General features: G+C 47.7%; 6 protein-coding genes and 1 long non-coding RNA gene across 9 annotated transcripts; 4 read left to right on the plus strand and 3 right to left on the minus strand.

The window, feature by feature from the left end:
- The first annotated feature begins 15,091 nt into the window (after positions 1-15,091).
- Positions 15,092-17,686, plus strand: LOC120702472. The gene is made up of 2 exons (XR_005686415.1): positions 15,092-15,505; positions 17,026-17,686. It is a non-coding gene; the product is annotated as an uncharacterized LOC120702472 (long non-coding RNA).
- Positions 16,333-23,293, minus strand: LOC120702470 (nudix hydrolase 14, chloroplastic-like). The gene is made up of 7 exons (XM_039986283.1): positions 22,962-23,293; positions 22,761-22,866; positions 22,573-22,650; positions 17,686-17,778; positions 17,515-17,607; positions 17,182-17,280; positions 16,333-16,777 (listed from the first exon to the last, which is right to left on the minus strand). Exons 1-7 carry the CDS (start codon positions 23,276-23,278, stop codon positions 16,541-16,543), a joined length of 1,023 nt encoding a protein of 340 aa, XP_039842217.1. The 5' UTR covers positions 23,279-23,293; the 3' UTR covers positions 16,333-16,540.
- A 1,018-nt stretch (positions 23,294-24,311) lies between these two features.
- LOC120702471 lies at positions 24,312-25,762 on the plus strand. The gene is made up of 5 exons (XM_039986286.1): positions 24,312-24,606; positions 24,730-24,794; positions 24,938-25,134; positions 25,227-25,353; positions 25,444-25,762. The coding sequence occupies exons 1-5, from the start codon at positions 24,429-24,431 to the stop codon at positions 25,579-25,581; spliced, it is 705 nt and encodes a 234-aa protein (XP_039842220.1). The 5' UTR covers positions 24,312-24,428; the 3' UTR covers positions 25,582-25,762.
- A 105-nt stretch (positions 25,763-25,867) lies between these two features.
- Positions 25,868-29,563, minus strand: LOC120702469 (cytochrome P450 704C1-like). Of its 2 annotated transcripts, XM_039986281.1 has the most exons (6): positions 29,136-29,563; positions 28,532-28,747; positions 27,993-28,274; positions 27,227-27,565; positions 26,544-26,744; positions 25,868-26,193 (listed from the first exon to the last, which is right to left on the minus strand). In XM_039986281.1, exons 1-6 carry the CDS (start codon positions 29,481-29,483, stop codon positions 26,008-26,010), a joined length of 1,572 nt encoding a protein of 523 aa, XP_039842215.1. In that variant the 5' UTR covers positions 29,484-29,563; the 3' UTR covers positions 25,868-26,007. The 2 variants fall into 2 exon arrangements, with proteins under 2 accessions (XP_039842215.1, XP_039842216.1); XM_039986282.1 differs by lacking the exon at positions 27,993-28,274.
- A 3,273-nt stretch (positions 29,564-32,836) lies between these two features.
- Positions 32,837-38,042, plus strand: LOC120702473 (spastin-like). The gene is made up of 13 exons (XM_039986287.1): positions 32,837-33,288; positions 33,375-33,472; positions 33,832-33,860; positions 34,284-34,524; positions 34,600-34,695; positions 34,782-34,897; positions 34,977-35,057; positions 35,657-35,780; positions 36,416-36,465; positions 37,047-37,137; positions 37,220-37,255; positions 37,336-37,436; positions 37,598-38,042. The coding sequence occupies exons 1-13, from the start codon at positions 32,996-32,998 to the stop codon at positions 37,712-37,714; spliced, it is 1,473 nt and encodes a 490-aa protein (XP_039842221.1). The 5' UTR covers positions 32,837-32,995; the 3' UTR covers positions 37,715-38,042.
- Positions 38,043-49,267: 11,225 nt separating this feature from the next.
- On the plus strand, positions 49,268-56,409 carry LOC120702474 (LRR receptor-like serine/threonine-protein kinase SIK1). The gene is made up of 26 exons (XM_039986288.1): positions 49,268-49,812; positions 50,490-50,561; positions 50,793-50,864; positions 50,964-51,035; positions 51,319-51,390; positions 51,595-51,666; positions 51,747-51,818; positions 51,908-51,979; positions 52,062-52,130; positions 52,300-52,371; positions 52,460-52,531; positions 52,615-52,686; positions 52,771-52,842; positions 52,931-53,002; positions 53,089-53,160; positions 53,281-53,352; positions 53,468-53,539; positions 53,622-53,693; positions 53,771-53,842; positions 53,932-54,003; positions 54,082-54,153; positions 54,240-54,310; positions 54,390-54,521; positions 54,622-54,960; positions 55,060-55,430; positions 55,592-56,409. The coding sequence occupies exons 1-26, from the start codon at positions 49,574-49,576 to the stop codon at positions 55,952-55,954; spliced, it is 2,952 nt and encodes a 983-aa protein (XP_039842222.1). The 5' UTR covers positions 49,268-49,573; the 3' UTR covers positions 55,955-56,409.
- Positions 56,410-58,184: 1,775 nt separating this feature from the next.
- Positions 58,185-64,499, minus strand: LOC120702476. Of its 2 annotated transcripts, none has more exons than XM_039986289.1 (15): positions 64,048-64,499; positions 62,565-62,702; positions 62,262-62,418; positions 61,735-61,843; positions 61,086-61,136; positions 60,660-60,781; positions 60,484-60,559; positions 59,829-59,938; positions 59,466-59,535; positions 59,279-59,344; positions 59,107-59,169; positions 58,952-59,032; positions 58,815-58,858; positions 58,628-58,714; positions 58,185-58,549 (listed from the first exon to the last, which is right to left on the minus strand). In XM_039986289.1, exons 1-13 carry the CDS (start codon positions 64,340-64,342, stop codon positions 58,820-58,822), a joined length of 1,377 nt encoding a protein of 458 aa, XP_039842223.1. In that variant the 5' UTR covers positions 64,343-64,499; the 3' UTR covers positions 58,185-58,549; positions 58,628-58,714; positions 58,815-58,819. The 2 variants fall into 2 exon arrangements, with proteins under 2 accessions (XP_039842223.1, XP_039842224.1); XM_039986290.1 differs by having other exon boundaries at positions 58,815-58,848; positions 64,048-64,483.
- Between the last annotated feature and the right edge of the window lie 3,932 nt (positions 64,500-68,431).

The following is a 68,431-nucleotide window of genomic DNA, read 5'->3' on the forward strand; positions in this document are numbered from 1 at the left end:
ATCGAGGCAGAAGAGCATGCCATTCTCACGAAAGGAAAGCAAGAATAGGGTGAAGAGATTCAGTGAACTGAGGATCCAAATTTCAGTTGAAGGCGCAGCGACCAGCGAGTGTCATGCGCATAACTCAGTCTGTGAGTAATGAATCAACTAGTTGCTTGACTAACTGCAGCATGGACGAAATAGCACAGCCCTGCTAGTCGTACCCACATTTCAATTTGACATTCAGAATGTTTCTTTTTTTCATTTTAATTCTGGTCAGGGATTTTTAATGCAGCCACTTTTAATTCTGTTATCGACAGTTTTGTGGGCCGCAAGTACTACATAAGGAAGAAGCAAGGAGTGGCGGCTGAGAAACAAAGTGGCTAGCGGAAGTCACGGTGCAGCAACAGAAGAATGGGAGAGTTCCTTTGTTTCAGGGATTTGTTTGTTTCCTTAATTCTTGGAGTTGTAATCATCTAGTGCCTCATATAAAAGGCAGCCTAGGGTTCAGTTGGAACCATTGAAGAAATAAAGCTCTCCCTGTTGGGTGGAGCTGATCTTTGACGGTGGCGACCTCGGCCACCGGCGACGGCAGCTCACAACCCCGCTACGTTCCTCGCTCCACTTCCCAGGCTCACCTCTTCCTCCACTCCCCTCTACGTTCCTCTCGTAGAGCACCACGCCACATCAGCCCAGCCTCTCGGTGAAGGTGGCCAACGGCGATCAAGTGACGAGTGCGGGCATCTGCACCAACACGGCTGTGGGCATCGACAAGGAGACGTTCAACATCAACTGCTACGCCTTGCTGCTGGCGGGGTTTGACGTCGTCCTCGGTGTGCAGTGGCTACGCACCTTAGGCCCGATTCTCTGGGACTTCTTGGCGTTCTCCATGGAGTTTTGGCGCGACCACAATAGCGTGAAGTTCACGGGCATCGACAGCGCCGCCAAGCTGTTCAACACGCAGGTCGCCGCCAAGGACCTGATGGTCGCCATCCTCGACACTTACGCGGACCTCTTCGAGGAACCGCGAGGGTTGCCACCGCCACGACGCCACGACCACCGCATCTACCTTCTACCAGGCGCGACTCCAGTGGCGGTGCGACTGAAGCGTCCCCTCATAAGAGAAGATTTAAATGTGCTACAAACATCAGTCCCAGGAGGCTGATGACACATTTATTACATCAGATGGTTCATTACCGTACAACTCTACGCGGTAGTGAGCAGAGGAACGCCACTATCGCGAGGATTACAATCCACACACACGCAACGATATTAAAAACAAAGAGGAAATCATCAGAGTCTGGCGCCATGCAGTATCTTCTGCAAGTAACCCTAATCCACAGGCAAGGCTGGGTGCAGGACGGTACCCCTACTCAACGTCGTCAGGCACAAAGTCTGGATCTTCTTCTGTAAACATAAAGAATGGGGTGAGTACAAACGTACTCAGCAAGTCCAACCACACCCACAGAGGGGTATAAGCAGAATATAATGCACATGATAATTCAAGGATAAGGCTAGGGTTTGATTTGCGGAAAGCAATATTTTATGCAGGGGTTCATTTGAAAGAAAACATTTGTAAAACCAGTTTCCTCATACCGAGTAACACAAAGGGTTGATCCACACGGGATCCATGTTTTTAGACTGCTACCGGACTCCTCATCCGCCGTAGCACACGACACAACTGCCGGACACATTTCCAAAACAACTCACGCCCACCCATCCCATAGTAAACACTAGTTGTGAGACCACACCGTAACTCGCCCAATACCGTGGGCACGGACTATTCGAATAGATTCTTAACTCTGCAGAGGTGTGCAACTTTACCCACAAGTGGGGTACCGCAACTCGATCACTTTAGTGTCGGTGCAGATCCCAACAAAGCCATTACCCACCTTAGCTAAACCTGGCTAGCCATCACGGGATGCACCAAGGAGTCATCGACCGTTCACTTATGTATAATCGGGCATAAGTCACTCGGGGCTTATCCCTTCTCCTTAGTCACCCGTTGCTCTCAGCTCTCCTGATGGCTATCAAATTAACTAGTGGGATTTATGCTAAGCCGTTGCCCATTCAACGGTCGAGTGGTTTGCACGAAAGTGGAGTTAGGTGAGATGTAACACCAACTCGGTCCTTAGGGGTGACCAGATGGATATCTCCCTTCCTTGCCCTGCCACACCGGCACGAGCACACCAAACGGCAATCACATTGAAATGTCATCCATCCCGTCTAAACTCATCTTTCGAAAATACACTTTTATCCCTTCCCCCACACACACCTTTTCTTTATAAAACAAGTTGTATTGTATGTAAGATCCTAAGCGTTCTAACAGCGATTAACGTCCAAACAGAATCAGACATTAATCTAGGTGGTCAAGGAATGATCATAACAAATCAAGGGGTGGCTATCCAACCGTGTTTTCAACAAGCAAAACATATGCAGTTTTGTAAAACAGGTCAATAGGTTGTGTTTATAAAAACTAGGACAAAAGCATGCATCAAAGGATGGGATTGAACTTGCCATCTTCGAAGCCTTCGGGGAGGTCCTGGTCGAAGCACTGTCCTTCGGGCTCGGGGTCGCGGAGCTGGTCCTCGTTCACGGGCTCGCAGTACTGCCCATCAACGGGCTCTCCTTCGTTCACACCGTGGTCTACGACACGTACACACAAACACACAATCAAGAAGGAGAAATGAAAGTTTTATCGTTGAGCTCAAATCGGAAATAGTTAAGATATGGAGTTCGGAGTAATATTTTTGGGCAGTTTCCTAATGGCATGGTCAAAATTCTGTCATGAGAGGCGTGGTAAAGTTTTAGGTCGATCCGAGGTCATTTGGCGCATGAAATGATAGGTTATATAAAGGTTTAGGGGTTAGTTAAGGGGTCAGGGACCTATTTGTAATTATTTGCAGGAAGAAAAGGGCTTGTTTGGAATTTCTAGAAATATTCAAGGTTCACTGGAAATATGCAGGGGTCTCGGTGTAATTATTGTGTATAGTAGGGGGGTCTTTTCTTAAATAGGAAGAACCTAGAGGGTTTTCTTTGGAAAAGGATATAGAGAGAGGGGGAGGGCTCTTAAAGAAATAGGGAGAAGGTCAGGGGGTCAAGGGCAAAATGCCCTTTCTTCTCCCTCCACCCTCAAGTGGAACAGAGGAGGGGCGCGGGGTTGCCGGCGGTACCTGGACCGGCAGCCTCAGGGTGCGACAGCGGCCATGGGGAGGGGGAAGAGGAAGAGGGAGTCGCGGTGGGTCGATTCCCCCACTCAATTTGGGCGGAGGTGTCTTGTGGAGGCGCGGCCATGGTGGCGGCCGGCGGCCGGCTCTGGTGCTCGCGATGGCGGCACTGCGAGGCTCGGCGGCGGCCGGGGTTAGGGGGGAAAGAAAGAGGGAGGCGAGGAGGTCCTACTCCCCTCCTTACCTCGAGCAGAGGTGGGGCGACGAGAGCCGGCGGCGGTGAGCGGAGACGCTTGCGGCGGCGGCGTTGCGGGCTGGGAGAGAGGAGCTGGAGGTGACGGGGATGGCTGTGGGGTGGAGGAGCGGCGCTGGGGGGGTCTTTTATAGGCGCGCTAGGTCGGTGGAGAGGCAGAGTGCGGTGGTGGCCGTGGCGTGGCCGGCCGGCGAGTCTCGCGGGCGGAATTAATGGCGGGTGGCCGCGTTGGGTTGTCGCAGAGCGGCGTGTGGTGGTGAGGGCGTCGAGGCCGCTCACTGTGGCACGTGGAGGGGAAGGCTGGGCGCTGGCCTTGGCGCGAGCGGCTCTGCGGCGGCTCTGCAGCGGCGCTGTGGCTAGGCGACGCGCGGCGCGGCGGGTGCATGTGGAGCATTGCGTGGGCAGGACCGGGGTGGCCGGCGAGCGGCGCGCGTGTGCGTGCGCATCCGCGCGTCTAGGCGGCGAGCGGCGCGGTGGCTCAGCGAGGCGGGGACGGGCGGTGTGCAGCCGAGCGACGTCGCGACACAGCGTGCCGAGCGCCGTGCGTGCGTGTGCGCGTGGCGGCGTCGCGGCTCGGCGAGCGTGCGCGTGTGCCGCGGCGGGCGGTGCGGCTCGGCGCACTGAGCACCGGGTGCGTGCGCGCGCGCGTGCACAGGGAGCGGGCGGTGCAGGGTCGGGGGAGGTGTGCGTGCGAGGGCCGGGCCGGGAGTGGCCGGGGCAACGAGCGGGCGTGGCCGCGAGCGGCGTTCGGGGGCGTGCACGCGGGCGTGCGCGGCCCAGGGTGCACGGTCAGGGAAGGGGGGGCGTGTGCGCGGGTGCCTCGGCGAGCACGTTTGCGTGCACGCGTGCTCGTGCGCGTAGGCAGGCCGGGTGTGGGGCGCGAGCGCAGGGGCAGGCCGGGGGCAAGGCGGTGGCGGGCTGCCGAGCTGGGCGGCGCTCGGGGGGGGGGGAATGCGCGGCAGAGAGCAGGAGGAAATAGAGAGAAGGAAGGGAGGAGGGGAAAAAGAAAAGGAAAAAAAGAAAAAGGGGAGGGAAGGAGAAAAAATGGAAAAGAAAAAGAAAAAGGGAAAAAAAGGAAAGAGAAAAAGGTGGGGGCGAGTGCGCGCCGGCGGCGACTGCGGCCGCGGTAGGCCATGCGCAGTGTCGGTCGCGCGTGCGCGGGCCAGGGGGGAGGTGGGGCACGCGCGGCGCTAGCGGCCAAGCGGCGCCCGGGTGCACGCGGCAGGGAGGGGGGAGAGAGAAAGAGAAAAGAGATTCGCGGCAACGATCGCGACGGGTGGTGGGGAAAAAGGGAGAGAGAGCGGGGTACGGTCGGCGAAAAAGAAAAGATGGAATCGACGAATAAAATCGGGAGTTGGGAATCGGGTGTTCGGGACAGAGAAAAGATTTTCGGGAGTTAGGGTTCAGGTTCAGGTTTTTGAGCTCAACGACGAAAAAGAGTTTTGAAAAATTTTAGCATGTGATTTATTTGGTGAATTTTTCGGGTCGTTACAGCGACCATACCGATACCCGCAGCTGCTCAAGGATGAGATCGAGCGCCAATGTGGCGACATGCTCGCGTGCGGCATCATCAGGGAGAGCACCTCGCCGTTCTCCTCTCCGGTGTTGCTGGTGCGCAAGGCAGACGGGACATGGCGGTTCTGCGTCGACTACCGCGAGCTGAACAAACAGACGGTGCGTGACAAGTTCCCAATTTCTCTGGTGGACGAACTGATCGATGAGTTGAAGGGAGCTCGGTTCTTCACCAAGCTGGATCTTCGCAGCGGCTATCACCAGGTCCTCATGCACCTGGCCGACGTGCACAAAATGGCATTCCGCACGCACCAAGGACTCTTTGAGTTCATGGTGATGCCATTCGGCCTCACCAACGCGCCGTCGACCTTTCAAGCACTGATGAACGAGATCCTCAAGCCATTCATTCGCAAGTTCATTTTCGTTTTCTTTGATGATTTTCTTGTCTTCAGTTCCTCCTGGGCAGATCATCTTCAACATGTCCGCGCCGTGTTCGACGTCCTGCGCGCTAACCATCTGGCGCTCAAGCGTTCCAAGTGCTCCTTCGGGGAGGAGACTGTGGCCTATCTTGGCCATGTGATCGGGGCAGATGCCGTCGCCATGGACAAGAACAAGGTGGCGGCGGTGGAGGCATGGCCGCGCCCGAGCACGGTGAAGGCGCTCCGAGGCTTCCTCGGCCTCACCAGCTATTACAGGAAGTTCGTCAAGGGCTATGGGGCCGTGGCGGCCCCCCTGACGGCCTTGCTCAAGAAGGAGGCATTCTCTTGGACGCCTGAAGCGGAGCAGGCTTTCGGCGCCCTCAAGCAGGCGCTCACGACGGTGCCAGTTCTCCAACTACCCGACTTCACCAAGCGCTTCTACGTCGACTGCGACGCGTCGGGCAGCGGGTTTGGCACAGTACTCCACCAAGGCGATGGTGACGGTGCGGTGGCCTTCTTCAGCCGCGCCATCGCTCCACACCACGCCAAGCTCCCCGCCTATGAACGTGAGCTGATTGGGCTGGTCAAGGCGGTGAAGAACTGGCGCCCATACTTGTGGGGGCGCGCTTTCACGGTTCGCACGGACCATTACAGTCTGAAATTCATCCTGGACCAGCGCCTCACTACGATTCCACAGCACACTTGGGTTACTAAGCTCTTTGGGTATGATTTGACGGTGGAATACAGGTCTGGGAAGCTGAACACGGTGGCCAACGCCTTGTCACGCCGCGACGAGGACACTCCCTCGGCGTGCGCACTCTCGGCGCCATCGTTCGAGCTCTACGACACCCTGCGCGAGGAACTCCGCTCGGACGCTCAGGCTGTGGCGATCCGCGCCAATCTCGCCACGAGTCAGGCGGATGATGGATGGACGAAGGTGGACGGCATGCTCCTGTACAAAGGCCGTGTCTTCATCCCCGACGCGTCCTCCCTGTGGCCGGCTCTGCTAGCCCACACTCATGATGCTGGCCATGAAGGAGCGCAGAAGACGTTGCACCGGTGGCGCGCATCGTTCTTCAACGCACATGCCCTCCGTCGTGTACGTGAGTTCGTGCGCGGATGCACGACATGCCAGCGCAACAAATCGGAACATCTTCATCCAGCAGGCCTTCTTCAACCATTGCCCGTTCCATCAGAGGTGTGGAGTGACATCTCCATGGATTTCATTGAGGCGTTCCCCAAGGTGGGGGGGGCAAATCGGTGGTGCTCACCGTCGTGGATCGTTTCTCCAAGTATGCACACTTCATCCCTCTGGGTCATCCATATTCGGCGGCATCAGTTGCACAGGCGTTCTTCGACGGCATTGTACGTCTACATGGTTTTCCCTGCTCCATCGTCTCTGACCGCGACACTGTCTTCACCAGCGCGTTCTGGCGCGAGCTCTTCTGTCTAGCCGGCGTCAAGTTGAACATGAGCTCGGCGTTCCATCCACAGAGCGATGGTTAGTCAGAGGTGGTGAATCGCATCATCACCATGTACCTGCGCTGCTTGGCGGGCGATCGTCCACGGTCTTGGCTGCAGTGGTTGCCATGTGCAGAATATTGTTACAACACCTCATTCCAGACGGCCATTCGGTGTTCTCCATTTCGAGTGGTCTATGGCCGTGACCCGCCGGCCCTCATCTCCTATCAGCCAGGTGCAGCAAAGGTTGCAGCGGTGGACAAGCAGCTCCTTGAGCGGGATCAGTTCTTGGAGGAGATCAAGGATCGCCTATTGCAAGCTCAGGGAACTATGAAGGCGTTCCAGGATCAACAGCGACGGGAGGTGTCGTTTGAAGTCGGCGACTGGGTGTGGCTGCGCTTACACCAGCGCTCGGCGCTATCAATCAAGCCGGTGTCACCGAACAAGCTGGGACCACGGTTCTTTGGGCCGTTCCAGGTCCGAGAGCGCGTGGGCGAGGTTGCATACAGATTGGAGCTTCCGGCCAAGGCGCACATACATGATGTCTTCCATGTGTCGCTTCTGAAGAAGTTTGAGGGCACTCCTCCAACCTCAGTTGTTCCACTGCCGGATTTGCTGAATGGGTGTGTCATACCATCGCCAAAGAAGGTAATCCGCGCCAGGCTGAATCGCGGCGTTTGGGAATTGCTGGTTCAGTGGGTTGGGCGTGCTCCGTCGGATGCTACTTGGGAAAACTTGTTGGAATTCAAGTCCGCCTATCCTTCAGTGCAGCTCGAGGACGCGCTGTTTGTTGGGGAGGGGGGAAATGTTATCGATAGTTTTGTGGGCCGCAAGTACTACAGAAGGAAGAAGCAAGGAGCGGCGGCTGAGAAACAAAGTGGCTAGCGGAAGTCACGGCGCAGCAACAGAAGAACGGGAGAGTTCCTTAGTTTCAGAGATTTGTTTGTTTCCTTAATTTTTGGAGTTGTAATCATCTAGTGCCTCATATAAAAAGGCAGCCTAGGGTTCAGTTGGAACCATCGAAGAAATAAAGCTCTCCCTGTTGGGTGGAGCTGATCTTCGACGGTGGCGACCTCGGCCACCGGCGACGGCAGCTCACAACCCTGCTACGTTCTTCGCTCCACTTCCCAGGCTCACCTCTTCCTCCACTCCCCTCTGCGTTCCTCTCGTAGAGCACCACGCCACATCAAATTCCCTTTCTAAATGTTTGTCAGTCTTTCGAAATTAGACTTTATTTCAGGGATAATATTTTGTGATAAGCAAAAGGGCATATTATCCATCGCATTTTCAGTAATCGAAAGAAAAAAAGGTTGTGCTGAACTGCTGATCACTGATCATTCGTTCAACAAGAAGAAAGAAGGTCCATACCATTTGGCAGGGTACATCACATATTCAGGCAAGAAACTAAGAAACTACAGTCATCTAAATATGCTTTTCTTAGCACAGCACAATGTGCTGAATCAATAGCAAAGAGCATAAAAGCTTGGCATTAACCAGTCATCTAAATATGCTCTGAAGAAACTTGATGTGCTGACGTGCTCATGACTGTTCTGCACTAACGATTTATACTACCAACTCTGTATCATTTGATATCACTGTTCAAGACTGTAATTGCAGCTCACGACTGTTCTGCACTAATGATTTATACTACCAACTCTGTATCATTTGATATCACTGTGCGATTCAGTCTTGCTGAATCTGTGCGCTGATCCTTTGGAATATAGAACTCAGAAGGTACTAGCATTTGAGAGTCCAGGCAAAGTCCAAAAGTTCAGTTAAATAACAGCGTAGTAGGGACAAACATGAGTGATGAATAATGTGCTTCGCTAGAATGAAAATCGAGCGAGAAGTGCATACAATTTCAGAAAAGACAAGCATGAAGAGTGTAATGAAATTCAGTCAACGGAAGACTAACATTTTCGCCGAATCAGCAGTACAGAAAGTGTGAGGTTGGATGGTATAAGTCATGAGCAGGGTATTCCCTATGCCTTCGTCTTGTTTTTTTTTTCAAAAAAGGGACTATGGTAGGCAAGAATGTCCGGGCATTTCTTCTTTTTTTCTTGAGGAAATGCAGAAGAGAAGAACTCAATCAGGGTACATATATAGATGATCAAATAGTAGATCCATGGACGCATCAGGCTCACGGTTGGGGATGGGGATGCTGCAGCCTGCAGGCCGTCCTCCAGGACAAGAAATTTTAAGAGCAAGCAATCTGTTGCTGACTCGCTGTCCATTGGCAAGTCTACTTTCAGTATCCTACATAATCTTAGCTGATCAGTCGGAAAACAGCAGATAATTTATTTTCAGAAAAGAATTTTTCACTCTTGATATATGAAGATTTTATTGCATCATATACTGTATAAGACGTAAACGTACTGGAATTATGAAATAAACAAGAAGCTTACTAAACTGAAGAGTGGCTAGAAGCCTAAGAATACGTTCTTCTCTGACTTCTGAAGATTTTAGAGCACCAACCGACAATAACGCACAGATACAGAGCATTGAGCCGCACGCAATTGCAATTCTACATTGTTGGGGGCCGATGCATTTCCATTCTTTTGCTCAACGAAGTCGCATCCAATATCTGATGGATTCGCCTTTCGCCATGGACGTAGAAACTTACGGGTTCAGGATGTCCAACCGTCAGAGAAGAATTACATTTCTACCGCCGCAAAAAAGAAGAGAAACTCGCCGGACCATTCGAACGAGCCCAGGAGCATCGAACGATCAGATACTTGCGGTGGCGCGGCAGCGGCGGCGGCGGCGCGGCGAGGCCGGCGAAGCAGCGGCGCGCGGTCGCCATGGCGGAGACGGAGGCGGGCTCGTGTTCTTGCGATGTTCTCACAGAGGGCTTTATCCTCGTTGCTCAATCTCCACCGTGGAATACGAATCGAACGGTTCCTCGGCACCAGGGGTGGACGGTAAATGAAATACCGTCCACCCGGGCGGTAAACCAAATACCGTCCACCCCTGGCCGCTGTCCGCGGCGGCCGAACGCCACCCGCCGGAGAGCTGGTAGTTGGCGGCGCGAAGCTCCGAAGCGCAACGCACCCTGCTTGACGAAGAGAACCCTAGCACGCCGCCTAACCGGCGGCCGGAGACACGGCGCGCCCTTAATGTGTTGCTCCGCCGCACGCTGCGGCGGGGGAATTGAAGCCGCTCTCGGCTGTGCGCCAGGCGCGCCTTCGGCGTCGGCGAGCACGGCGTGTTCTCCGAGTGCATGGTGCGGCGTGTTTCCCGTGGTCAAACGCGTCGTGGAGTCGCGGCGGATGAAACCGAGGTGGTGACGCCGCGGCGACGAGGGGGGGGGGGGGGGGGCAGACGCGCGGTCGGGCACACGCTGGCTGTCTGCCTCTGCCTGTCTGCCGCCGGTGTGGCTTTCCGGGAGTGAGAAGGATGGCTATCAGGTGGGCCATTGCTCGTTGACGGGCGCCTCATCTCGGCGAGGAGCGGAGGTAGGACGCTACGCAGAGCAAGACGATGGCAACGAGTTGGAGCTGAGGTCGATCAGACTTGAGAGCAGGGGAGAAGTGAGCTGACTTCCCTGGCAGCCAGTGCCATCCATTTTCTGTTGGACGATGCCAACGTGCCTGATTGGTTCTTGGTTAGTACAGCAGCATGTACCATGTCCGAAAGTCTGAATGTTTGTTGAGTTTCAGCGGGAAATGCAGGAGACCCGGCTCGACGCAGCCATGGAACAACAGGCAACAAACCGCGCAACAACGACAGTGGCATGGCGAGATGCTCGAACTCGACAGGCGATCGACGAGCCATCCCGCCCTGCTTGGCTCCCCCGGTGCCGGTGGAGACTGGCTGGACGACTGGACACCGACTGTTCTGGTAAAACACCGACAACTGGCACTGGCGCGCTAGGTAGGGAAGCTCACCACAATCCCCCTATGAACTCGATGGCAACCGTCAACTCCACCACCATGCTCGAGGAGAGCATCACCTTCTTCTTTGGCTCATGGATTTGTGTCGCAGATGGACATAGCGGCTTTAGCAGCCACCTTGACAACTCCAGAGAGCCGGAGGCGTCGGCGTCGACTCCGCTATCGATGCCGATAGTCTTGCTAACCATCTTAGTGAGATCCATTTTTCCGATCTAATCGGGGAATAGACGTCGGACCTTGATACTAGCTTGGTTCAAATGTACTAAAATATCATGATGAGTGGACATTGATGACTTTTGGCGATCGAATACCCATCTTTCTGATTTAACTATACTAAGAGGAATGATCGGTCACTTGTATGAAAATTTCCTGGTTGAAGTGTAATGAAGTATAGTGATGAGTGGACACTGATGACGATTGATGATTGAATACCCTTGTTGCTACTTGATGCAAACAATGTTCAATAACATGATTAGCCAAGAAGGAGCATTAGCAGCATATATTATCAGTTGCCTCTAAAATCTCAATTCATATGAATAACGTAATTTTGTTCTAGGTGTAGGCAAAATAGTAGCTCAACACGATTGATTGGGGGCAGAATTGTGACTATACATGTTCTTGTTTAGAAGGAAGCACATGATGTGGGGTTTGAATCCAGACAAAGACCAAAAGATCAGTTAAATATACAGAATAGTTGGCATCATCATGAGTGATTGAGTACATGAATAATGTAGTCCACTATCATGGATACTGGATGACAAGAGCATGCATTTTTTCACTAAATAAAACCAAGAAGAGGGTGGAGAGATTCAGTTGGCCAAGTGCTAAATTTCAGTTGAACAAGCAGTACAGAAAGTATGCTGTAGCTAAGGGCTAAATTTGTGTCGAACAAGCCATACAAAAAGTATGCTAGTATGTCGAGCCATGCAAGATGGAAGTCTCATGCACAGTTTTGCATGATAAAAATGGAGAAGGAATGAGCAATGCTATCTATTGGAACGATCATAAGAAACTGCATGAACAAAAAACACAACTTGCATACTGATTCAATACTCAGTGCACAGACAGACAAACAAATACTCGCAACATAACTGAAAACGGGGAGTGAGTGGTGACCAATGCCATCAACTAGCAAAATGAAGACATCATAGCTATGTTGCTGTGTAGCTCTAGCACATAGTAGCAATGCAAAGCCGTAAGTGGCAGGTATAATTAGACTCTGATTTAGCAGAAAATGTCTTTCCACATGGACAGACTGTACTACATTCTGAAACTGTTGTTTTAGCCGGAAGGATCAGATTTTTCATGGCAGCTGTCATTTTACAACGAAATTATGAGGCAAACAAATAGCTTACTAACATCCTATTCTGAAGAATGGCCAGCAAACATATGCTCTCTCCTCAACAACATACAAACAGAGTCCCAATAGCTCGCCATGCTGGTTTCTCGTGGCTGCCATGGACAGGAACATGTCTGGCACACAGAACGCGTCGCCTTTTTCTGAACTGCTCTCCCCGGCGCCGACGCGGCGGACCTCCCTCCATCCCCACTCAGGCCGCCCTCGGCTCTGATAGTTAGCAAGCTTCCCTGCGCTGTCAAGGTACTCCATTTCCAATCATCCCTAGAAAAGGCAGCAATGTCTAGCAACGATAGTCAAGACAACAACGGTGATCCAGAGATTGGAGGATCTCTGCGTGGATTATTCGTCTTGCGACCAGTGTTGAGATGGAGGAAAAATTTAAGGCGCTTTATGAGCAGTTGCACCTTAACCTCTGTATCCAGGAGCCTCCCGTAGCGGACGCCCTCGATGAGGATGCCCTCCGCGCTCTTGGCCTCTACGAGTTTGTGCATCTCAGCCTAAGCTCCACCAACAACCAATGCAGACCCATGATTGTGGAGTTAATTAATTAGTTTCTTTCTTCCGAATTTGGGTTATTACAGTGTCCGCCACAAGGTGGTTGATGTCAAGAAAAAACTTTAAAGCAGCTCTCAAACTTGCACACACTGTTGCAACCAAAGCCCCCACCTGATATAGCTCCCGATGTTTTAAGCACAACTGCTCATAAGTTTATGGAAAAATGTGTGCTCAATGTTTAATGAGAGCCGACGTTCTAAGATGGTTAATAATGCTTTATCAGACGTACAAAACGACCATACACAGTGGACTTTGCTGAGCTGATATACCAAGTAGCAATAAAGGAGATGCAGACTTTGAGGTCTCAAACAATAAAGATGAATAATCTTGCAAATAATTTGCAGATAATGAAGGAATATACGATGACCAGCAGTCTGAAGAATACGATGAAATCGATGGAGCAACCAAAAAAATACTACTGGTCCTGCAAATGTAGTTCATTCTGGCACAAGTTACTTGAGGTGAAGTTTATAGAGTTTGTTAGAAGTGTAGCGGAGGACTTGGGTATTGATGGTGATAATTGGGACAGACTCAATGAGATGGGCAGAAGTGCAGCGGAAGATTTTCAATCGCCGCAAAATGAGCAACAGTGAGTAATTTTTTTGCCTGAGAAATTTTGTATATTTATATTTTATACTGAGCAATGACATGCTCTGCAAACGTATTGAGTGATAACATGTTCACTCTCAAGAATTATGTAGAGCTGAGTATTGACCTCCCAGAATATCCACCTCTAGAACCAGTGAAATCAGTTAGTGAAGACAGCATGCCCCGCAAAGGGTTGCTGATCTTTGCAACCACCCTGAGCTTTTGCTCAGTGCTTGTTCTGAAACAGTGTCATATTCCTACAAGGAAATAAGAGGTAGACTGCTTTCTGTATGTGACGAAGGAGTACTGCGGCAAGTGGAAAATTCATGCAAGCTTGCATTCATAACTTCTTTGGTGGTAAGGGCCTTTCATGTCTCAACTATTGCATTGGTTTATTTTGTGTTCCAAACGTGCAATTCCAACACCAAATATTAAACAGCCCGAGTAAACTTTCTTTTGAAAAGAAAAATTAAAAAAAAAAGAAGATTCAGCGCAAAATGAGCAGAGCGGTACCAAAGTAGTGCAATATTACTTCTTGCGTAGATGCTCCCACACTACACCAATATAAGACCTCTAGACACTAATATACACGAATATGAGAGAGACCAACTCTTTATTTACCATAACTTAGGACTTTTGCACTCTTTATATGGCTATCCTACCATGATATTATATGACAACCTTACAATCTCCTACTTAAGACTTCTTATACCATGCTATGACAAGAGAGGAGGGAAGCACCCCTATTTATAAGACTCCATGGCTCGTATAGTTTTATCATGTGTCTATCTTCTACACAACTCTTTACAAAATATCTAACTCTAGAATTTTCCTCATGCTTATCTAACCATATTAGCGTACAAATATATAATTTCTAGAGTATTCCATATTTCACCATGAAGCATGGTAACCATGATTCATGCATACTCTGTAATTTTTTAAAATCTTCTCACAATTATTTATTTTTACTTCAATATCATGCATAAATCTATGAGTAATTTTGCATACAAACATGAAATCAAGAAAATTTCATGTACTGAAATACATCTTGGGCTTCATTCCCTCGTTACACCGTTGATAAAATACTAAGTTTTGTAAATGATGAGGCTCAATACTAAAAATAACAAGAAAGAAAGATTAATCATATGGTTTAGCTAGCTAAAACCCCTTAATTTAGCGGCTATAGCGGGATATAGTAGACTATTAGCGGATTTAGCCTTTTAGAACTAAGAGATGGATATTTTAGTTTTCTTTTCTTCCAAAGGCTATAACAAGCTATAGTGATAACTATAGCTATCTATTTAGAACCTTGTTCTGAACCAGCAACACAGGGATTATTGCAGAAGTCATCAAGTCAAACGAACCACCCAACTAATGTCCTCTGCAGTCTTTGACGCTGAACACGTGTTACGTTGTACAGACATGACATTTCCATTTCTCATTCAGACGGGACGCGGCTGGTTGGTTCTTGGTTAGTACAGCAGCATGTACCATATCCGAAAGTCTGAATGGTTGTCGAGGTTCACCGGGAGGCCCGGCTCGACAGCCAAACCGCGCAACAACGACAGTGGCATGGCGAGATGCTCGAACTCGACAGGCGATCGACGAGCCACCCCGCCCGCTTGGCTCCCCTGGTGTAGAGTGGCCGTGGACAGTGGACACCGACGGGACGACCGGCCGCGGGATTATTCGCCGTATCGACGCCGGAGGCCCGATCATGGCCCGGGGAATAGGATAAAGTTGCCGGGCCGGAGGAATCCGGGGGAGGGATATCCATGGTACAAACCCCCGCCCAAAAGCCTCGGCATCGGTCTCTTGGTCTCATCCCGCGGCATATGCCGCCGCCGAGCCCTGATCGAGTGGCCTGCTGCTGCTTCAGTTCGCCGGCGGGCTAGCTATAAGAGGGGCGCAGATGCCGCGAAGACGAAGGCAGGTCAGCGAGCGATCGAGGTCCATGATGGTAAGCATAGAGGTGTGGAAGAAGAAGAGCTACAGTAGATCTGATGAGCTGATGGATTGTGGTCGTGCTAGCAGCTGAAGACAGTAGTAGGCAGCTCTCCTCTGGCAGGTGATGGATCGATCGATCATCGACGGGTGTGTAGTCGATCGAGGACTCGAGGCCGGCCGGTATCCATGCATGATGCAGCTGCATGCTGCATGCATGCACGTGGCCAATGGGTTGCCGTGGTCCTTGATCGACTCACACCGGATCAGGCGTACGTACGTCCTGCCAAAGGAGAGTTGCCCTGCGACTGTCATTAGCTTAGTTAAGACGATCTTGGACCAGTCGTCTCCTCCTCGATTGGGCTTTTTATCAGGTGATGAAGCCTATACAACCCTATTTTTATTAAGCACTTGATCAAATGATTAGCATTTCCCGTCTTTTATGCATACCAGTATGTGTGAGGCTTCATCAATTGATTAATTATTGTCCTATGCACCTATGCTTATTATTAGACGACCTTTATCGATCTCTTTTTTCCATCAAATAATACACAGGAAAGCTATTTTATTTATATTAAGAATAAATAATTTTTGGGGTGAAAAGAGCTCTATGTGTACAGTATCATTGACTTCTTCTCAAGTTAACATTCGGCGTGTGTGCACGGAACTCATCGCCTCGCCTCGTAGCTACCCCGTGCGCGTGTGCTCCTTGGCCCGCCCTCCTTGCTCCAACACAGAGGAGCCGGCTGCCTCTGCCTGCGCGCCTCCACGGGCGAGTCGGCGACTAGGCTCGCTTTCACGTGCTTGGTCTTGGTCTTGGTCGCCCGGCCGCCCGGCATCGATCGCGCACGGGCACGGCCTCGCGACGCGACTGTGCTCCAGTTGCCAGAGCCCCTCCGGCTATCTCGATCGGGTGACGGTGGGGTTGCCCAAGTGACCGCATCAATGCAAGGTGGGCACGCGCGCGCTCCATCGGCACCAGCAGTCCACACGGTGCAAAACAAACCCCAGCGGCCAGCCGCTGCACTTACGCGCAGCGCAGCAGCCATGAGCGCGCCGCTACACACAGGTACTATACGTGCCGGCGTCCGTGCACCTGGCCGCCCTCCGGCGAGATGCTCGGTCGGCTGGGCGCCCAGTTCTGCCATCAGTCACCATGACCGGCCGCCTCACAGGTAGCACCAATGCCCACTCGCAACAATGGGTGCGTGGTCATGTCTCAGGCTCATTATTAATAAAGCGTCAGTGACGCACAAACACACACCTCTATTTCTCACGCAGTTCCAAACAATGTACGCGAATGTGTTTGTTCCCACACGTGCCGTTCCTTTCGTTTCTCAGGCGAGTGCCATCAGATTTTCCTTGCAGCATGCACAAGCACAGCCCACGATGCCCAGCCGCAGGCCTTATTACAGGTTCGCCGACGGCAGCAGGCCGTCGCGCTTGGCCATCTCGTAGAGGGCTACCGCGCAGAGTGCCTTGGCGTCCGCGGTCGACCGCCAGAGCTGGCTGTATGGGACCACGCGCAGCTTGATCAGCTCGCCGTGGTCGCGCAGCCCGGTCTCCTTCCCTTGCAGGGATCTTATGGTCTCCTCATCCACGCGGCCCCTGTAGAGGAACAGGCCGATTTCTTCGTCACAGCCTCCCTGGTAACAGAGGCGTTAGTCGGAGTTGGCAGGGGCATAATGCAATGTTTTGGACAGGGTTCCAAACACCGGCAGGACCCAGGCTCTTCCATACATTCTATCTCACAGCCAGCCCTGCTTTTGATCTGTCTAGAGAAAATGCAATCTTGTACTAGCTACCACTGGTTTAGAAATCTACTTTACATGTATACTGCCAACTCACAAAGTTTTATCAATTAAACTGATCTTGATGCTTGTCATGTGGACAGAAATCTGATTCATGAAGAGAAAAATGGTGACTGACCATGTGCTACCTAATTTGCTAACAGCTAAGTGAGTTACCCCAGTCATGTAGGTAATTCTTTTCTGGAAAAGAAGCGATGTATTAGGTACTAGCGAACAGAGGGGAAATGTAGGCCAGTTACCGGCGATGGTATCATTCGACCTCCGGTAGCAGGGTCCAACAACGCAGTAAGGTCAATCATGTCTTCTATGTTCAACTTTATACCAGTTTCTTCTTCCACCTGCCAGCAGTTAAGGATCATCGCAACAAGAACATTGTATACAGCATTTTTTCGTACTATACAAATTCATGTGATTTTCAACTGCAACAGTAACGTATTATGGGGCTTGTTCAATCTGAACCAGAGCCAGGAAAAACAGGACCAATACAAGGCTGGCTTGTTCAATCTGAACTCAGAACCAGGCAAAAACAGGATGCCTGCTGTATTCAGAAGCCAAGAGCCCAAGATACTAACCTCACGAACTGCGGTGCCAACAAAATCACCTTTTTCATCATCTAGCATCCCAGCTGGAAGCTCCAACAAGAATTTCCCAACAGGAACTCTTACCTGGAATTTTGATATCAGCTATAGGTGAATTTGCTTACTGTATATAAAACCATGTGCTACAAATCATGGTTACCATACCTGCTCGGTAAGAACAGCATACTTTTGGCCGTTACACTCCAAAAGAATCAACACAGCAACAGCGGGCCCTCTTGCAAAGACAATTCCTGGAACCTAAATATACTGTCAAAAAATGATGTGAACCAAACCATTGTCCTGCTAGTGCTAGACAACCCCCCCTCACAAAGATTTTAATAAGCACATCCTGAACAACATACTTCAGACTATCATGGTACATGTAACATTCAGTGCGACAACCAAGACAACAGCAAAGACATAATAAAATACACATGAGTCAGGTATGCTTCAGCCTGTATATTCAGCATAAGCAAAGCCTGACAGAAAATACATATTTGTCTCTGTCGCGGGATTTTTAGGGTACCCACAGCCGGGTGGCGGAATGCACCCGCCTATTCCCTAGTGAGGGAGAACTCGGGGAAGTACTAGGCGGTGAGGCTAATCTAGCACTGAGGCAAGCACGCTAGAACACAAGATCTAGAGTGGTTCGGGCCGCCGGAGCGTAATACCCTACATCCACTGGGAGAAGTGTTGTTCTTGGTTATGTATGTCCCTATCCTCTGCCGGGCCTTGGCCTTTTTCCAGCCTGAGCCCTCTTCTAGCGGGCGCCCCCCCCTTTTATAGATCAAGGGGTGCGGATACATTGGTCGTTGAGGCCCCGACAAGTGGGCCCAACGTGACTGTGTAGCATACTGCGCAGAGTACTTAAATGGCTACAGTAGTTGTGAATCTTTTCTCCGATATGCTTCCATGCCCTGCTAGCGCTCTGACTCAGGGAGATCTTCTCTTGTCCCGTCAGCAAGGTGCCCGTTGGGGAAACGTAGCTTGCGGCGTGGCCTGTTGAGGCTATTACGTAGGCGTCATAATGGGTGAAGCCAAGCCGTCGTGTCCATCTGTCATGGCAGACTGACAGGCGCGGCGTGGGCGGTGCCAGCGGCTCCACTACACGTCTTGGTAATACGCGATCAATAGTGTCCCCTGGTCAAAGACTCGCCTCGGCTTTTGCTATATCAATGCGGACGTCCACCTACCGCAATGAATGCAGTGGTAGGTGAACCTTTAGTATGGAGACCAAGTGGTCTTATATACGTGTTTGTGCCTGCAGACACGTGGCAGCTCCGGACCTCCCCGGGGCGGGGTGTCGATTCCTTCCCTTAGTGAGGGGTCCGGTTACTATACAGGGGGTCCGGGACCCCATGGGGGGTCCGGACCTCCACGGGAGGTCCGGAGCCTCCGGCTGTTCGGGCTGAGCGCCTGCTTCTCCCGAAACACGTGGTGCTCCCAGACCTTTCCCAGCCGGGGGACGGGTCCGGGACCGTTGTTGGGTGAACAGGCTCCGGACCGCAGGGGTCCGGCTGTTTGGACGTAGTCAAGGATAACCACAAGGCTCTTGCCTAGACACAGCAAGAGGGGGTACCCCAGTCCTGGGGCCCACCTTGGGAGAGGTACGAACCCGCGGGTGGGGCCTACTATCGTGATGTGTTTCCACGCAAACTTGATTGCGTCGGTGTGCTCATGCAGAGAGCGAGCGCTCCGGACCCCTGAGGCTGGTACACCGGTTGCCAGGTTCAGGTACTAGAGCGCTCTCCACAGGGCGACGAATGTGTAGGCTTAGGGTGCGGAACCAAGCTAAGCGGCTACACAGACCTCGGTTCGCTCAGGGAGCAAGCGCCACTTCCCGGACCCGGCCTTTGGCGACCGTGGTGAGCGGTCTCCGCCGGAGCGGGCCACCGGAGTGGACTTGATTCGACCGTGGCGAGCGGTCTCCGCCGGAGCGGGCCACCGGAGTGGACTTGAGTCGACCGTGGCGAGCGGTCTCCGCTGGAGCGGGCCACCGGAGTGGACTTGAGTCGACCGTGGCGAGCGGTCTCCGCCGGAGCGGGCCACCGGAGTGGACTTGAGTTCGACCGTGGCGAGCAGCCTCCGCCGGAGCGGGCCACCGGAGTGGACTTGAGTCGACCGTGGCGAGCGGTCTCCGCCGGAGCGGGCCACCGGAGTGGACTTGAGTCGACCGTGGCGAGTGGTCTCCGCCGGAGCGGGCCACCGGAGTGGACTTGTGGCGATCCGATGAAATATGTCACTGGTCCTCATAGTAAGGTGCGAGAAACCAAACCTTATACTAGAAGGGAGCCCGGGCATTCTAAAGACAGCAGTCTCGGATTCTAGAGTACTTGTAACAGAGTAATGAATTACGTAAACTTAGGGTACATTACCAGGCTAAGCTACGCGGAGCTTCTCTACCCCAGGATACGAGTACTACTTCTCCGGAGCAGGTCCTTAGGGGTCCGAACTGCCTTCCAACTAGAAGGGGTGCCCCCACCTGGCCACAAGCCAGCAACTTAACTTGGATTGTTAGCAATAAAAGGAAGATTCTACTTAAGAGGAAAGAATAGTTAAACCAAGGCGAATAAATGTAATCAAGGTGGAGCCTAGATAAAACTGAGAAAGAAAATCCCCTTTATTATTGTGGTTGTCATGGTATACATCAGATGTCGGGATTACGAGGTCGGACCTCTACCGCTCCGGACCGTTTTTTGCCTGTTTGTGTGATAGGGCCAGAGGTCGGGTTTACAAGGTCGGACCTTGACCGCTCTGGACTCACACGTAGGCGCCACGTTATTACAAAGGAGGAATTTTCTTAGTCTTATCTTAGGAGTACCCTTCGGCTGCATCCCATACAGCATGTCCTTCTCTGATCGGAAGTGGTACCGCTACTCCTGGATTCTTCATAGTCGTCGGAGGTGAAGGCGCCCTGGATGTGCCTGAACTGCATCATCTAGCATCACCTCGGGAGCTCGGGGGACCACTCCTTGCCTAAGAGCTGTCATATGCTTAGGTAGCATGAGACAAATTCTTTGGCTTTGAATGGGAGAGGCCCCTTGCTGTCGTCGTCTGCCACCGGGAGCCAGCCCGCCTGCCGCTTGCTGCGGCAGAACCTGGTTTTCCGCCCTGGCGCAGCAGGAGAACGGGTGCTCGTATGGACGAGCACGGAGCGTGGAGAAGGGCGGTCGTTCGCCGGCTTGTCCTTGGTGCTAGCGCCAGAGGCCCCCGCTCCTGGTGGCAGAGTCCTGTCTGCAGCAGCACCAAGCACCCCGGGTGGTGCCGGAGACGACACGGCCAACTTCCTCCGAGATGGCCGTTGGCTCCAGGCTCCATGTTGAGAGAAAGCCTTGAGCCGACGCCATGCCACCGCAGAGGAAGCGTGGCCGTTGCTTGAGAGAAAACCTTGAGTCGATGGAGGGGCGACAGCGCCCAGCGGCGCCTCCGCTGTGCGCCGCCGCGCCGGCTCTGAGGTGTCGCAGTGGCGACACACAGTAGGCGCCGCTGCCGTGCGCCGCCGATCTGTGGGCGTTGCCGCGCCGGCGCCATGGCATGTGGCGTGGGTGTCACCTTGCCTTCCTTCATCTTCTCGTTCGCCGTTGCAGAGGATGAACACAGGCCAGAAGCCTGAAGATCCAGCCAACGCCTGACTTCCCCACGGACTGCGCCAAATGTCGCGGGATTTTTAGGGTACCCACAGCCGGGTGGCGGTACGCACCCGCCTATTCCCTAGTGAGGGAGAACTCGGGGAAGTACTAGGCGGTGAGACTAATCTAGCACTGACGCAAGCACGCTAGAACACAAGATCTAGAGTGGTTCGGGCCGCCGGAGCGTAATACCCTACATCCACTGGGAGAAGTGTTGTTCTTGGTTATGTATGTCCCTATCCTCTGCCGGGCCTTGGCCTTTTTCCAGCCTGAGCCCTCTTCTAGCGGGCGCCCTCCCTTTTATAGATCAAGGGGTGCGGATACATTGGTCGTTGAGGCCCTGACAAGTGGGCCCAACGTGACTGTGTAGCATACTGCGCAGAGTACTTAAATGGCTAGGGTAGTTGTGAATCTTTTCTCCGATATGCTTCCATGCCCTGCTAGCGCTCTGACTCAGGGAGATCTTCTCTTGTCCCGTCAGCAAGGTGCCCGTTGGGGAAACGTAGCTTGCGGCGTGGCCTGTTGAGGCTATTACGTAGGCGTCATAATGGGTGAAGCCGAGCCGTCGTGTGCATCTGTCATGGCAGACTGCAGGCGCGGCGTGGGCGGTGCCAGCGGCTCCACTACACGTCTTGGTAATACGCGATCAATAGTGTCCCCTGGTCAAAGACTCGCCTCGGCTTTTGCTATATCAATGCGGACGTCCACCAACCGCAATGAATGCAGTGGTAGGTGAACCTTTAGAATGGAGACCAAGTGGCCTTATATACGTGTCTGTGCCTGCAGACACGTGGCAGCTCCGGACCTCCCGGGGCGGGGTGTCGATTCCTTCCCTTAGTGAGGGGTCCGGTTACTATACAGGGGGTCCGGAACCCCATGGGGGGTCCGGGACTCCGCGGGGGTCCGGACCTCCACGGGAGGTCCGGAGCCTCCGGCTGTTCGGGCTGAGCGCCTGCTTCTCCCGAAACACGTGGTGCTCCCAGACCTTTCCCAGCCGGGGGACGGGTCTGGGACCGTTGTTGGGTGAACAGGCTCCGGACCGCAGGGGTCCGGCTGTTTGGACGTAGTCAAGGATAACCACAAGGCTCTTGCCTAGACACAGCAAGAGGGGGTACCCCAGTCCTGGGGTACCGACAGTCTCAGTCCTGCCTCATCCAACCCAAGCACCCTATCCACTTATCCAGTACCTTAACAATCGTAAATGAAAATGGAAAATTATCATCACATATGTACTTATAGTTACTAGGAGAAATATCAAGCATTACTATCAAGCAATCTCTGACAAGAAAATTTGGATTGCCTAGACCATTGTTGTTAGTCCCAAGTGACCTCCAATCCAATATACACGACCATGAGGGGTTTCTAAGATCCAAACAAACGCACAACAATATACCACAGTAATAGCAACAATCCAATCGATCACCTTGGTTTTGGTTTCCTCGTCAATGATGTCAGCTTTGAACTTGAGAAAGCCCACACGTTTCCCGAACATGTCAACCCCCTGCAGCTCAAATTCAGATGCCAACGAGTGCAGATTGAGAAATGTCATCCAATCACAGAGCGCAGTCACAAATTTGCTCGGCAGACCGAACCAGCACAAACGCACCGCACCTGAATGAGGATTCTCGTAAGGTTCAATCTCCCGTAGGTGAGGACGCCCTTCTCCGACTGCAGGTTACTCAGCCACTGCTTGAACAGCGCAGAGTCCACCGCGTTCCTGCGCTTTCGAGTCGCAGCCAGCAACACGGGACCAATCAGAGAACTCCCTCGATGTTCACCCAACCAGCGGATAGAATCGGAGAAGGAACTGACCTGAAGTCCGCCTCGGGAAGTCCCGGCGCGCCCACGACGATGACGGGGCCCGCGGCGCCGGGCACCTCGATGGTGGTGCTGGGCGGCGCCGAGGCAGACGAGGCCATGCGCACGCCGCGGCGGCGGGTCGCTGCTCGTGCGACCGGGGAAGGGAGAGGGAGAGGCGGCAGCGGCAGCGGCGCACGGCGGCGGAAGCCAAGCAGAAACCGTGCACGAGAACTCGCCGCTGCCGCCGCCATGGTGTCTAGAAGCTTCGCGCACGTGGAGCCAGCAATAGTCTCCATGGGCTGGAATGATGGGCCTGGGCAGGGGCCCATCGACCCAGTTGAGCACAGCCTTTTTTCATTTTTATATTTAAAAAAACAAAATTACAAAAATATATGTTGAATAGGGAAATTTTAAAAAATGGGTGCATGTCGTCCATGGGCAACAGGGTGCCTGTCGTCCGTCCAGTTGGCGACAGAGTCTAAATGTAAAAAAAATTATATTTAGATTCTGGTGCCAAGAGCACATTAAACAGTAAACTTGTAAAATCGATATAAAATCGTAGAAAAATCAGAAAAATACAAACTTAACTGTTCTGGATTCTATGAAATAAGATCTACAACTTTTGTTACATAAATTTTTACATTTGATCAATGTATCTAAATCAAGAAAAATAGTTCTTGTACCTAGAAAAATCTGAAATAATTCATTTGGTCTAGTTGTGCTTATCTAAAATTTACCAAACTTTTTTTATAGCTCTTAGGAAATAAAATAATAGTATTGTAAAAGTTATGGTTTCTAATACTCAGTATAGCAGCATAGATAAATAACTCATTTAAACTAGATATATTGCAAGATCTAATTTAAAAGCTTATTCTAGAAATGTTTTCTGGGCCTACCAATTTTGTACAAGCCCATGCTCACCAACACTCTGGCCAAAGATGACATGCATCCAAAGGATGGATCTTGAGATTTAAATAAAAGTGTATTAAACTAATATTTAAAATAGAGCAAGATGCATTGATCAAATGAAAAATTTAAGTAACAAAAGTTGTAGATCTTGTTTCATAGAATACAGAACAGTTGAGTTTGTATTTTTCTGATTTTTCTACGATTTTATATCGATTTTATAAATTAACTATTTAATACGCTCTGAACGCCAGGACTTAAATATAATTTTTTTTATATTTAGGTCTTGTCGCCAACTGGATTAGGGAGGCGACAGGCATTCATTTTTGGAAATTTCCTTATTCGGTCTATATTTTTGAAATTTTATTTCTTTTTAAATATAAAAATGAAAAAAGCGCTTGAGCACAAGCATCATGGGCCTAAGGCCCAGGTAGGCTGACCAGCCCATGAGAAAGTTGCAACCCCTTGCAACCGAGCCGCACCACGGCGCAGACGGCGGCGGCAACCGACTAATCACTAATCAGCGGCCGAGCGGGCGGCGGCGGCGGCGGCGGAGGAGGAGGAGTCGAGGAGATGCCGGGGAAGGGGCAGCGTCGGAGGGAGAAGAACTACCGGTCGGCGCACGGCGGGGACTCGCGCCTGCCCCCGCCGCCGAAGCAGCGGGAGCTCGAGGCCATCCCGTCCAAGCTCCGCCGCCTTATCGCCTTCCAGAACAAGCACGGCGACAACGCCAACGCCAACGCGCCCTCAGGTGACTAATCGCCTTTCCTCTCTCAGGCGCTGCAACTAGCACGTAGATAATCTGCCCAGTCTCTCCTGTTCGACTCCATGACCTGATCCTGTGAGCGTGCTGCTGCTGGTGTTTGTTGCTCAGGAGGTGCTCGTGCTCCCGGGAAGCAAGATGATGGGTTAGGGAAGAACAAACCAGCTAAAGACAAGGTAATTTCGGGGTAGAGTAGCTAGATTACGCTTTGCGTTTTTGTCCTCAACTCTGCACTTTACTCTAGTTCACCTGATTCACTGTGTGTTAAAGAGAATGTGATGTGCTATCTTCTTCACATTTTTCTGTGATGTTTATATAGAAAGCTAAGAAGCAGACCCCGGAGGCTCCAGCTGAAAGCAAAGCATCAGAGATTAAAGGCGCTGATGGTTCGGCTGCCGATGAGAACGTGAATGCTGAGGGAAGCAAGGGGAAGAGAAAGCGGGGGAAGGCTGTGGACCTTCGTTTCAAGGAATTGGAGGAGAACGTCTCAATTTCAAAGAAGCAAAAAAGGAAGAAGTAAGTCCTCCAGTAATGCCGTACGCATTAGGTCCACTGCTATCTCATTAGAAGGTGGAAACAATATCAACATGTTGTTCCATGAATTTCAGACATCTGGATGAGAAGAAAAAGAAGCGCAAGGGCAATAAGACGGAAAGTCTTCCAGATTTCCCTGGGCGTGAGAAAGTAAAATTTGGGGAAGTTGTTGAGGCCCCACCGAAGTTGTCATTCCCAAAGGTACCTTCACTTCTCCACATCACTATACGTGAATTCCGTTTGTATGATCTAGTTTCTGGATTACACATCGATGGTATTATACTTTTGTAGGTGAAGAGTGCTTTAGATGCTTCTCGTGAGATGCTAAGGAAAGAGGCGATTGAGAATTACAGAAATATCAAAGGCTGGACATCTAGGCCTGGACTCCAACTCCCAACACTAGCTGAAAATACATTCTTGTCATCATAGATATTTTATCTTTTTATTGTATCGTTAGCAAACTTACTCTGTTTACATCAGAGAAGTTTAGAGTATAGGTTTTGTAATCTGTACTCTCCTGTAAGCGATTCTGAGGCAAACATTTCTGTTTGGGTTCCATGTTTCTGTTTTTGTTTACATTCAAGTTGGGTCATTATTGTGTTCTTGCCAATAGGTATTATGCGATTAAGAAAGTATACTGAATGTCTGATCCATGGTTTTGGTTTTGGAAACATGCTGCCCATGTTTGGTTCTGTTACATTCTTTGACATGGCAATTAGAGTATAATATTATTCAGCATTCCTTTACTCAGCATGAGGTGTTTTTTTTTTCTAACTTGCACAAATTATAGTTGTCAAATAAGTAGTACACTTTTTTTGCAACAGTAACAAGTGATACAATAGTTTGTTTGGCAGTTCAAGTTGAACGTGGGTAGGCATACAAATGGAGGCCTTTATCCATGTGGAGGGTAAACATTGTTTTGTATGTAGCATCCTTGGACTCATCTGCCTGTTTGAACCTGAAGAAGTGTATCAGGGTGGCAGCCATGATCTTCATTTGCCTATATGCAAACTCCTTCCCCAAGCAAATACGGGGCCCCGCCTGATCATCGAAGAAAGACTTGTTAAATTCAAATTGCTGCCTAAAAAACATGACATTGACATCCCCTGGCTGAATGCAAATGTGATTAGGTTTGGTTGTTTAGATAGTTTGAGAGTTGATAGTACCTTCTATCATTGGCCTTACGTATTTATTTGCTACTTTGTTTGGACTGTAATTTTGTTTCTTTGGCGAGAGAGCAGGATTTGAATGCCACTATCTGCTAATATTCTAAACTTTATCTTTTCCTTTCTAATTATTTGCAAGAATCTAGGTACCTAGTATGGGCCGGTAATCTGATTTATGGTTGGATCTAGGTCCTCTCTAAGTATGTGAGAGCCAATTATACTTACATTGAAGGATACAAACTTGTAAGGACTCTCTTGCTGGAAGACTCCATTCACAAGCCATCTTTCAGGCCTGAAATCTTCAGCATCTTCACCCCAGAGGTATGTCATCCTTCCCATTGCATAAGTCATGTAATTCATTCCATCTCCTTTTATCACTCTATAACCATTAGGTAGTACATCATCTTCATCTGCCATCTTACTATCCTGTAAGAATGATGCAGAATAAGTTACCAAGGAAATACCATTTTTTTTTTGGAGCGGAAGGAAATGCCAATCTTGACACAAAATAAGTCTATGCAAATATCAGAATACAATGGTGAGTAGAGCTTTATTAAATTTATTTTCTGCGTAGCAACAAATTGTTATAGTTTACTAATTAATTTTCTTCTTCTGATTATTCTTGCTGAAAATTAATTGCACCATACTTAAAGGAAATTTACAATATATAACCTCTATTTTTATGCACTTGTAATAGGTAGTGCATTTCCACCGCAAAACCATCTATAAGCTCCTAGTTAAGTTCTTATTGCTAACTAAGGATTCACGGGTATTTTAATAACAACCTGCAGGTTATGAATTATGATAGTCATGTGCTGTATGATCCAAATTAGGCTAAATCATGATTGAATTTGTTTACTTGGACCCTAGTCTATACAAGATAAAGCCTAAAGAGAATTTATTTGTACCACTGGAACAGCTGGATACAGCCGTAGTGTCTCGGAGATCGCAGCATGGAGGTAGTGCATTTTGTCAATAGCGCCTTCGTTCAATTTTTCTGTGAAACGCTCTGTGTTGTTATCTTCCTTGTCCCACTCAACTGACTCCTTGATTTCAAGGGCAACTTTATCCTGCACTATAGGATTCTTGCAAAGCATGTAGAAGAACCATGTGAGAGTGTTCGCAGTCGTGTCTTTCCCAGCGATCAGGAAGTTTAGTACTATGTCACGCAGGTAACGATCATTCATTGTCTGAGGGTCCTTGTTGCTCTCTATTATGAATCTTGATAGTATGTCCTCTCTTGCTCTCTGCATGCACCATAAAGGAGAGTGTATAACTAAGAGAAGATTTTGCAGAAGTAAATTTGGTTAAAAATGGATATTGCAGAAGTGAAACTGTGCAATATGTTTAATTTGGCTACTAACAGTGGATTGTAGGATTGTTCAAAAATTGTTGGAGTATATGCTCCACAAGACATAAGAGCTGATAACTTATAAAATCATCCACTGCCCTTTAGATATGATTATTTTTAAATTTAGCTAGATTGCAAATGATGCTTGCAACGTCAACAGATCTAAATCAGTCCATCTCGGGACTGGACACCAGGATCTCTTATTTCAGTGCCAGATGAGTTTTATTCATTAGCTTTATTACTAAAAAAGCGTAAAAGAAACCAAAATACAGTATATACACATTAACAAACTTATATTCAGGGTAGAGTTTTGCAGCCCTTACATTATCTTGTCCATTCATTTGCTTTCTCTTTTGATGGATCAGCTTCATCACGAAGTCATCAATTATCTGAATATTCCTCTTAAGTTTGGCTTCTGATCCGATATTGAAATACCTTTTCAGCTGCCAGAATAGATCAACATATCGGTGATAAACAAGAGAGTTTGCCTCATCAAATGCATTGCTAAACTGAATGCTTGATTCATCTGATCCAGATAGTGTGTTCAGCTCGAAACCGAATCCCACTTTGAAGATAGAATCCATAGTTGCTTTCATCAAAAGGTCCTGAGACAAGGTGTTGCCATCCAATAATTATTCAATATTCATAAGGAGAAGTAGCAGGGTATTCTATGAATATGTATTGGAGCTTAATCTAGTCACTCAAGTTTTTTTCGAAGCATCCATCCTCAAACTGAACAAAATTAATCTTGTGTTAGCTTCACAAGATACCTGCATGTTTACAGTAACGCTAACACCTACTAGTATGGCCTCATATATCACTTAACGACAACATGCACTTTTGTGTCTAGTCATAGAGGTACCTGCATGTTTATAATATTTCCACTAGTTGCTGCAGAGGATATTGTATCTGCCAGCTTAGTAGCATTTGTTCTGAACACAACACTGCTGAATTCGCGGAGCACTTTGGTTGAGAACTCGTGGCTTGCAAGCTTCCTCTGGTGCTTCCAGTTCTCCCCATCTGTTGCGAAAATCCCATCCCCGAACAGATCCTTCATGACGCCATAATTGAAGGCCCCCTGTGTATAAGCATCAAACATGCTAAAAAGTGTGTCCATAGGCTCATTTTGTGATAATCAGCCCTAGTTAACTTAATCCGTTGTTTGCGATGTTAAATACTTTGATGTCGTGACAAAAGTAGAATAGATATTAACTTTAAATTGACTCTAAGCTGTATCATATTTTTTGCTCAGTTTACTGCAAGTCACTAGAGCTTGTTGAATGAAGATAGGGGCTATGAATAGATTGCTTATGATTACAGTAGGCTACTGAATCTGTTACGCCATTTGTTGCAGGATTCAATTAAGCTTCTGACATATAGAATGAGGAAGCTGTGAGGAAGCCGGGGGAGAAACTGAGAAAGGGAGGGGGAAAGTGATCTCGATGGCCATGGAAAAAGAAACCCACCCTGCTGTATTTACTGAAGCTGGTCTTGAGGACATGCTCGACGACGGCCGGGTCGGCGGTGCAGATCTCGCTGTGGCCAGGGTAGACCAGCCTGCTGGTGCGGTGCTCCAGCGCGTACCTGACATGCTCGTCGAACAGCCTGTCGAAGTTGCTGAGCTGCCGGAACACCGTCCCGATGAGCGGCGGCCGGTCCCGGTCTCGCCAGGCGTATTCCCTGAAGCAGAAGGCGGCGAAGGACGCGACGACGCGGAGGATGTAGAGGGCCACCGCCAGCACGGCCGCGGCGAGCACCGAGAGCAAGCACAGGCCCGCTGTTGCCGCGAGGGAGGCGGGCAGCTGGGAAGCCATTGGAGGGAGCTGCCGCTGCTGCTTCCTTCTTGCTCAGACTAAGGTGAACATATATATTCTTCAGACATGAAATTGACCTTTGTTTTTTTTTTTAAAACTAACCGGCCTTTGGTTTGGTCGTTGATGTTGTGCTCTGGAGTCTGGATTGGAACAACGTGACTCCTAAGATACTGTAACAATATAGGATATCAGACAGCGATAGCAAAGGCCAAAGGGAGTGGCAGCTTCACGAGAACGTCAGCACGGACGTCAGACGTGGCAGTTGGGCGTTATCCATCAGTGCTTCTGCGGCGCTGACACGGACAACAGACCAATGGCCGACAGTCCAAGGTTTCGTATCTGTTGATCCAAGTAGATGCCGACGTATAGTACGACCGGAACTTGCATTGAAAATAAGTTGCTTCATTTCACATCGAAAATTTACAACATCAAAAACTCATTGAATGTATCGGTGTCGTCCTCTTTGACATTAGGGCCTGTCGAGCTGGAAAAAACATCGGGGCCTTGGGTGGCTTTCTATCTATCTTTTTTTTTTTTTGAGGGGTTTCTATCTATCTTCTGAAAGATGGCTAATCTTTATATCTTTAAAACCACTAACAGCCCAATAACAGTAGTAGAAGTCCAGTCCATTTGTTTGACTCTACCGCAACACTGCTGATTAGCGCGCAGATCCTTTTTATGCAAACCAGCAAGTTAGGCCTCCTCCAAAGGCCGGGGACATCGCGAGCTAAACTAATTCTTTAATCGATGAATAGTGGTAAATACCTCCCGCTAGCGCTCCAGTTCTCGCTGGGCGATTAAGAAAATGTTTGTCATTCGATAGCTAGTTTGTGATTTGAGGATGCATCGGCCATCTTTTTAATGGTATAATTAGAGTACAACAAATAAGTCTTATTTTAAGACTATGACCCATGCTTGCTTCTTTATTGTCCTTTTACATGTACTCGTCATGAGTTTTCACTAACTATAGCTTGTTTGGCCCTTCATGCTGAACGTGGGTATGCATACAAATGAAGGCCTTTGTCCATGTGGAGGTTAAACATTACTTTGTACATTGGTTCCTTGGATTCATCTTCCAGTTTGAACCTGAAGAAATGTACCCAGAGTAGCAGCCATGATCTTCATCTGCCTGTACGCAAATTCCCTCCCCCAAACAGATCCGGTTGTCCAATGATGCAGCATGATATTTTCCTACTTCAGTTATACTTGTAACTTGTAAGGGTTCTCTTGCTGGAAGATTCCATTCACGAAAACACAAGCCATCTTTCAGGGCTGAATTCTTCAGCGTCTGCTCCCCATGGGTATTATTTCATCCTTCCCATGGCATAAATCATGTAGTTCACCCCATCTCCTTTAATCACTCTACGGTCAAGAAAGAGCAGCCTGCTGGTGCTGTGGGCAAGCGCGTACTTGACGTGCTCATCGAAGAGCCTGTAAAAGTTCTTGAGCATCCATCCTGAACGCTATCCCGACAAGCAGTGGCCGGTCGAGAGCTCTCCGGGCATACTCTCTGATGCAGATGACGGCGAAGGAAGCAACAACACCCAGGATGCAGAGGGTCACCGCCAGCACGGCCATGGCGAGAGCTGAAAGCAAGCACAAGCCAGCAGTTGCCGCGAGCAGTGGCGGAGCTTGACCTTGAATTTTAGATAAATAAGGGGGGCACTCTTTTGCTACAGTAATGAACAGTATTCATTTTACTATTCACGTAGTGGGAATTTTCATTGGCCAGGGGGCCCCTTGGCCCCAATGAAGCTCCGCCACTGGCCGCGAGGAAGGAGAGCTGGGAAGCCATTGGAGCTGCTGCTGCTCACTCAGAGCAAGATGACCGTTTGTTTGGTTCGGCCATTGACCATGGGCGTCAAATTTACAGAACAAACGGCGTGTGATCCGCTTCGCTATTACTCCTAGTCCAGTGTCCATGTTTAACTGATTACCTTATTATATTTGTTGAAAAACGTGTTCGGTCGGGAAAAAATTTTATTACATTTGTGGAGTGTCCTGTGGCCAACGCCAGCGACACAGCGAGCGACAGGGCAGCGTGACCCTTTGAGCCAACAATAATTAAATTGATCAGTTGGGCAGCAAGGGGTGACAGCAAACTTGGCGGGGCCATCGGCAACGACGTGTAGAGTCAGAGGGTGTTTGGTTCATGGGATTTATGCAAAAATTCTTGATATTTTAGTCCCTAAAGAACTAAACAGAAGAGATTTTTGGGGGCTAAAGTGCTAGTTGGAGCTAAAGAATCAAAAGCCCCTTTTAAGGAATTTTTTTGGGGACTTAAAGCCTACGTGAGACCTACTATTCCGCCTCTACCCCGGTCCCCACCTTTTGGATGGATGCAGCTTAAGAGTAATACGATACTTCGTACACTCTAGTTTCACCCACTTTTGTGATAATGGCATGATTGTGGAGCAATCCGAGGTTTTCTTCGTCAACGGTGTGCCCTATAGTTTCACCCACTTTTGCGACCGTATTCTTTTCGGAATTAAGAGTGACTAATAGTCTGACAGCGCTATCCTACCAACATCCGAGGCATGTGAACACTGCACCAGAAATGGCAGTGCTTGGAACTCTGGATTTCATGTGAAGCTCCTCCTGTCCAAGTGGACTTCTGTCCATAGATAGAAGCCTAGTCCTCGCAGTGGAAAAATAAGCCCTGGTCCTGCAATCCTCAAAGTGTTGGTAAACATCATTTCTTTTTTTTTTTTTGCGGGTAAGCATCATTTTCAAGGCACCTATATGGCACGCTTTAATGCAGTTATGACTGCAGACAGTTGTATCCCGCTTTTTAGTGGTTACAAAATATGGGAAAAAGGATTTTATAAAGCAATATAGGGTATTTAATTTATTGGCGAAAGAAAAAAAATACAAGCTATGGTTTCTTCACAAAAGGACCTAACACAAACCCTTCTTGCTCAACTATTGCAGCACCCCACCAGAAAGAACTCGCCATCATATCATCTGAAAATCGTTGAAAAAATCGATTGAAATCTAACAAGAAAATCAGTCATCAAAAATATAATAATAAATGATAAAATTGGCCAAACATTGGCACGGACCAAGCGAGCCCATAATCTAGGTCTGTACAGCCGACGAAAATCTCTGGTACCGACATATCAGCCTGAGCCCGTTTATTTCAGTTTATAGCTGATTTTAAAAGGCTCGATTTTATTCTTCAAAAAAGGCTCGATTTAAAAAAAAATCCAAACAAACAGTACCGATCTAGTAGAAAGCAAACGATTGGCCCATGCATTCCGGTCTAAATTCTCTTTGGCCCAGTAAACGTTAGTGTCGGCCCACGAACCCAGCCCGATCACACCACATGCCTTGCTTGCCGCGGACCTTTCCTCAAGGCAACAACCCGATCGCCCACGCCAGCCTCTCCCCAACTCGATCAAACCGCGCAAAGAAAAACCCACCGAAATTCCCCCAAAATTCAGATTCCACCAGCAATCTCGAACCCCGATGCTGGCGGCCTCCATCAGCTCCGGCCCCCTCGCCTCCAGCGCATGAGCTTCCTCCGCGCGCTCGCGGACACCTTCTCCTCGCTGCTCTTCTCGTCGGGGGGCGGGGCGCTGCCCATGGACGCGGCGGGGGCGGCGCCGTCGCCGGCGTCGGTGGTGGGGGAGCGCGTGGCGGTGAAGCTCAGGGGCTACTTCGAGCTCGCCAAGGAGGAGATCGACAAGGCCGTGCGCGCCGAGGAGTGGGGCCTCCCCGACGACGCCACCGCGCACTACCGCAACGCGCTGCGCGTCATGCTCGAGGCCAAGGCCGCACGGGTCCCCGACGCCGTCTCCTCCAGGTGCGTCCGCGTCTAGTTCCCGTCGCGGCTAGGGCTTCTGTGTGTTGGCGGTAACTGGTTAGTGGGTGCCCCTGTGGAGCTTGCAGCGAGAGGGGGCAGGTCAGGGTGTACCAGGAGAAGATCGCCAAGTGGCAGACGCAGGTCGAGGAGCGACTCAGAGTGCTTGGGCAGAGAAGTGGTGAAGGTGACTACTCATTCTCTTACTAATTCAGCTGCATTTTGACAATTCACTGCAAAGTTTGTGAAATGTGATCGGCTATGTGTACTTTCTTCTAGGATAATCTGTTAGTTTAGCTGCTCCAAAATATGGATTATCAACTTATCATTTATTCGTTCAGCTAGTGAGCTGTTCAAATGCTTCATAATCTGTTCTGTACTGCTGTGGAATATGTGCTGCTATAATTTGTCTTTGGATATAGTGCAAGGATGTTTGACTTTTTCATTGTCTTTTGTTTTGTGTAGAGTGCACAATTTTTTACTGCTTATCTTATTTGCTTTAGTTCCTTGGGAGTTAATTTGTGTTATCTTGTCTGTGGTTTTCAGGAGCTGCTGCTTCAGTAGTGCCAAAGAAGGTATAGTTTCTGGACTTCTAGCTGCACATGCGGTATTATATTGTATCAAACTTCTGTTTCATAGCTCAACTGATTTTTTGTAGCTCAAGAAGGAGATATTTGTTTGGTGTCTTCATCTAGGTTGTCTGGCATGGACACTTATAGTGTAATGTCATATATCTGTCTTGTTTTAGCATGAAGCAGGCTGCAGGCATCTATTTTATGCAAAACCAGTGTGTCCTTTGTTTTTCACTTTTTCTCCTCTCCTGCCCTATTAGTTCACTGTATGTTGATATGGTGCAATGCTCTACTTGTTGGCCATGTTCTAGGGGTAAACAAAACTTGTTAAGCCAGGGACTTTTGCTCATGTGGACTTGTCTGAGAAAATTTTGTTTCAATTCTGTAATATCAAGCATTAGAAAAATGACAACATAATTTTTGTAGGTTGGTGCAAGCAATCCTATTAATAGGACAGCAAAACCAGCACCAAGTAGTGTCCAAAAGTCTACTTTGCAGAATAGCCCTACCTTCAACAGAGGTGGCCAAGCATCTACACATCAGAGGATTAGCAGCGGAGGTTCCAAACCTGTTCAAAAGGCTGGTGCAAGCTATGATGACAAGCTTGTTGAAATGATTAATACAACCATTGTGGACAGAAGCCCTGCTGTTAAATGGAGTGATGTTGGTAGGTTGCAAATAATTTGTCTATACTCCAGTAAAACATCCGTCACAGTATCCTTGATCAACCATTTATTTGCAGCTGGTCTCGACAAGGCTAAGCAAGCGCTCATGGAAATGGTTATTTTGCCTACTAAACGAAGGGATTTATTCACCGGACTTCGGAGACCTGCTAGAGGTAAGCTTCTGCATTCTGAAATTGTCCTTTTTCTACACTTGTTCTATAAATAGGAAAATCCGATTACATTTCATTTCATCTTTTAGGTTTGCTTCTCTTTGGTCCACCTGGGAATGGAAAAACGATGCTTGCTAAAGCTGTTGCATCAGAATCTGAAGCAACGTTTTTTAATGTTTCGGCTTCTTCATTGACATCAAAGTGGGTATGTGATTATCCTTCCCTTTTGACAATTTAATGTAGTGGCTTATCTAAATTAACTCATTCTTTCAATGGCAAAACAGGTTGGAGAAGCTGAAAAGCTTGTCCGGACACTTTTCATGGTTGCTATTGGTAGGCAACCATCTGTTATTTTTATGGATGAGGTCCGTGTTACAAACCCTTTATGCTGTAAGCATTTGTAGTTAGCTTCCATTTTCCCAACATTCCCTACCAATTTGTTAGAATGGTGATTCATCGTTGAGAGAAAAGGAAAAAACGCTGGTGCCTAGAAGCTGTGATTTATTTGAAACATACAACTATTAGACAGAGAAAATATGTAAGTTCCATTTTCCACAAAACAGTGGAATGCATTAAGCACTAAATTCTGGTCTTAGTCTGTATGGACTAATGATTTCATCTACACTTCACTTCTTCTGGTAGTCCAGTGATCCCATTGGTTTTAATTGTGATAGATTTGCTGCATACTGCTCAAGAAATCTATTTGAAACACAATGATTAATTTACTTTCATCTTGTGGCCTTGCAAGTAAAATCTTTCTGAATATTAGGTCTAGTGAGCAAAAAGATGTTATCTGTATACTGTTAGTTCAATTGTCATTTAATATTCTTAGAGTATTGAACTATATTTGGTTGGTTATTTACTTATGTGATTATATAGATGGTTTCATATTTAGTTGTTTTCTTGTAATATTGGAATCTGAGGCTTCTTTATGGTGGCTGGCTGGCTGGCTTTTACTGTGCAGATTGATAGTGTCATGTCTACAAGGTTAGCTAACGAGAATGACGCTAGCAGGCGATTGAAATCTGAATTCCTTATCCAGTTTGATGGAGTGTCCTCGAACCCAGATGATTTAGTAATTGTTATAGGTTAGCATCTTTATCTTTCTCTAGTGGTTTAATTATGCTTTGCTTTTACCTTGTGTTTGCCCTATAGCGAAATATTTATGATATTTCGCAGTCACAATTGTAAGTTACAAATCTTGAAATCCCATGCTGAAGCGTTTCTTTCATAAGGACAGTAACTTTTGGTTTGGTAATGCCTGTTGCTTGATTCACTGCTGCTTAGGGCTCGATATCCTGTATTTGGTTTCAGTTTATTGCTTCCCTGAAATTATTTAAAAAAACACACACATTTGAGTTGCTATGCAAATGACCCTCAATTTCACTTCTTAGTACTAGGTTTTCATTACTTAAGTAGCCTTGGCTAGGACTTGCAAAACTTGTTCTTCTTGGGGTGGCATTTCTGAAACAGCATCCAGCATTATAGAGCATATTATATGAGCTGTCATCAGTAATTTAGTCTAATTAATATGAAACAGTTTACGTTGTCAGCTTTTAGTGTCCCCTTTTCTCACAGTTATAGTTTTATTAAATAAAAAGGACATTGCAAACTAATAATTGGTTTCTATGTTACCAAAATGTGGTTTTTATTTGGCAATGTATTATCTGAGTTATCTTTTTATTTTCTCGATATTTTTGGTTGATGGCAATTCTTTGTTTAGGGGCTACTAATAAACCTCAAGAGTTGGATGATGCTGTTCTTCGAAGACTGGTAAGATTTATCGCAACATATATGGAGTGTTACTGCTTTTTGTTGGGCTCAGAGTTTATCCTTCATGAAAGCTGCACCCATTTCCGCAACATATATGGAGTGTTACTGCTTTTTGTTGGGCTCAGAGTTTATCCTTCATGAAAGCTGCACCCATTTCCTGACACATCTTTGCCTCAGTCTATTGTGTTAGCCGGAGAGTTCTTTCTGAAACCGGAATGACATAAAACCGTTTTACAAGTTACCACTAGCAGTTTCTTGTGTTTTCCAATATATCTTTTAGTAAATCGGATGGCTACTATGCAATGGTCTATTTATGTTGAGAATAAGCTACTATCCAAAAAATCCACTTTGAGGATTGGGTACTTTGCTTATTATACTGGTGGTGCGACATGTAATTCAGCAAGGCTGTTGTATCATTATTCTGTTCTATTACTGTTTTAGTCAATGAATGAGTCATGGGTGGTAGATGGTCCTTGAAACATTGGTGGAGTGTTGTGCACTTATTTTTCTCAATAATAGTTTACTGTGCCGCCTTCATTTTTCTATATTCTGAATGCCACTGTTTTCAATCTTATAAACAGGTAAAGAGAATCTATGTGCCACTACCTGATCCAAATGTACGGAGGTTACTTCTGAAAAATCAGCTCAAGGGACATGCATTTAAATTGTCCAGTAAGTGCTCCAGGGTTTTGATTGGTAGCTATTCATTATGTTTGTATAAATTGAAACCTAATCTGGAAATGGTTCCTGACAGATTATGATTTTGAGAGACTTGCTGTGGAGACTGAAGGTATTTTCTTTTCTGGTATATGGTGATTTTGAAAAGATGGCCTATGTGGTCCTTTTGTGCTGAAACAGTTTTGTTTCTAGGATATTCTGGAAGTGACCTGAGAGCCTTGTGTGAGGAAGCTGCAATGATGCCAATAAGGGAACTTGGTCCACAGAATATTCTTACTATTAAAGCAAACCAGGTACATTTTTTAAAACAATCTGAACATAGGTATATTTCTTTCGGGTTTTATTCATGGTTACATAACAGTTGAAACAAACTTCTAGTCATCTCTCTACGGATAAGAATGGGAATGTCAACATGCAAAGCAAGCTAACCCCGTTTATGTAACCTGTTTTATAGTTGCGACCTTTGAGGTACGAAGACTTCAAGAACGCCATGACTGTGATTAGGCCAAGCTTGCAGAAGAGCAAATGGGACGAACTGGAGAAGTGGAACGAGGAGTTCGGTTCCAGCTGACAATGGTGCTCACCGTCTGCTGATCAGGCAGCCCTAGTTCTATTTGTACATGATTCCCTCGACATGATGGCTTACACAAGTGGCCACTTTGCTTTGTGCTTACCCATTGCGTCTGCATTTGATACGACACGATACAACTATACAAGCAGAAGTCTGTTGTGTCCTGTCTGTAGCTGTGTAAATGCAGCACAAGAAAATACAGCTGGTCGGGCCGAGGGCAGATTAAAGCTGTCATCATGGTGTAAAAAGAAACAATGATTTCTAACTTCAAAACATGGTCAGAATGAAGTTTCACTGCGTGCATGCCAGCACCTCTTGTAAGTTACAACTGCTGAGAGTGGTTGAATGCCATGCAATTGTCCTCTAGCATTCCATTTCTGAATTCTGACATGGCACTCCATCCCTGATCCTGAAGGAAGCCGTTCTTGGCTTGGAGCACGAATGCAGGATGGATCATCTCGCCGGGGACGGGAGGGGACCCCGAGCCTCCCCGCGCGGGAGGGGAGAGGGAGGCAACGTGCCGGATCGACGTCTACGCCCGCAGGCCCAACGCCTCGCGTCGCGTTCGGTTCGCGGCTTACCCACTGGGCACCAGCGGCACGGGCGAACGCGCATGTGCCGGCGCCCAGACCCGGATCTCGCGCGGCGCCGGCGCGGACAGGCAGGCACGCAGGGTGCCGCTGGTCCTCCACTCCACTGCGCTCTGTTGCCGTGCGCGCGCTCCGGATCACAGTCATAGCGCTGAGCTCGCCACGGCGAGGTCCCCTGCCGCCGGCTGCCGGTGACGGCGGCGGCGGCGTTGCCCCAGGACACCGAAGTTGATCAGGGAGCGGTGTGTTTTGAAGCAGGTGAAGATCGCCGAAGTTGTTAAAAGTTAGGAGAGCGACGGATGGATATCCTCTCTGCTGACACGGCGATGCATGCGTTGACATGCTACTGCTGTGCTTGGAGGCGTCAGAGATTCAAGAGCGATGCCCTGCTGGCCTATCTATCATCGGTGCAATCATGGCTTAGGATTCCCGTTTAGGTGAGCGAGATCGAACCGTCTTGATGAGAGTCCGCAGCAGCTGCATTGTTGAGCGAGATGATCAGTCGTGCGAGAGAGACCCAGGCTGGGCCGCAGTGAATTTATCTTTTCTATCTTTTTTTTTTGGGAATGGATAGATAGATCGTGGTGCTGGGGCCCACGTGCCTGCGCGCCATGTGGTGGCTGGGCCCCGCGATTTGGCCCGGAATGTTCTTGCTACCATGCATGTGAAGTTCCCCCAACTGATCCACACATGCCGTGCCGGCCTGGTTGGTGATTCAGAGGCTCGGGCACGACGGCCACGGCACCAATCGGAGCTGGGCATTGTACTAGCTAGCCCTGCTCCTCCCCTAGCTTGCTCATCGGAGTTAGCAGCCAAATTCGTTGCAAAACTCGATTCAGAAAAACAAAATCGTAGCAAAACAGACAGCGTGAGGACATTGCTGCTGCTAAACACTCCGTCTAAACTTCAAAAATAATTAAAGGACGAACATCTTTGAAAAAAAAAACAATACTTAAGGAAAGCTTTGTGACAAGACTTCAGTAGAAGAAGAGGGAACAAATGGTGGCGTGGGCCCGGTACGGCGGATACGGAGCCGGCCGTGGCGCAGGGCGGAGGCCGGAGGCGACGCCGCTTTCCGGTTGGCATGACCGCCCCTAGAGAACCTCTCACATCCCACCCACAGGCGTGACAGGCCACAGCTACAAGCTACTCCGTAGCTCGCACAAACACGCGCAAGCAATCACATGTCCCGGCCTCACAGGTCACATGAGTGACCAGATCCATGGAGGCGAGGCAGAGCCGGCCGGCCGGCCTATCGCTCCGGCCATTGCCATGATGGGTGTGCCTCGGTTTTTGAGGCACTGGGATGGGTGGGCGCGCTCCGGCTGGATTCACGTCACGTCAGGCATGGCCGTGGCCTGATGGCCATCACTCTTTTCCTCCCCTTTCACCTCGACCTCGATCTCTTTCCTTGCACACATCGAGAGGTGGGATTGAAAGAAACCTTCCGGGAGGAGTACTATAGGACCCTCTTTGGGGCCATGCAACCGAGTGAGTGCCTCTACAAGCTAGCAGGGCAGCAATTGCTGCTCCTCCTACCACAACTCGAATAAGAGGCTAGTTTAATTAAAAAAAAAAGGCTAGGCAGTGCTCGATGCTACAGTGATCTAGACGCGCTCAAAAGATGGTCATTGGACAGTATACTGTTGTAGGAGCAAGGGTAGAGGCTAGACCGCCAGAGAAAGATGGACAGTGCACTGTGCTGTAGCCTTGTAGGATTTTCTTCAAAAAAAAATAACCATAGGATCTTTTTGCTTCATCATTGGGGTTTCATTAAGGCTCAATTTAGAAATGCAGGTGTTTTCCCACAAATAATTGAAGTCTTTTTCATGAAATTTCTGCCGTAACACTCAAACAAATAATGCTTGGAAATTGCTGTATATGCGGACCAGAAATTGACTCCGTCATTCTTGTGCTTTGCACTCATTTTTCCTTTTCCATATATGGGGGGAAATAGACAATTGTGATTCATATGACGTGTATTTTCCTCTCAGAGAATGGAGCTATAGTCTATGTATGTATGTGCTCACATGAGACAACTGTGGTACAACTAACCCATTTTCACATGCTGTAAAACAACCTCTGAGAGTAAGTATTATAGCAGATTGCAAGAAGACTAAATGCTTAGGTGGAGGAGAGAGAAGAAGAGAGAGAGGAGAGGTGAGCTGCAAGCTTACAGCCAGTTTGGGCACAAGAATCAAGAAACCTTGTGAGAGGGACATGTGGGCCTTATATTAATGATGAAGGACTAAACTAGTTGGCTAAGAAGTAGGCTATAAGAATTTTTACAGCCAACAATTGCCTATATTATTAATCTTGCTCCGAAGAGCCAGCAATGAGCACTTCTAGAAGTAGTCCCTAGGTCACAACCGCAAAACAGTGCTCCACATTGTTGGCTGTTATTGGCCTTATCTCTTCATCCTGCACACCAATGCAAGTGAGTAGTAACAAACTTTTTCTCTCATCTAGCTTCCCCTAGTTGGCTAGTTCTGGGGCTGCCATCATCATGCTGGCTCTGCCTCCTCCTCCACATCACATGGCCTGTGTCAGCAAATAATATGCCCACTGGACCCAGTAAGGGGGCATCAGTACCACTGTGCCTTTCTCCTTTTGGTGTGTTACAATGGTTTCTTACACATCACCACTCACTATTTCTTAAAAAAAACATCACCCCTCACTACATGAAGTATAAAAATTCTTTTTGAAAAAGGAAGTATAAAAATTCTTGACCCCCTTTCGGCATATGGATGTGTATGGTGCAGGGCTTACTTTTCTTTTTGCCAATACATGAGATTAGGTCTGCATTGTGTGGGTAGGGCTGGATTAGATGTGAGGCTGGTGCATGCAATGCAGTCGTGGTCCATGGTGTGGCTCCTCATTCTCTTTGCAGAGGGGCAGCTTGCTTGCCTTGTAGCTGTGTTGTGGATAAGAAGCCAAATTTAAATCACATAGGAAATCATATCGAAAAGTCAAGAAGGATGGGCTCATGATCCTTGAGCTGGGTGTGTAGATATATCACAGTATGTAGCATATGTCCTCATATATATATTTGCATTGGTCAATGCCATGAATATTTTAAAATCCTTGCATGGGCACATATGCACTATAGCCACTTTCGAAAATCTTTTTTTTTGAAGTAAACTTTCCGAAAATCTCTACCTACACTTTTTGGAAGCCATATGGGCTGTGTTCCAAAATTTCTCTATCCAAACTTCACTATTCACCTATCACATCAAATATCTTGACTCATGCATGGAGCATTAAATGTAGGTAAATAAAAAAATTAAGTGTATAATTTTGATGTACACGACGAGACGAATCTTTTGAGCCTAGTTAGATCATGGTAGGATAACAATTACCACAAACAAACAAAAAGTGCTACAGTGTCCGATATGCCTCTTTTTACCACTATTTTACGGATCTAAACACAATCATGGTTCTTCCATCATGTCTTCCTCATTAGGAGAGATAGAGATTCTATGATGGGTTCAATCAATCCATCCCCATGTGTATGCATGGTCCTAGCCACTCTACACATGCCTACATGGCACATACGGTCATAACCATCAATAATACGAACCAAAAGAGCACTGTGAGGCCAGAGGATACGCTACTACTGTTCACCTGCTCGCGCCTGCCTGCACCTGCATTATCCATTGTACACTCAGCTGCAACAATGCCCCGCCCTATTTAGTTTCATTTCTTGCACCGAAGAAGATGGAGAAGAAAACTGAACGGAAACGGCCTGTTTAATTCTAAAAAAATTTCAACAGTACATGTCACATCAAATTTTTAGATACATGCATGAAGCACTAAATATAGTTGAAAAAAATAACTAATGACACCGTCTAACTGATTAGCACGAGCTGAATCTTTTAAACATAATTAGTTCATAATTAAATATTAATTGACAAATAATAGCGAAAGTGTCAGAATAAAAAAAATCGTGAACTAAACAAGGCCGAAAAAGAATCACTATTCTCATGATCACCAGGCCGTGGTTTTGTGTGCACAGTAATGTCACACCCGGTTTTAAGAACAAAACCGAATGCATAACTATATGTATGCCAGGATCAAGTTTCATACATATAGAGACATCATAAGTGAATAATCAGTAACAGTATCACGTAAAAGAGAATTAAAACAAATAAAAGACTATCAGAGTTTACAGCTTATCCTGGAAACGAAGGCTTCAAACTTCACAGGCAGTCGACTGGGGGTTGCGTACGCCTAGAACTCAGCAACATCTTCAAAAAGACTTCACCACAACTTTCTCCTTCTGAGCAGCAATAAGCAAGGGTGAGTACACTTATGGTTGGTACTCAGCAAGGCCACAAGAAATAACCAGAATATGATTTAAATCCATCTTTAAGTTTATTAATCATGTGAGGGTCCAAGCCGCTCTTGACCGTGAGCACGGCTAACTGGTTAGTTTTAACTCTGCAGAGGTTGTACACATTCACCACAATTCGCGTAAAAGTTCCGAAGAACTTTGAACCCAACCACGCATATATGCTGATCAGGCACAATACCACACTTCCGAGGTGTAATTGCATAGGGACGCTACAAGGCCTTTACAAAGAATCCCTATATGTATGTGTTGGTCCCTGCCGTTGCGGTCCCTCAGAAGACACAGCTTCCATCACCCGCTCCACAACACAAACTCATAACCACCAAGCAAAACAACCCCAACACAACATATAGTTCATTTAATTACTTAGCCAAGACCAGAGCCATATAGTATTGTGGTTGTACGGTTTTCTTGGGTGGTTCTCCATGTTCCAATTAAATCATATAATCATGTAAATAAAGCATAGATAGAAAGATGGTTAGGGTCACTTGCCTTTTTCCAACGAAAAGCTACTCTTACTGCTCTTCAACTTTTGCTCACTTGGAACTCTTGATTCTTCAATCTTCGAACAGCGATTCTTCTACTCGAAGCAATTATGGGCAAACATACAAAGCAAACAAAAAGATACATCTAAGAACAATACACCAAAACAAAAGAAAGGCTTTAAAAGAGCGTACTAAAGGATAGGGCTCGTTGCTATGGTTACACTAGCGCAAGAAACACAGAAAACGGAACTAGAAACAAATCTATGGACTAAACGGTGCTTCAGGTATCTAGTCGTGATTAACTATAGAGTTAAGAGCTAGCGGAAAAGATTTGCAAGACACAGAAAATTATGCTCAAAGAGGATAACAAGGTCATAAAGCTATCGCACACGTCACAAGGATCACGTGAGCGCGAGAATCGATGAAAACGGAGTTAAAACGAAGAAGTTATGGCTAAAACAAGATTCTAGGGGGCTTATTTGTGAAGAAACAGAGCTTCTAGGGGCTAGATCTGAAGAAACCAGGGACCTAAATATAATTAAACCTTATACTTGGGGGTTAGCCTGTAAAACTACAGCTCCTGGACGGCAAGTTCAATTTTGTAAAAGCGCAGGGGTTAAAACAAAATAAACAGGACTGGTTCGCAAATACTTTTGAACTGCCATGGACCGCGGCTTGATTTCTATAAAAGAGAGGGGCTCTTATGAAAAACTACTTAGAGTTGACCGGTATCTGGATCTATTGACTCGGGTTAGACCTAAACTCGATCGCTGGATCTCGATCGGACGGTTCAGAATGGGTGGGGCGACCGGGCGGCGGCGCTGGGCGACCGGCAGCGAGGCGTGGCGGCGGCGTGGCGGCGGCGCGCGGCGGCGGGTCACCGGAGTTGGCCAAACTTGGCCTTCCGGCTCGGCTCGGCTTGGGTTTTGGACAGAAAGTGAGCATGCACGACGACGAACTCGACTAGGGGGTCCGCACGGGGCTTTGGCAAGAGGAACAGGGCTCACGGCGTCCACCAGAGGCGGCGGAGCGCCGGCGAGCGGCTGCGCAGGCGAGAGAACGAGATAGGGAGGGATAAGGAAACAGAGAGCATCCTCACCACGACGCGAACCTTCGGGGCGGAGAAAACATCGAGGGGAAACGGCGGAATGGCGGCGCGACGCGGAGCTCCGAGCTCGGCAATGGCGGCTCGCGAGCTAGGGTTTGGGGAGGTGGCGGCGGCAGCGGCTCGGAGGGGGCCCAAGGAGGGTCGAGGGGCTCCGCTTATATAGGGGCGCGCGGCTCCTAGGCGTGCGGGCCACGGCAGCGCGGGGAGACGTGCGGCGGCCGGACTCCGCGGGAGTCCGTTTGTCGCGGGGAGACGACCCCGACAGGCGGGCCCCGCCTGTCGGTGGCTGCGGGAGGGAAAGGCCGGGACGGGCTGGGCCGGAGGAAAGGAAAAGGCAACGGGCCGGCGATGGGGTTTTGGGCCGCGGGAAGGAAAAGGAAAAGGAGGGAAAGAGAGAAAGATTGGGCCGGCCGGGCTAAAAAGGTTTGGGTGAAAAAGAAAAGTTTTATATTTTCTGAAGCCGATTCAAATGCTTTTAATTTAAATTCGAATTAAAAAATTAAATTTAAACCGAACAACAAACAATAAAACAATGCATTGCAGCATGAATGCGACACAAACAAAACAACCTCAATTAATTTAGAAAACAACCAATATATTTTATTTTATACTAATTTCTCTGTGAAGAAAAATAAATATTGAGAAAATTTTAAAATTGTGAGAAAATTGTTATTTTATTTTTAATTTTAATCACATCCTGAAATCCAAAAATTAGTAAGGAGAAAAAGGCTGCCGAAATGTTGTTGCTGATTGATGGGACCCGTGATCTTGCACAAATAAGGGACCCTGTTGCTCGGCACACAGCAGCTGCAGAACAGCTGCATTCCTTGGTTGTGCGCACACTGTACCTATTGTTTGCAGTAGAAATTAGTGGCCAATTTAAGAGCATGTTTTATAACTCAGCACGCCGGCTGCTGGGCAGGCATGCGCCGGCTTCCGCGCCCGCTGCAGGCTGCATGCTCGCGTTTTAGTGCCTGTAGGCCCACGAGCAAAGAAGAGAATGCCGGATTGAGCCGGCGGGGAGTGGAGCGCCGGATTTATTCTCTCTTCTCTCTTCTCCGAGTGAGATCCGGCCTTCTTGCAGTCGACCGTAATACCTGCTCTAAGAAAATTCCCCTCATGGATCAGTGCATTCCTACAAAACCTTAGACGTGATTTTAATTTGTTTAAAAATCTGAACATGTAAATACTAATTTTATCTGGGGCTGCTAAACCAGTCAGTGATCAACTCAAACAGCTCAGAGCTTCAGAACGTTGCAGGGAAGCTGAAAGCGAAACCATCCTGACATCAGACCCGGGAGAAGATGGAAACAGTTCATTGTTATATGTACTGTTGCTGTTGGTCCCCTATCAAGCACTGCACAATGTCTATCTCGTTTTCTCACCGATGCTTTCTCCAACGTATACAGTTCTTCAGATTAACAGAACAAAACTAAAACCAAACAAGGTACAGGAGATGCATGAGATGCAGAAATATGAAATCTTGCCAAGAGCTGGGCCGGTTGTATATACAAGCAACTACTAGCATTGCTGCAGCAATGGCAAGTTGGCAAAAATGCAGACTCCACAATGGCATGGAGCAGCAACCTTTTGACTAGTCCAAAACTAGGCACGCAGCCCTTGTCCCATGTGTCATGCATGCCCGGCCCTGTGAGGCTGTGACCCAGGCAGCCATAGCCCATAGCTGACTTGTGATGAGTTGCAAGCAGAGCTAGAGCTGCCTGTGCTGCGGTTGCTTGGCCTTGCCCAGCTCTAAAGGTCCCTGCATGCAGTTATTGCTCGGCAGTTACAAAGGTGCAACGCCTTTGCACAGTTGTGGCTAGGCTTTCGGCCAGGCCAGGCCAGCAAAAACAAACAGAGAGCAAGGGTTGGATGCATGTCCCTCTTTGGCTCCTCTCTCTCTCCTTACACACACATACAGAGAGAGAGGTTGGAATGTTCATATTTGTTTGCATGTGGTGTGCATGAGTATTGAGTACTGTGCAACCAACAGCTCTCTATCTATGTGGCTGGCTGGCTACCTAGCTAGCTGCTTTGTGCCTATTTTTCCTCTATTGATATGCTACTTGGTCTGCATTGTTTCTTTTCTTTTTTTGAAAATAAGCCTGCATTGTTTCCTGTTCTCTCTCTTTAGTCATTACTTGCCTGCTGGCTCGTGTTGTCACACACACACACACAGCCAAGCTAGGTGAGAGTTGTACAGAGCGCCTTGTGATCGATTCAGCTCTAGCCATGGTGATGAAGGCTGCAAAGCCTGAGGCTATACTCGGTGTGAGCCTGAGCTGAGTGTTTTTATGACTCGTGCTGTCATGCATGCATGCATGAGAGGAGAGCTAGGGCCGTGTTTAGTTGCCCTTTGTAAAAATTTTGAAAAGACATCTTTTTATTTTTGAAGTACTAAACATAGACTAATCACAAAAATAATTGCAGAACTCGTCTGTAAATCGCGAGACGAATCTAATGACCCTAATTAATCCGTCATTAGAGGTTATTTACTGTAGCATTACTGTAGCAATTTAGCATCTAATTACAGCCTAATTGGGTTCATTAGATTCGTCTCGCCATTTACAGACAGCAGTCGCAATGCGTTTTTTATTTCGTCTAGATTTAAGTCTTCATGCATGTGCCGGAAATTTTTTTTGGAATTTTGATTTTTGTAACTAAACACGGCCCTAATAATAAGCCTCTGCTAGTAGTATTTCTCTGACGTGGTGCTCATGGAGTACTTGCTTGTCTCGCATCCAGCCTACAAGGAGCAGGATCAGCCAGCAGCCAAGCAATGCATTGGGCAGCTCAAAGGAAGAAGATCGAAGCAGCAGCAGGCAGCAGCGAGGAGCGCATCAGCTTTGTCAGGGGGCACAAGAAGCTTGAAACACACGTGAAAAAAGAGAGACAAAGATTTAATTCGAGACGATGTTTGGGCACATCACTGCATTGTACGATCATATCTATCCTCGCCCCATGATCGACTGATATGCAAACGACTTATTTTCAGAACGAAAAGCGATTCACCTTTGCAAAACTATAATTTTTTTGACTAACTGTTGGTTTAAACTTACAAAGTTTGGACTTTTTTCCAAATCAAAATTCTCCGTACATTGATGTTCCAAGGCCGTATGTATTCCTCATGAGCTGCAACTACTGCATGCATAGATCGATTGGCCTGCAAATAAAGTTGCAACTCCAATAGTGTAATGTGCATTTGGCCTCCCCATGCATTGCCTTAACTGTTACCAATTCAGTTCGATCGATCTCGGATCCTGCAACGCAGCGTGCTCGTCTTGGATCGATCAACGAAATAAAGTGTGGGTTAACTAACTCCATTATATTCCTGCAGCAGCAGCAGCAGCTAGACATACACTACTATTATTGTATATAGACGAATTAACTCCTTTCATTGCTTACGTTGCAAACATGTCTACAATAACAGTGACGATGTGTGTGCACGAGATGACGCAGAGGCACAGCACCTATTCCATTGCAAATGGGCAATGGCCTTGCATTCGCAGCCGTCTCGATCATGGACCAAGTGTGAGCGAGAGCCTGAACGCTGCTGCCCGCAGCAGGGGCAGCGGCAGCAGGAGTTACTTCGATCGCGGCTTCAATTCGAGCAGGGCCTGGTGGCTCTCTGCGGAGTGCGTTCTGAATTTCTGCTAGTACGCTGGGTGCAGGAACCGATGCGGGGCAAGCATTTGCAGACGCAGGGAGAAGTAGATGCTGCTCACGGAGGGATCAGATTCAGTTTCAGAGGGCTGTGTTTGTGTAGTGTGGCGTTAATGCACGGCCTTGATTAATTTGGTACGCCACCCATGTAGGTACGCGTGCCGGCATTGGAACGGGGGACGGGCTCAAATTTTGGAGGGAACAGCCCCCAACATTCGTTTCTTCTTCGAAGAAAAAACAAAAAAAAGACATTTTTGTCCTTATACAACCATAGCCCGAACATTTTCGTCCGATCTTTTTTCAAATGCTGATTTGGAAATCTCCATTTTTTGAGTGCAAGAACAACCTTTTCTTTTAATTTGCATGGAGTTTGTTCGAACAAATGTATACCTAGCTAGGATATGGTTACACTATGAGGCACATCAATTTGTGTACACTATGTTTATTGGTACTTTGGTAGGTATGCTATCTCATGCCCTAATCCCATGGAGTCATGGCCACATGGTGCTGTACTCCGCTCTAAAACCCAGGCCCCAACCATGATTAATTAACCAATAATTGCAGTCACGACCAGTATAGTCCTCCTCCTCCTCGCATTATCAGCAGCATCTCCTTACCTTGAGACCCTGACGAGCCTTCCGTTCCGCCATGGGCGACAGCTCGTACGGTTGCACGGCTGGTCGTGGTCAGGTGAGCAGTGGCCTGGCAATGGCCGGTGGTGACCACGAGGAGGATGAGGAGGGGGACGCCGTCACGACGCCGCCGCTCTCCAATCTCCTCCACCCACTCCGCCGCCGCCGCTCGCAGCGCCGCAGTCACAACCCCGGCGTGACCCAGCCCAGCCCGGTACAGTACAGTACAATCCCTGCACGTACAAAAGGCCGCAGTGCAGGATGGCCCACGATGCGCAGCCACACGGGAGGCCACAGGGTTCGCCCCCGCGGAGACGATCCCGCCCGGTAACCGACTGGCGGGCGGGCGCCTCTCCTTTTACGCGCGCGCGAGCTCGCCCGCCCCTTTGCCCCGCTGGAACGTCCACCCACACTCGCCGACAGGTGGGTCCAGGATCCCCTGTCGTCGATTGTCAGCCGCTGCTTGTGCCACCGACAGGTGGTCTCGGCGCACGGCGGACCCATATGTCAGTGACGTTACAGCCTGGCGGCCGCAACGTGCCAAACGGGGCGGAGCAGTTTGAAAACAGGAGGCCCACGGGCCCCCACGGGCTACACGTATCCCCTCTGCGACGGGCCCAGTCTCTGGCGCGGTGGGCCCGGGACCGTCAGCCTTAACACCCCCTCCTCCTCCTCTCTCTCTCTCCTACCACCACCCTAGTACCCTACCACGCTCTCGCTCTGCTCTGCTCTCTCTCTCACTGCGCGCAGTGCGGCAGCAGCGGCTGCCCCCCGAAAGCAACCACAGTCACGTCGCAATCGCCAGCACCACCACAAAAACGCATCGCACGCAGACCCCGTCGCACTCCTACCCCTCCTCCCTCCTGCCCGTCACATGGACACGGAGCGGCGGCACTTGCGCCCGTGTTAGCTGCGACGGCGAGTTCGCAGCGGTGGTGGCCCGGACTGCTGGCTGTTGCCTGAAAGGTGGTGGCTTTGGGGGCTGGGAGGGACAAGGCTTCGGGAGGTTCTCTCTAGCGGACTGCGCGGGATGGCGCTGCTGCCGTGGTGGTGGTCGGCGGCGGCGGCGGTGCTGGTTCTTGCGGCGGTGGCGGCGGAGGTTGAGGCCGGAGGAGGAGGAGGAGGCGAAGGGGATGGGCGGGCGCTGATGGCGGTGAAGGCCGGGTTCGGGAACGCGGCCAACGCGCTCGTGGACTGGGACGGCGGCCGCGACCACTGCGCCTGGCGCGGGGTCGCCTGCGACACCGCCTCCTTCGCCGTCGTCGGCCTGTGCGTGCACTCTGCGATCTCCCCTCCTCCACCTCCTTGCGTTGTCTCGTTTCTCGCGGCTGCGTGCCGGCGGTCTCGAAAATCTTCTTGCGGTCTTGCCGCCGTGCTTCCTGCATTTCGTGCTCCGTGTGGGTTGCTTGCGTGTCTTTCTTACGGTTCGATCAGGAGCAAACGCTCGCTGCTGGAATGTTTGTCTATTTTTTGGGCATTGCAGCATGTTTTGGCCACCCAAGCTTTGTTCTTGAAACATTCTGTGCCGTAGCGTACCTGAGAGAAACAAAGTTTGATTCTTTTTTATACGGAGCCTGTGTTCGAATATACTCCCTCCTTCCCTGTTTATAAGGCATACACGTATATCAAGATTCAAACCTTGTCATCTTTGACCAATAATTTGACTATTAAAATTTTATTTTTATAATGCAAATTTCATATGATTGGATTCATAATCAAATATATTTTACAATGATTATAAATTTATAATCAAAAGTGATATAATATATGATAAATAAATGGTCAAAATGTTGTTTAGAAGACCGTGTCATGTTCCACCATGCCTTATAAACGGGGAAGGAGGGAGTATTGCACATTTTGTTGCGGGAAAATGAAGGATCGTTTTTTTATGTTTGCTGAAAAACAATAAGAATCTTCTGATGAGATTGTTTTCTGTGAAAAAACAGGAACCTGTCAAATCTAAACCTAGGAGGGGAGATCTCGCCGGCTATAGGGGAGCTCAAGAGCCTACAGTTCGTGTAAGTTGATGACTCGGAGGACCGTACAGTTTTCCCTCCCCTTCAATCCGCCTGAGATTTTGTGCATTTCACTATACCCGTATCCCTATTTTCAATCCTACACCTGATTTGATATGACCCCTCGTGCCATGATGGGACGTGGTTCTTTAGTGTTTTATTTTCTTTAGGCCGACACATCCTAGATTTGCTTGCTGATTAGTTTATCTGTGTGCTAATGATTTGCTCGTGCAGGGATCTCAAGCTGAACAAGCTCACAGGCCAAATCCCAGATGAGATTGGGGATTGTGTCTCCTTAAAATATCTGTACGTCCCTATATCCAGGTCTTCTTTTATTGTGTTACTACCTTTTTGCTGTAGATTAGCATTTTTTTAATTGGTCTCTGTTTTTTCTTGTCTCTGCAGGGATTTGTCTGGGAACTTGCTGTATGGAGACATCCCCTTCTCCATCTCCAAGCTCAAGCAGCTTGAGGACCTGTAAGCACACTCCATCCATTCCTGTTTCCTTACTGCCTTTTTAGCAAGAGCTATGACTTTTGAGACATGGTAACTTTTGCACCTATATTTGGGGTAACTAAGTGGTTGCAGTAGAAAATGGGAGGCAGTTGCACATGCTGCATTCATGATTATCTTGTGTGATACAGACATTTGTTGTGGTTCAAGAAATTTGTTTGTTTATGGTTTATGTATTGCTACCTACTCTTTTTACTGGTTTTGGATTGCTAGTTTTGTGACATTTTCCTCTCCTTTCTTGATGCAGGATTTTGAAGAATAACCAACTCACGGGACCCATCCCTTCCACGCTGTCCCAGATTCCAAATCTCAAGACCTTGTAAGCTTCCTGGGACCTTTCTCTATCCGTGACTCTTTACTTCTTTTATGATTGCTGGACACATTGGGTGATTTTTTTTTTGTTCTGTTTGTTTCACCTACCTTTGTGCTTTATTGTGCATACCAATGGAATTTCCTTTTGTGATGCTTTTTTGTCACTTATGTGGCCTTGGTACTGAAATGCTCATTTGTTCCTTTGGAACAGGGATCTAGCTCAGAACAAACTTACCGGTGACATCCCGAGGCTCATCTACTGGAACGAAGTACTGCAGTACCTGTAAGAACTCTACAACACTTTGTTTTGCGTACTGTAGAATATGTTTCAGAAGGTAACATTTCTGTTCTCTTGATCCTCAGAGGCTTGAGGGGTAACTCACTGACTGGAACTTTGTCACCTGATATGTGCCAACTGACTGGCCTGTGGTACTTGTAAGTTAAACTCCCTGCTCCATTGTATGGTCTGATGCATATGTACAGTTTGGTCTTGTTGACATTGGTTGCCTTCCATATATATGCAGTGATGTAAGGGGGAACAATCTCACAGGAACCATTCCAGAGGGCATAGGGAACTGCACTAGCTTTGAGATTCTGTATGTTGGCCCTGATGATTGTGTTGGTGTTTTGTTTCTCCTAGTTTAGGATCCTAATTTTCTTTCCAAATTTGCCATGCAGGGATATTTCATACAACCAAATCTCTGGAGAAATACCTTACAACATAGGATACCTTCAAGTAGCCACACTGTAAGTCATCCTGATTTCTAAAAAAATCTTCAATACTTTTACCTTTTTCATAATCTTGCAGTGCTGTGTTTTCTTTCAATTAGGTAGTTCTTTAACTCACTTATGTCCCCATGCACAAGGTGCTCCCATGCAGGCCTTCTGTTTAATCTTTGCATTGTTTTTTTTACAGGTCACTTCAAGGAAATAGACTGACTGGGAGAATTCCAGAAGTGATTGGCCTCATGCAGGCTCTTGCTGTCCTGTGAGTAAAAAGTGAAATACAACACTTCAGTCCACCATTACTGGTTTCTTTACTTGTCCATAAACAGTTTTCCAAATTTGTTTCTCAGAGACCTGAGCGAGAATGAACTGGTAGGGCCGATTCCTCCTATACTTGGCAACCTATCATACACTGGCAAACTGTTAGTATCATCAGCAATACTCTTCTTTCCCAAACCATCTTCTTTTTCTTTTATTAATGGTTTGTATAACCATTCTTTTTCAGCTATTTACATGGCAACAAACTTACTGGACACATACCACCAGAACTGGGGAACATGAGTAAACTTAGCTACTTGTAAGTAATTGTTATCTTACCAATTTTGTATTTATGTTGATGTGTGATCTTAATGAAGTTCAACATTACTTTTACTTCCACCAGGCAGCTGAACGATAATGAACTAGAAGGCACCATTCCAGCTGAGCTTGGCAAGCTCACAGAATTATTTGAATTGTAAGAACCTATCCCACATTCAAGTATAAAAATTAATTAATGTTTATTTTGTTCTCTGCATTTTCTGATAAGTTGTATAATTTTTTAGAAATCTTGCCAACAACAATCTTGAGGGTCATATTCCTGCAAACATCAGTTCTTGCAGTGCACTGAACAAATTGTAAGTTTGTAAACATGCACTTATCACAGGTTTCAATAAAACAATTATGTGTTTCTCATGCTTAATCATGTTTATTTTGTTCTCAGCAATGTGTATGGCAATAGACTGAATGGCTCTATCCCTGGTGGTTTCCAGAAGTTGGAGAGCTTGACATACCTGTGAGTGGTTGCACATGCAGCAGCTTGCTTACAACTGTTGCCATTGAAAGCACATTATTATTTCATTTTATTATTTTACTTCTCTGATATCTAGCTAATTTTATTTTAAAAATATTATAGGAACCTTTCTTCAAACAATTTCAAAGGCCAGATTCCCTCTGAACTTGGCCACATAGTCAACTTGGACACACTGTAAGGAGACCCTTTACCTATTTGTTTGTTACCTAGTCCTATGAATTCTTTGAATTACATGTTGTGTCGCAATCACTTCATTTTGATATCTACATCTTCCTCCATTTTGGCACAGGGATCTTTCCTACAATGAATTCTCTGGACCAGTTCCTCCCACTATTGGTGATCTCGAGCATCTTCTTGAACTGTATGTCAAGAACCAACCTTTCAGAATTCTTGTTGTCTTTTCTATGTGCATTATTGCCTAATGTCCACAACTGTTCATGCAGGAATTTGAGTAAAAACCATCTTATTGGATCTGTGCCTGCTGAATTTGGAAACTTGAGAAGCGTCCAAGTAATGTAAGTGAACATCCTTGAGATATGTTCTAGTAATCATGCAATAATATTGATTGATCTGAACTATTCTTTATGTGCAGCGACATATCCAGTAACAACTTGTCCGGTTATCTCCCTGAAGAACTTGGACAGTTGCAGAACCTTGATAGCTTGTGAGTCCTCCTTCATGGCACTATTATTTTGATTTCTACTGCATACCAAGTTAGAACTTCACTGATCTGTGGTTAATTTTCTTACCCAGGATTCTTAGCAACAACAATTTGGTTGGGGAGATCCCTGCTCAGCTGGCTAACTGCTTCAGCTTAATTACCTTGTAATTTTTCTGTGCTTTGTCCTAACAGCATTGTTAATGATTTCTCCCGCATTAAAACATGTGTTATGTTCATTTTAGGAATTTGTCATACAACAACTTTTCTGGATACGTCCCATCAGCAAAGAATTTCTCAAAATTCCCAATGGATAGGTAAACAAATGGCTCCATCTGCAGTCTTCGATATCATTTTTTTTATTGGATCATAGTTTCTGATAGAAACCAGTATCTAAATGCAGCTTTGTGGGTAACCCTATGCTCCACGTGTACTGCCAAGACTCCATCTGTGGACATTCTCATGGAACAAAAGGTACCATAAGTCCTGAGCCTACTCAGCAGTTTCTCCATTTGCTTCTACGTTCTAACTCATGCTTTTATGACTATCACAGTTAATATTTCTCGGACAGCAGTTGCTTGCATTATTTTAGGCTTCATCATATTACTCTGCATTATGCTGCTGGCAGTATACAAGACAAATAAACCACTTCCACCTGAGAAAGGATCTGACAAGCCAGTGCAAGGTTTGTGCATATGTCACTCACCCCTTGCATTGCAATATATTCCAGAGCCATGTCCTAACATGTTGATATTCATCTATTACTTTTCTTGATCATGTTTCAGGACCACCAAAACTAGTAGTCCTTCAAATGGACATGGCTTCCCATACCTATGAAGAAATTATGAGGTTGACTGAGAATTTTAGTGAGAAATACATCATTGGTTATGGCGCATCAAGTACTGTGTACAAATGTGATCTCAAGAGCGGCAAGGCTATTGCTGTCAAACGGCTTTACAGTCAGTATAACCACAGCCTCCGTGAGTTTGAGACAGAGCTGGAGACAATCGGTAGCATCCGACACAGGAATCTTGTCAGCCTTCATGGCTTCTCACTCTCTCCTCATGGAAACCTGCTCTTCTATGATTACATGGAAAATGGTTCCCTGTGGGATCTTCTTCATGGTTAGGACTTCTGAGCTTTTATCCGCAGTGTATCCTTCCATGCATTCTTTTACAGATTCCTCACTAAACATATCTGTGGTGATCCTTGGTCACTTTCAGGTCCATCAAAGAAAGTGAAGCTTGATTGGGACACAAGGCTGAAGATCGCAGTGGGTGCTGCGCAAGGACTGGCCTATCTTCACCATGACTGCAACCCTCGCATAGTCCACAGGGATGTCAAGTCCTCAAACATCCTGCTCGATGAGAACTTTGAAGCGCACCTCTCTGATTTCGGCATTGCCAAATGTGTTCCGGCTGCCAAGTCCCATGCCTCCACCTACGTTCTGGGAACCATCGGCTACATTGATCCAGAGTATGCCCGGACGTCAAGGCTCAATGAGAAATCTGATGTCTACAGCTTTGGCATAGTCCTTCTGGAGCTGCTCACTGGGAAAAAGGCCGTCGACAATGAATCCAACTTGCATCAATTGGTAAGTCATCACCATGCTGAATTCCTTTACCAGATCCTTCTTTAATTGCTCCATCCTAGTCAGTTCTGAACAATGAGAAGAATGTGATGCATTAATATTTAGCAGTATTTTGATTCCTTGGAATGATCTGCGTGAGTGATGGATGTTCCTTGCACGTGCAGATACTCTCAAAGGCTGATGACAACACGGTGATGGAGGCTGTGGACTCGGAGGTTTCGGTGACGTGCACGGACATGAACCTGGTCCGCAAGGCCTTCCAGCTCGCCCTGCTGTGCACCAAGCGGCACCCCGCCGACCGTCCGACCATGCACGAGGTCGCGAGGGTGCTGCTCTCCCTCCTGCCGGCACCCGCCGTGAAGCCTCCCACGACCAAGGGGACGGCCGGCGACTACACCCGCTTCCTGGCGACGACCACGGCCGACATGAAGCACGACGTGTCCGACGACATCGGCGACAACAGCTCCTCCGACGAGCAGTGGTTCGTGCGGTTCGGCGAGGTCATATCGAAGCACACAATGTCATGATCCCCTTCTCTCTGTGTCTGTCTAACACTAGGGTCCCCAATTTTTTTTTCTCTCCCAAGTAGAGATCCAAGTAAGAAGGTGGTAAAACCACAGTAGCACAGTGCAGGAAATAGGTGTAGGATTCGCGGTAGATGATGCCCATTGTTCCTCTGGATGTTCGGTTCAGAAGCGTCCAAATGGAAGAAGATGATGTGGGTCAGGATGGGGATTGCTGCGGAGGTTCTTGGTGTAATCACGACACGAGTGGGGTGGGTGGATCTGTCAGAGGTGTCCCGTGAGCGCCTTGAATCTGAAGCATTCATGCGCTTGCGATTCAGAGCTAGGCCATGGAGTTTCTTGGATCCTGGAGAAGGCATTGAATTGAACCATGCATCCGGCATTGAACAGGCCGGGCTGTTGTAAATGAAATGCATCGCCTTTTTTTGACTGGTATTGATGAATTGCTCTGCCTCTCTCTCGCTGCCGTGTACTACGTCTTGGTGCCTCTGGTGTATAGCTGCTGTAACTGAATTTACGCCTGTTTGGCTGCTTCAGTGTCCTGCTTGCTCGTCAGGTACATGAGCGAGAAACTGGCAACTCTTACAGCTGAACCATGCAGCTCGTGAGCACATCTTCGCAGTGAATGAAGCCTTTGCATCGAATGGGTACCGAACGTGTTCGCCGTAACCTGTTCGATTTTCTGTGCTTGTGCTGTTGCTGACCTCTTTGCTCTGGAATGGAACACCCTGCTCTGCGTGTTAGTTTAGCACTCAACAGGTAAGAGACAGTCAGGCAGGATCGTGCCAAAACCCTTCGGCTGTTGGGCACAGGCTTGGCGGGCCATTCCGCGGGTGGTCGTCGAGCTCTGTCTCGTCTGGTAGTCAATGGCAGTTCTGCGAGCAACCGTCCTCTCGGCTCCCCTTCTCCGATTTGACCCGGCCATGCGGCCTGCCGGCGAGCAGCAGCCGCTGCTCGCCCGGGCCCGGAGCATGGAAGCCTTCTGTTAGCAGCAGGCGTTGCCGGTTGCCATGTGCTGTAGCCTGTAGCTGACAAGGCGCGCGCCGTGCGTGACGCATCGGTGCACGCCACTGGCGCGTCTTGGCGCCGCTCGCTCCGCCGGTGACCCCACCGGCGACGACAAGCCCCCCCCCCCCCCCCAACAGTACCGCGTCGCGCCGGCATGCGACGCGAGCAGGCAGAAACGATCGCGCCGGCGATATTGCAGCTGCCGGCGACCGGCGTCGCGCAAACTGCCAGTCCGACGGGCCGGGGTCCACGCCGACGCGACGCGGGAGAGGCCGGGGGAGCGGGTGCCTGGCTGGTGCCGCGCTTTATTCGGCCGTGATGGGACAGACCGATGCGGGATCTCTCCAGGGTCCAGGGACGAGGGACCCCCCAGCGCCGGCGAATGCACGCGCTTGACCAGTGACCGATCCCTGAGCCACAGGGCACGGCGCCGGCCAAGCCCTGCTCATTGCAACCGTGGCCGTGTTTAGTTCGCTGGCGTGTAAACGCAAAATTTTTTTGCGACGGAATCTTGCTAATTTGAAGTACTAAATGAAGTTTATTTATAAAACTTTTTGTACAGATGGGTTGTAAATCGCGAGATGAATCTAATGATGCTAATTAATCCATAATTAATTAATAATTAGCGGATGGTTACTGTAGTATAACTGTTGCAAATCATGGATTAAGTAGGCTCATTAGATTCGTCTCGCGATTTACAGCCCATCCATACAAAAAGTTTTGTAAATAGACTTCATTTAGTACTTCAAATTAGTAAAATTCTTTCGCAAAATTTTGTGTTTTTACATTTACGGGAGGCCTGTGAACGAGACCGACCAGGACCCCTGCAGATTCCTGCCGCCACCATCTACAGCAGCAGCAGCAGCAGTGTTTTGATCCCCTACACCTGTGGATTTCGGTAATTGCGAAAGATCATTTCCCTGACCATTACGAGTTACGATGCTCTGAGAATGAGAAGCATGGCGAACAACTGTGCCGGCTAATCGCAGCAACTGTGTTGACACACTTCGGGGGGCCCGGGAGCCCGGGCCAGGTTAAGCGTGAGCCTGACCGCTCCCTGGGCACCAGCGCCAACACTGCTCACTTCTGCTGTGAGCCAGGAGATTCATGGTCCGGCCGTCCCGGGCCCCGGCCCATCAACAGGCAACGACGGAATCTTCGTCCCTCTCCTGCCGCCTGATCATGGGGATTTCTGAGCGACACGATGCATTTGGAGACCAGATCATGAAAGGCACGGGCGCACGGCGAAGAAGAGGCTTGGCACGGAAACTGCAATATGTTACACTTTGTGAGTCGCCGCAGGAGGCACGGCGACTGCAGTCTGCAGGCACACCAGGCGAGCCGCCCCTCATCGAGCTATGACGCTATGGTCTATCTTGCTGTACAAAAACCATCCCAGCCATGGCTCTGGGCGGCTGAGAGACAACAAACTCTTTAACAGGCTGAGATGACAAACAATGTGCGACTGCCGCCGATGCCAGTCGCCAAGGTGCGCCATAATGTCAAATAATGTATGGCTTCATCTTGTTAAATGAAGAGGAGTTGAGAGCTCCCCTGTGAGTCCTAGAGTCCAAAACACCAAGAAAAACGCTGCATACAGAGGATTGAGGGGCACTGTCAACAAGGTAACTTAACTGTATAACTGGTGGAGATAGAGTGATTATTTACCTTTGTGCCGGTGGAGAAATGTTGAGTCTGAACCAGTCATTGTCAAAAGAAAAATCCTGTATATTCTATTTCTTGGTTGACTTGGGTCTGGAAAGGGAAACAAATGGAAGGGTGTCTGTCAAGCATTAATAGAGACCTAGAAACGACATGGCAGTTATCTCATCAAGTGGATGAACATTATACTTACCAGAGCTAACATGGCACGTTACCGATTATGTTCTCTTTGCAATCCTTGCAACAGAACAAAAGAGGTCTTTGAGCGCTTTGAATCAAAATGCAAGATTTTAGTACAAACAAGAAATGAAATGGAAACAACGAGACAACCTTGGTAGTGATATAATTTGGCAGATCACTGATGTGATGCTCTCTTCCACGGTGTTGGTGTGTTCCCACAGTTAAAGAGAGCTGCCAGCATTATTCGTGCAAATGTCAGTGTAATTAGCGTAATGGCAGCCCATATGTTTTGTACTCGTACAAACCTTGTTAAATAGTTCGGACAAAGGGGCCGGGTTGCCTTTCCTGCTTGTCGATAAGTTAAATTCCTATGATTTTGAACCACAAAGATGCAGATGATTTGAGAAAATTAGGGAGATATTATCCACAGCCAAGGAAGAAAATATCTGAGGGAAAATAGTGTCGCTACAAAATTACCTTAGGCACAGTCGTATTCCTTTTTGCACATTGAAATGCACCGACGTCACCTTTGCTTGCTAATATCTGTTCCAGGGGGGGGGGGGGGGGGTTACAAGGTTAAACAGCAGCTGTCTGAATATACTGCGAAGCAGCAACATTCATAAAATAATCTCAGAAATAGACAGAAGGTATTGACACATGCTACCTTTCTATCCAAAGGCCGGGCTTTAAATTTAAACAGATCATCTCTGCAACCATCTGGCTTTTTATCAACACTGCCACAAGACAACACAGGAACCATGCATAAGTTGTTTGTTATCAGACAAAAGGCTGCAGAAAACCATCTTATTACTTCATGCCAAATTGCACATATTTTTGGTAAAACCATAGGTGCTCCATCGAGTGATCACAAAAGGAATCTTATATATCACCTCTAATGCCAGATCAAATCATACATTGACAAACGCAGTCAATAGATTTGATGATTCAAACATCTATAGAAGTACGATGGGAGTAGAATTTGGGCAGTCTGCTGGAATTAAAAATAGATATGATGAAACAGACATACTTGTTAAGATGCCTTGCATGATTGGATGTACATGCTGGCACATTTGATACAACATTGTCATGTTGTCTACTTGCACGCTGATGACCAGTAGCCCGAAGTGGTTGAACTACCTGCTACAGGAACAGTGTTCAAACTTCAAAACGAACCAGAAGCATAGTATACTACCGCACAAGAAAGATAGTAATAATTACATTGAAGATTCAATAGCTCTGAAAGTACCAAAAGCGCAAGTTCCTGCTCTAACAAAGCACACTGCACACCTAAACAAATACTAAGGGAAAAAAACAGGAGCAAACCAGTAAGGATAAATAACAGAAGGCAAAGCTAAGTCAGGTAGTGACTAGTGAGTCAGTTATTTATGAATGTATGGTATCCCTGAACTTCACTCTCTTCAGATCATTATCAATCATCAATCATTCAATTCTTCGAAGTTAGAATTAACAAAATCACACATAGAATGTTGGATTAAAGTTTTACACAGATCATGCTACTGAGAAGCATATTTCTAAGCATATGCTCCTGGGAGCTAGTGTGCTCACTATTTCAAGGTAACGTGTCTATACCATGAATTTAGAATTAAATTTCAAGAATCGAGTGTAAATTTAGATGTAATTCATAACCACTTAAAGGATTAAGAAGTGCACGATGTTCCCACCTTTCTAGTTGAGGGCACTTGTGCTGTGGAAGCAGATGGTGCAGCCTGTTGCTTTAACTGCTTCGAATTAGTTGGCCTGAAATTTTTCATGCAAAGGTGTGAAAACTGAAAACTACCATAGTTGAAGTACCTTATATTCAAGAATCAAAACATGACATCAAGTGAAAATGACTTACACTGATCTTAGAACCCTTGACCTCTCAGCTCTTAGCTTTGTGGCTAACTCAGGTTCTCTGGGAATTGTAATCTTTAACTTGGTTGGAGCAGTGGGATGATCCACGTTACGATTCATAACATTCTGCAGCGTCCATAAGAAATTGCCGTCGATCAAATTTGAGGGAGAACCGGAGAACTAATAGAATGGCCATGTTTTATAGCATAATATTAATATTTGTAGTTTAAGACATGGTCTAACATAAAATAGGTGCAAATGTAGCAAGTATGTGTTCTATTAAAAAAACAATATAACTAAATAGCCTCAGAGAACTAGAACAGTACAACACCTGAAAGACAATCCAGGAAATAAAGGATGCATGGATGATACAAGCATAAATATCCATTTACAATCAATTTAAGCAGATGGTTTTAGGATGCTTTTGTACCTTTTCATGATTTTTATGAATAAACTCATGCTGGTTGGTAGCAGCTGCAGCCTGTACCACAAGCAAAGCTTCAGTAAAGAGCAAGAAGCAAAGTTATCCAATAAAATACTACCAATTTGCACCTTTAGGCTCACAGACAACTCAAGATAACAATTAAATATCAAAAACAGGCGCTGAGTATTTAGATTTAATTAAATGTATCAAAGAACTTTAGTTCACGTCAAAATGATATTTTTTCCCCTTCCAAAAGCAAAACTTCTGAAGACTCTTGGTATTTCCAGTAACCAACAGAAGAGCAGTTCATCCAAACTAGCACGGAACATAAATTTTAGTTTCTATGGTAAGAAAACTAGGAAATCCCTTCAAACTAGAGAAAGAATGAGCATATTCATATAAGCAGCACCCAGAACATTTTTGAATAGCAACCAAGAATCAAGGCATGCAAATGAATAACAGTGCGCTTGGTAGAGGAAATATTTGAAAGTTCACTAGCCTTTATATTTGTCACCATAAGTGCAGTAGGAGCTGCAATTGCTACTTAAGAAAACCAAAGTCATTATAAACATTGTAAAATAAGTTCATTCTACGGAGAAAAAAGAACATCAAAATTTGGCAAACCTTGCATCTCTGCTTGGAAACTGTACCATACCTTGTTGAGATGTCCATTCTCTAATCTCTGTCTTTTAGCTGATTGGTAAGTGTAATCATTTGAGCTTATTGTGCTTCTCTCACTTCTAACTCCCACAGGCTTTTTACTCCTGAAAACAGACGAAATTGAGGTACAGATGGTGTTCACAAAAATGAATTAAAAGTCTTCTTTTAGTTTTTTTTTAAGAAAGATGACACATTGAATTTGTTGAAAACTAATTAAGTAGAGGGTAATAATAAATAATAGATGGAAAATGTGAAAAATAATGTGATGGGGCAGAAATACTTGTGATTATAAAATATTGAAACCCATAATTTGGCATGAACTGTTATGTCCAGTGTTGAAGATCCAGATATCACAACAATGATCAATCTAATGCACAAACCGGCAAGTGTGGTGAAATAAATATTGAGGATTTCAGTTAGAAAGGTGGTTCAGAGAATCAACCAACAAAATGCAGTTTCAAATTCTTTTATAACCAGGCCCACATAAAGTTCACAAAGTAGGTTAGTTATATGCATACTTACTGCATCACATTCTTCAGTTCCACTTGTCTGTTTTGCCTCGCTAATTGGCTGGCTGTAGGTTTCATCAATGTGGAGCCTTTCAGGGAAGTGCCCTTCATGGTTGTTCGATAGCCAGGTCGGTTTTCATTTTCTGATGCGCCATGGCATGGTTTCCGTCCTATTTCGTAGGAAAAACACAAACATTGATTCAGCCACATATTTAGTTAATTGCAAATATAGATGATAACTGAATCATGTAACAAGTCAACGGATTAGAAATGAAATAAGAACTTGAGGAAACTCAATATTTTGATTTTTCAAGACCTTGAACCCGATGGATTTTTCGTTCAGCACCACTGGAACACTCATGAGAAGCTGTAGAACAATGCACAGCATCTGTATCTGCAATGCTTCTAATGGCTTGCAATCCAAGATCTTCAGCTAACATCTTAGCAATTAAGGCTGAAGAAACAAAAAGATGAAAGGTTAGTGATATTTATTAGGCACTAAACACCAGTAACAACTGCAAAGAATAAACATAAAATTTAATACTGACAAAGCAAAATAAAGTGGCACACCGAAATTTTCTGTACAGTGGATCAATCAACAATCATGACTGCAATTTTCCAGGAGCTTACATATTAACATCAGTGCTTAATTACTTATTCAAAATTACTCCTGTTTATAAGATGTAGGAACCTCATGCTCTACCCATCTGACACAGTACAACTGACAAGTGAAGCAGATATACTCATCAAACTATGTACAACAACAACAACAACAACAAAGCCTTTTGTCCCAAGCGAGTTGGGGTAGGCTAGAGATGAAACCCAAAAGACACAAAGGTCATGGTTCAGGCACGTTGATAGCTAGTCTCCAAGCGCTCCTATCCAAAGCTAGCTCCTCAGAGATATCCCAATCTTTAAGGTCTCTCTTAACCGACTCGTCCCAAGTCAGCTTAGGTCTACCTCTACCCCTCTTTACCTCTACTCATCAAACTATGTAAAAGCCCATAATGGTGCAGCCCCCTCAGCTATATTACTTTTACCTCTGATACATAAAGAGCTTTGCCAATATTCACTAGCAACAAAATTCTCAACCAGATAGTAGTTGCAAAAAAGAACATTAGCTTCCTCATGGAATTAAAAGATGAAATGGTTAGAATGAATGATACGGCCACGAGCAAATGTGATCCTTGTTTTCTAGCGCTCCCATTCACTCCTTATGGTTTTTCTCCATGTGTCAGGTAATAATTAGGCAATCAAGCTCAAGCTCTACATGTGTAAACCAGTTTAACACCTAGAAATTGGCGACCCCCACGCAAACACTTTAATCATGGATACTAATCACAGATGGGTGCCATTTGACCATGACAGGCGTATAGCTCAACACTGACAAAACCTGTCTTATAAAAAAAACACTGACTAAACCCTCAACTTCTCACAAATTTCCTAACGGTCAAAGGACTGAAAATGGGAAGATATTCACTGTTGCACCAAAATTCCCAGAAATACTCGAAGGATCAACTGGCACCTGCCCGTTTAACCCCGCAAGACACCACAAACTCCCAAACTATCTCCGATCATTTAACCATGCGGACTGCGCACTAATAATAGCAAGGAACGACAAAAATCTCACGAAATGGACACTTTCTAAATCCATCAGACTCCGCCAGCGAACCTTCCCAAACACACATTGCAGGAGGAACGCCGGAGCATCGCATTCGAAACGCGTACTCGATCGACGGAACCTGTGCCGCTTACGCGGAACAGAAAACCAGAAACTTCGTAGCGAGGGGGGAACGCACGTGAGGGCGGGTAGCTGGGGGCGGAGGCGAACCACGCCTGCGCCGCGGCGGCCTCCGGCGGCGGCTCCTCCTGGGAGAGGTCGAACCACCGGGGCGCGTCGAACTCGTAGTCCAGGTCCACCTGGAACCACAGCACCTCCATCACCATCATCCCCTCGCCCGCGCCGTCCTCGGCATCCCCCGCCGCCGTCTTCTCCTCCTCCTCCTCCTCGAATTCCCCCTCGCCCGCGCCGCCGCCTGGCGAGGCGGGGCCGGAGGAGGAGGCGTCGCACATCTCCTCGTCGTCGCTGTCCATGCCGCCGCGCGCCGGGCGCTAGGCTCCGCGCCGGGACGGGCAGGGCGGCGGCGAGGAGTCTGACGGCGGTGGCCGGAGAAGCGGCGGTGCGGATTGCGGAAGGAAGGGAAGGGAAAGCCGAGGAAATTTGAAATGCGGGGTCGACACCGGAGGCCGGAGGTGGGGCTGGGCGAGTGCCGGATTTGACCCGGGGCGGACATTTGCGTATGGGTCCCTGTGGTTCCCAGTTTTTCGGGTCGGGCGGGTGGATTCGGAGGAGGACCAGCGGGCACTGCAGCGGCGCAGGAGAATGCAGCGTAGTATTCCTCCATCCAAAAAAAATATAAATTTCGTTTTTCGAGGAGTCAAATAATTTTAATTTTGACTAAATTCATACAAAATAGAACTAATATATATATATTACAACATAAGTATTTTTAAATTAATCATGTAATATATTTCTATACTATATCAATTCGAAGACATAAATATTTGTAATTTTTTTATATAAATTTATTTAAAATTAAATTTTTTTGACTTCTCGAGAAGCGAGACTTATATTGTTTTTGGGATGGAGAGAATACCATCGAATCGTGCACAGTACTGTTGCCGGTAATGTGGAAACAAGTGGCAGCTGACGCGGTAGGTATTGAGAAGTTATGGTTGTTGTTTTTGTTTTTTCACGTATGTTTTCATAATGAAAATTACATATGGTAGAAGTCATTTTGAAGATAAATTGTGGTGGGTCCCATCCCGATTGGAGTACTGGACCTGGACTAAATTGTGGTGGGTCACTTGACATGGTGAGCACTAAAGGCAAGGCAAGCAGGCAGGGTGGTATCTGCAAAGGGAGGAGCTCCACCCTGAAAATGCCGGTGCGCACTTGACTTCTTTTCGGGGCTGGCCGGCCCCACGTAGTCGCGCCCCATTTTCCATCTGGCAGCGCACGAATAGTCTTCGGCTGGCTTGTCGTCCCGCGGCGCGGCGTCGGAACTCGGAAGAGAGAGAGGAAAAAAAAACAAACGGAAACCAGCTGGCTCGGGCTCGGGCTCTCCCTCGCTGTGGTCAGCCTTAGGCTGTCCACAATGGCAAGAGCAAGAGCAAATTTGCTCTTGTCTCGTTTCCCACGCCCTCTCTGTCTACAGTGGCAAACAGTACATCTACAGTGCCAAACAGTAGATTTACTCCTCCATTTCCTCCTATCGCTGTGGACGGTTTAGGGCCGTAAATTCGCCCCGGCCTCCGGTTCCTCCAGTGAAGCCTCGCCTGCCTCGGCCGGCGCGCGCAGGAATCCGATGCGCGCGGGCACCGGGCAGCACCAAGCGCTTGTCTAGTCTACGAGCTGTAGTATCCCAGCGCCCGCACGCGTCGAGATCCGGGCGCGCCCGCTCGAGGTCGCCGAGCCTGACGCGTCCACCCAAGCATTTGCTCGGATTCAAAACTTGAATCCTGATGCATCCGAACGAAGTATTTCTTTTTTTTTTGAAATAAAAAGCGTATGTATTTCCAATGTCCAAGTGTATTGGTATACTCCTAGTACTTGTCTGAATACGCTGTTCACTTTGGCAGTCGGCCACGCTCCTCGCCTGGCCTCCTCCCCGCCCGGCCGGTGACGCCCCGCATGGCCTCACGTTTGACGGCGTGCCGGCGGCCGGCGTGCCCAGCAGCCCACGCCGCTCCTGCTGCCGCCGCGGCTGTTTTTGGCAGGGACTTGAAAGCGTCAGAACACGCAAAGCAAGCGTACACGATGACTTTTCAATTACTCCTCCCACTCGAGGCTGGCTCTGGCTCACTGGCTGGGTGCGGCCAGCCAGCGTCCACTTACGACCAGACCCTTTACTGCACTACGAGACAGACGCGCACGGCGCGGCGTGCACGCGGAGGAGTCGGAGACCCGACGAGCCGGTGCGCGCAGCGCGTGCATGCAAGTTTGCCCGCGTGCGTCCCAACGGGTTCGCGTGCGACCTACGTGAGGCCCAGGCGGCGTGCGCGGACGGGACGGGACGTGACGTTACTGTTCGCGGCGGCAGCGTACGTACGTACGTGCGTGTCGCGTCGTACTCACTGTACACCACGTACCCTTTTTTTCTGCGTGCACGGGGGCGACGAGTTGTATGCGTGTTGTTTGTACGAGCACAGCGCATCGATCTCATAAAACGGTTGCACGAGCAGGGTCACTGTTAGAAATTTAGACAATTTCGGGTACAATTTAATTCCAAAATTAAATGTATAAACTAGCAATATTTCTATGACTTTAAGGAGTAAAATAAAACATGTGAACATGTTTATACTTATCACACATATAAGCATAAACAATATAAATAACCAAAGTTTCAGGGAGTACCCTGAAGCGGGGCCGTTGCCGGAGGCATTGGCTGCGCTGTTACCAACTGGAGTAGACATCTACTCGGTTGGCCTCAGTCGAAGTAGTCGAACTAAATCGGTGCAGGAAGAAGTTCGCAGTGCAATCCCGCGAACGGTCACCAAGATGTAGTCGACGTAGTCGTTCGACCACCAGAATGTAGTCGACGTAGTCGTTCGGCTCGTCCACCAGGAAGTAGTCGTTCAATCGGGCAAAGCCTTTGTATTTTTGAGCAGTCACGCTAAAGCGTTACCCAAAAACCTGATTGCCCGCCTATCCCGTGCAGGATCTCAAGGCGAGCAAGGTTTCGGAGGCCTGCTCACGCTAATTCGGTGCGCGCAGAAATTAGCGTTGGGGAACTCAGTTGTTGCAACTGGAGAGGGAGAAGAGAGGAGCCGAGTTGCCTCAGTGCTCTGGTGCAGAATGGATGAGGGGAATGACACTTCTTATATAGTGACTCAGGTGCTCAGGATCGTTGAACCTGGACACCATCAGAGTCATTTAGGTGATGCGGTTATGGCCATTAATTATAGATTTAATTGCACGTTTAATCGCACGATTAATTGCTGTCAACGGCAAAATAGCCATCACACCGCACCGCACCCGCACCACACCGCACCGCACCGCACCAGCACCTGCACGTCACGTCCGGCCGCGTACGCGCACGCGCACCGCACCGCCCATCCGGCCGGCCGGCCGCGCCGCGCCGCGCCGCGCCTCGGCTCGGCCTCGGCCTCGGCCACGGCCCGGCCCGGCCCGGCCCGGCTCGGCGAGGCGAGCGAGCGCGCGCGCGTGTGGTTCACCGTCCTCCTCTTACCGGCTTCACAAGTGGTGTACACGAAGTCCACCTTTTAAGTCGGTTGAGATCCTCCTCAATTCCCGGTACGGAATTAAGCATTGATTCCCTAGCATTAATAGTGGGCTTTAAATTCTTTTAATGCTTTAGAATGAATGGGCCAAGCCCATTACTCCAACAATCCCCACCAAGAAATTCAAGCCACACTAAAAATACCATCATTCCCTCATTGATATACCAGTATTCGACATAGACTGTTAAGTTGAACTTCCATCTAGGACAAAGGCTACACTTATTCACAACTGTGCAATGGACTATGCCTTGGATTGCCAGTTTTGTGCAAACAAGTTTGACCAGAGCCCTACACTGGTACTAGGCTGCAAAAGCATCCCTGCGGTTTGGAGTTTATAAGTCATACTCCAGGCCCTTCATGAGTTTCTAGAGAATACCCAATTCTCATATACCATGACCAGTGGTCAAACTCATATAGGTGTGTTCCTTTCAGATGTTCTGTAGGACAACATCTTTGTTTCAAGAAAACAACTCATTTGTTTAAAAGAAACCACCTGGCACACATTAAGGTATAGACCAACCTGCCATACAGATTAGAAGATAAATGCACCTTATACACGGAATGAGTCCTTTTCACAAAGGTTCTCTTCTCACAGTCAGACTTTAGTTTGTTTCACCATCCTAATTCACGGGATCTCCGATCACATAGGACAGGTTTCCACTATAGAATGACTCACGTGGGTCTCAAGCCCAATTCCATAGATGCATTGTCTATCACATTTCGTGAAAAACCCTTTGTAAACTGATCTGCCAGATTTTTAGCCGTCTGAACATAGTCCAGGGCTATAACTCCGGAGTTTCTCAATTTTCTGACAGATTTCAACCGCCTTTTCACATGTCTAGATGATTTCATGTTATCCTTTGAACTATTCACCTTGAC

This window comes from Panicum virgatum, chromosome 4K (assembly GCF_016808335.1).
Source record: "Panicum virgatum strain AP13 chromosome 4K, P.virgatum_v5, whole genome shotgun sequence".
Classification (NCBI taxonomy): Eukaryota; Viridiplantae; Streptophyta; class Magnoliopsida; order Poales; family Poaceae; genus Panicum; species Panicum virgatum.

What these genes read in the sequence shown, in the direction of transcription:
- LOC120702470 (XM_039986283.1), bottom strand. Translation starts at nt 23,278, where the DNA reads ATGGGCCCCTGCCCAGGCCCATCATTCCAGCCCATGGAGACTATTGCT. An exon ending in CTTCCCGAGGCGGACTTCAG is followed by an intron (nt 22,867 to 22,961) that starts GTCAGTTCCTTC and finishes TCGAAAGCGCAG; the next exon opens with GAACGCGGTGGACTCTGCGC. An exon ending in TTGGCACCGCAGTTCGTGAG is followed by an intron (nt 17,281 to 17,514) that starts GTTAGTATCTTG and finishes AACTGCTGGCAG; the next exon opens with GTGGAAGAAGAAACTGGTAT.
- LOC120702471 (XM_039986286.1), top strand. Translation starts at nt 24,429, where the DNA reads ATGCCGGGGAAGGGGCAGCGTCGGAGGGAGAAGAACTACCGGTCGGCG. An exon ending in ACAAACCAGCTAAAGACAAG is followed by an intron (nt 24,795 to 24,937) that starts GTAATTTCGGGG and finishes ATGTTTATATAG; the next exon opens with AAAGCTAAGAAGCAGACCCC. An exon ending in AAGAAGCAAAAAAGGAAGAA is followed by an intron (nt 25,135 to 25,226) that starts GTAAGTCCTCCA and finishes CATGAATTTCAG; the next exon opens with ACATCTGGATGAGAAGAAAA.
- LOC120702469 (XM_039986281.1), bottom strand. Translation starts at nt 29,483, where the DNA reads ATGGCTTCCCAGCTGCCCGCCTCCCTCGCGGCAACAGCGGGCCTGTGC. An exon ending in GAAATATTATAAACATGCAG is followed by an intron (nt 28,275 to 28,531) that starts GTACCTCTATGA and finishes ACCTTGTCTCAG; the next exon opens with GACCTTTTGATGAAAGCAAC. An exon ending in ACAAGTTTGTATCCTTCAAT is followed by an intron (nt 26,194 to 26,543) that starts GTAAGTATAATT and finishes TTCGATGATCAG; the next exon opens with GCGGGGCCCCGTATTTGCTT.
- LOC120702473 (XM_039986287.1), top strand. Translation starts at nt 32,996, where the DNA reads ATGAGCTTCCTCCGCGCGCTCGCGGACACCTTCTCCTCGCTGCTCTTC. An exon ending in CTGTTATTTTTATGGATGAG is followed by an intron (nt 35,058 to 35,656) that starts GTCCGTGTTACA and finishes TTTACTGTGCAG; the next exon opens with ATTGATAGTGTCATGTCTAC. An exon ending in TGATTTAGTAATTGTTATAG is followed by an intron (nt 35,781 to 36,415) that starts GTTAGCATCTTT and finishes TTCTTTGTTTAG; the next exon opens with GGGCTACTAATAAACCTCAA.
- LOC120702474 (XM_039986288.1), top strand. Translation starts at nt 49,574, where the DNA reads ATGGCGCTGCTGCCGTGGTGGTGGTCGGCGGCGGCGGCGGTGCTGGTT. An exon ending in ATTCCAAATCTCAAGACCTT is followed by an intron (nt 51,391 to 51,594) that starts GTAAGCTTCCTG and finishes CCTTTGGAACAG; the next exon opens with GGATCTAGCTCAGAACAAAC. An exon ending in ATGAGTAAACTTAGCTACTT is followed by an intron (nt 52,687 to 52,770) that starts GTAAGTAATTGT and finishes TACTTCCACCAG; the next exon opens with GCAGCTGAACGATAATGAAC.
- LOC120702476 (XM_039986289.1), bottom strand. Translation starts at nt 64,342, where the DNA reads ATGGACAGCGACGACGAGGAGATGTGCGACGCCTCCTCCTCCGGCCCC. An exon ending in GAACTGAAGAATGTGATGCA is followed by an intron (nt 61,844 to 62,261) that starts GTAAGTATGCAT and finishes GTCTGTTTTCAG; the next exon opens with GAGTAAAAAGCCTGTGGGAG. An exon ending in TCAAGGGTTCTAAGATCAGT is followed by an intron (nt 60,560 to 60,659) that starts GTAAGTCATTTT and finishes GAAAAATTTCAG; the next exon opens with GCCAACTAATTCGAAGCAGT.